Source organism: Toxorhynchites rutilus, chromosome 2 (assembly GCF_029784135.1).
Source record: "Toxorhynchites rutilus septentrionalis strain SRP chromosome 2, ASM2978413v1, whole genome shotgun sequence".
Lineage (NCBI taxonomy): Eukaryota > Metazoa > Arthropoda > Insecta > Diptera > Culicidae > Toxorhynchites > Toxorhynchites rutilus.
Window position 1 is genome coordinate 339,177,743 of NC_073745.1, and position 72,089 is coordinate 339,249,831.

The 72,089-nt window shown below is 38.0% G+C and overlaps 2 protein-coding genes across 6 annotated transcripts; both read left to right on the top strand.

The window, feature by feature from the left end:
• The first annotated feature begins 36,951 nt into the window (after window positions 1-36,951).
• LOC129770782 (uncharacterized) lies at window positions 36,952-51,989 on the top strand. 5 transcript variants are annotated; one of them, XM_055773855.1, is made up of 3 exons: window positions 36,957-37,136; window positions 45,481-45,791; window positions 50,782-51,989. In XM_055773855.1, the coding sequence occupies exons 2-3, from the start codon at window positions 45,524-45,526 to the stop codon at window positions 51,744-51,746; spliced, it is 1,233 nt and encodes a 410-aa protein (XP_055629830.1). In that variant the 5' UTR covers window positions 36,957-37,136; window positions 45,481-45,523; the 3' UTR covers window positions 51,747-51,989. The 5 variants fall into 5 exon arrangements, with proteins under 5 accessions (XP_055629829.1, XP_055629830.1, XP_055629826.1 ...); XM_055773854.1 differs by lacking the exon at window positions 50,782-51,989 and having other exon boundaries at window positions 36,952-37,050; window positions 45,481-48,680; XM_055773851.1 differs by lacking the exon at window positions 50,782-51,989 and having other exon boundaries at window positions 45,481-48,680.
• Window positions 51,990-52,000: 11 nt separating this feature from the next.
• LOC129770783 (uncharacterized) lies at window positions 52,001-58,595 on the top strand. Its single transcript, XM_055773857.1, has 3 exons — window positions 52,001-52,133; window positions 54,713-54,844; window positions 57,652-58,595. Exons 1-3 carry the CDS (start codon window positions 52,131-52,133, stop codon window positions 58,078-58,080), a joined length of 564 nt encoding a protein of 187 aa, XP_055629832.1. The 5' UTR covers window positions 52,001-52,130; the 3' UTR covers window positions 58,081-58,595.
• The last annotated feature ends 13,494 nt before the right edge of the window (window positions 58,596-72,089 follow it).

A 72,089-nucleotide genomic window follows, 5' to 3' on the forward strand; every position in this document is an offset into this window, starting at 1 on the left:
GATTATCACTGTTCCGTTGATCCGAAGCAGAATGAATCACGCTTAAAGAAGGAATGGATTTTTTCTTGGAATCTACTCAGCAAAAATAATGCCCTTTCCCAACACTTAAAAACGACAAACGGTAAACAGTTTCATCAAAGTGATTTCTTCGATATGGGGATATATTCACTACATCATGTCATGTATTTCATATTCTTCATTATGAAATCCATATCCATGGCACCTATCGGTATCGAATTATCATCGACACCGCGATTTTCGCTAAATGCTCCTTTCAGTTCGGCCTGTAAAAAACTTTTCTGAACTCTAATCCATCAAATTTGGAGCCCTGAAAAGGGCTGTTGATTATATGCTAAGCTAATATAGCACGCTCTCCTCGGATACAATGGGCCAGCTGGATGTCCTTGGGCATGATGTGACGCGTTTTGCATGGATAGCACACAAATTGGTATCTTCGAATAAGCCTCCTGCAGCGTCATAACCGTGGAACTTTGGAAGCGCAAGTCGGTTTTGAAGTCCTGAGCAATTCCACGAACCAAATGCTGCAAAGGTAGCTTGCGGATCAGCAATTCGGTCGACTTCTGATAGCGACGAATTTCATGCGAAGTTCCCGGTCGATAGCGATGTGGCTTCTCCACCTATCCTGCTACTGGTGCGCTTATCCGAGCTGCTTTCGTGGTGCCTTACCACCGAAGGACTAACGAGCTGTCTGCTTAGTCCCGATGAAACGAGTCCTCACGGTGCGAGAGTAGAGTAAGAAATGAACGAAAGCAAGGGAAGTGTCATTTTATAAAACATAAAAGAATCGAATGTAAACCCCACCCTCTTTATTGTATAAGCTTACTGTATACTCACGAATATAATAAGGGTGGGATTTAGATTCTATACTTTTATGGTTTATAAAATGACGCTTCCTTTGCTTTCGTTCATTTCTTGGCCCATCGTATCCGAGGAGAGCGTGCTATATTAGCTTAGCATATAATCAACGGCCCTTTTGAGGGCTCCAAATTTAATGGATTAGAGTACAGAAAAGTTTTTTACAGGCCGAACTGAAGGGAGCATTTAGCGAAAATCGTGGTTTCGATAATAATTCGTTACCGATAGGTGCCATGGATATGGATTTCTTAATGAAGAATATGAAATACATGACATGATGTAGTGAATATATCCGAAGAAATCACTTTGGTGAAACTGCATTATAAAATTATTTGTGTACGAATGCCGCAATCGATAGTCGACTCTAATTTGCGCTGGGTAATTTCCTCGGAGGACTCGATTCCTCCTTTGAACATTATTAATTTCTTTCTGGCAAAACGATGTGGTATGAATCACATTTGAATGATAGAATGAAGAAGTTTTCTGCCAATTTCCTTCAACCTCCAAACGTATCTTTCTCCCGTTTGTCGTTTTCGCGTTCGCTGATCCTTTCTCACAACACCCATTTCTCGTTTGAGAAATTGTTGAGTAAACATTGTTTGCCAGTGCGCGTAGAGCGGGAATTCCTAAAGATTCATTGCACCTCTAATAAATTGCCGAAAGACATTCGCATTCTTACGTTCATTACATTCTTACATTCTTACGTTGATCGCATTTGATTGAAAAAATCCAAAACGAAATGTATTTGGTCGCAGCATTATATGAGTAGAAAGCAAATAATCGCTCGAAAATGACTTGATTTTCGCGATGTGAAACATTTTCCGTTTTTCATGTTATGCATCCAATATTGGATACGAAAATTTCCACTGATGGGGAAAAAAAATATTCAGAAGCTTTCCTGTTAATTGCGATTGATTGAAAAATAACAAAACCAAATGTATTTGGTTGCAGTGTTATATGGATAGAAAACATTAAAATAAACTCTTTCGCATGAATGTATTTTTCAATTCCTAGGGGAACTGGCAGATTATTTTTCAGCAACGATGATAGCAACGAGAATTCCGCGCGTGTATGTGTGTATGTGTGTGTGTGTGTGGCGGCTGCTCCGATGTTTCAAGCGGAACTGTGGCATCACTCTCCTCCTGATGGATTCCCTTTTGGCCTTAGGTGCACAAACAGGCTCTTGGTGACACCGTTCATCAGCGTTTTCATGATAAACGAAATTAGCTTCACAACAACAGCGACAACATGCTCCAATCGCTGTTCAATCATAACTGAGTGGGTTTACGAGCGGCGCTCGCTTATATACCGATTGGTGATTTCAATAACCTGTTTTGAAAACAATTTTAAGACTATTGAAACAAGTTTTTGGATCAAAAAGTAACAAGTATATGACGCGTAGACATTTTATCTTTCAAATGAAGTGTTTATCATACCATTTCGTTCAGTTGTTTAAGAGCTATTAACGCTCAAAATCTCGGTCTCCAGCGTAACGCTTTCGTTCTCGAAACTTTGGTTTTACACCCCGGTATAGAAATGAAAGACGTAGTCCTACGTCAAAATTACGAAAAATCCCGCATCCATTTCAAAAGGACAAGACTGATATTGCATAAACATTTGATTATCATATCCTGCCACAGGTACTTCATTCACTATAAAATCATTACTCATTTTGCTTCAATATTTATGAACATGTGGTTAAAGGAGATTGTACAAGCAAGAGAATGTCCTCGGTGGGTTTCTATGTGCATCATATGATGATTCAACGCAGTCGTTCTACAACGTCGAGAGCTGTGCCAACAACTCATGGTCGAAATGTGCCTGGAGGTAGAGAGCGAACGACTGCGATTCCTACAACAAGCACAATCATCAGAAGCGGCGTAAGAAGGAATACATTGCACTTGCGAGACGTTGACGTGTGCAACACCGACACAGCCTTTGCTACTGCCAGTCCAAAACACCATGCATTGTCATGATATCACAACATATATTCGGGAAAATGATATAAAAAATTCAGGTGGAGTGAACACGTTATTAAAACAAAAATCATATAATTAAAATTAGCTCTAATGCATCAAATATATGTTCTGTGTAAAATGTTTACACTTTTACATTCTGTACAGTTGGGGTAAAATCTTAAACGACAATTGTGTCTGATAATGATTTTATATCTATATAAATAAAAATGGATCGCCAAATGTGTTGCTGAGCATAAAACTCGAGGAAGGAGTCGTCCGATTTGTACCGTCTTTATTTTATTGTATTCCTCTCTGCCCATGAATGAATGAAGGATAATTGATAAATTCGAAAAATTGAATTTTTCTACAATTACATCGTGATAAGCGTTGCAGGTTCATTTGATATTTGCGTTAATGAAATTCATCTCGGTTCGAAAGCGGTAATGGATTTTCGGGTCCTATATTTTCTATCTTCTGGTCAAAGCGTCGACTGCGGGTGAATTGACGCCCAGGTAGTTATTGCAGCGACCCGCCTGTCTGATATGTACTTTCCTTTTCTTGAACTCTACGTGTACAACGAGAGCAGCCGTTCAGATGGCATAATATACGTGAAGGATAACAAATGGTCGGACTTATCCGAAGAAATTCAATGTTCAAATTGTAACAAAATTGAAAACGAACGAAGAATAGACATAGAGACGAAACATTTCGCATGGAGCACAAACTGTCCTATATTCCTCCGAAACTACGGAGAGGAAGAAGGAACAGGTGGACTTCTCTATTTAGCCACCCAAGAAAGGAGAACTGAAAAAATATGAAGCACTTTATCTAAATGTGGCTGGATTACGGACACACTTCGACGAAATAGAAATATTGTTGTCCAACGAAAAACCGAATTTATTGATTATGGTTGAAACACATTTAACGGAATTAACTGATCTGCCTTGGTAATTAACTGGATTCAGTGTAGTTGTATACACAATGATTAATTGTTTGTCGAGATCTACCCATACTGGAGGCGTATCTATGTATATTTCGAACCTTTTATATTTTAAAGGAATTTTCAATGGAACATATGGGGACAATTGGTTTCTAGCCGTTGAAGTCAGAGGATGCAAAATTTCAGGAATATACGCTGGAATATACCATTCGCCTAGTGCTAGTGATGAGGATTTCCTACAATTTTTGGAAGATTCATGGCTACAGCACATACAAGTATATGAACAAAAAAGGATTGTCATAACTGGTGATTTTAACATTGATTGGGAATCTATAGGAATAGCATAGGGAATCTTTTGAATTAAAACCAATCACCCAAGCCGCTGGATTCAGACAAAGAATAAATGATCACACTAGAATAACCAGAACATCTTCGACGACCATTGACTTAGTTTTTACGAATATCGACGATGGTGTGATTGAAACTTTATATAAAAGCAAAATCTCGTATCATGAAACAATTGGTATGGTCCACCATTTTTCTGATGTTGACTTTTCTGAAATAAAAAAGGAAAAATCATATAAGTGTTGGAACAATTATTCAAAACGAATATTGCAATCTTTTTTACAGAACAAAATAACTCTGATTCGAGAACGAATCTCTCTTCATGATGTTGCAAAAAATCTGGAAGAAGCGCTTTGTTCTTCAATAAACCAGATAATTGCCGGTAGTCAGACTGCCGTTCCAGTACTCAGAAATATTAGTAACAAAGCCTGGTATAACTCTACGTTGGCTTACCTAAAGAGACGAAGAGATTATTACTTAATAATAGCCAAACGCACAAAAATTATTGGAAATTGGAGCACGTACAGAATATGGAGAAATATTTATGTACGTGAACTTAAGCATTCCAAGAATAAATTCATCCAAAATGAGATAAATGCAATTCAGCATGATCCGAAGAAGGTATGGATAAAATAAAGCATTATGTAATCCAGGCGGCAGCAAGGATATCGACATTGAGTTTGACTTCAAAAAGGAAAATAACAATATAACAGCAGAGAAACTCCACCATTTTTTCCACTTCAAGTGTGGAAGAAATCCACAATGGTATTGTAGCTCCATGAAATCGACTGAATTTTGTTTTTCATGGCCTGTCTTCACAATTGCGATGCTTTAAAACTATCAACATGGAAACTCTTAGGAAGGTAGTAATGGATTTGAAAAACTGTGCAGGCGTTGAGAATATCAATAAAACCGTATTAGTAGATGCATTTGATATAATCAAAGAAAATCTACTATATTATAAATGAATCGATGCTTCGTGGCGAATGCCATCATAGTTGGAAGAAATCTGTTGTCATACCGACTCCAAAAAATCCGAAATCGTCCAAGCCGGAAGACCGGAGACCAGTTAATATGTTGCCATTATACGAAAAGATCCTCGAAATCGTTATCAAAGACCAACTGTTGGAACATTTAACGGAAAATGGAATTCTGGTGGAGGAACAGTCAGGGTTCAGGAAAAACCACTCTTGTGAAACGGCTCTCAATTTATTACTCCTGAAATGGAACCAGGCTATAGAAACGAAGAAAATAGTATTGGCTGTATTTATTGACTTGAAGAGGGCTTTTGAAACAATAGATCGAATGAAATTACTTAATTTGCTTTCCAATTATAATGTAAGTGGACTTGTATTGAACTGGTTTGAAAGTTACCTCAACGGGCGAACACAAATCACTATTTACAGGGACAGTGAATCATCGGCAGGACCAGTGAATCTTGGTGTACCTCAAGGAAGTGTTCTGGGACCGCTGCTTTTCTTGCTTTATATCAATGACATTAAACAGGTGTTAAATAGCAGTGACGTAAACTTATTTGCTGACGACACTGTTATATTGGTTGTAACTGACACATTGCAATATTGCTACATAAAGATGAACTGCAAGACGAATGGTTGAGATGTAAAAAAAACTTAAGCTATTTAAACATTAGCAAAACAAAGTATATGGTAGTATCGACACGCAATATTGACTAAGACTATCAGTATAACTATCGATGGGCAAACTGTGAAAGAACCCCATCAATCAAATATCTTGGCGTTATTCTTGACGAAACGCTGCGCATATAAACTATACTATAAAGAAGGCAGCTCAAAAATATGAAGTGCTTTGTAGAATTAATCGATTCATGACCTTTGAAAGTAAAATCAGCATCTACAAAGCATTGATCGCTCCACATTTTAATTATTGTGCATCCGTGCTATTTCTCGCAAATAAGAGGCAATTGAAAAGAATGCAAATTGTTCAAAACAAGGCCATGCGCTTGATATTGAGATGCGATCGACTTACTCCACGAAGATTTATGCTTGAATGCCTACAATGAATGTCATTGGGACAGCATATCAAATACTGCACTCTTACGTTCATATGTAAGATGATTAGTAGTATGACACCGAACTATTTACAAAACACGATAACGTATGGAAGAGATATGCATCGATATAACACAAGACAAGCAAGTGACCTCAGAACCATGAACCTTCGAATGTCATGTACTCAAAACTCTCTTTTTTTTATAAAGGATATCGCCTGTATAACACATTACCAAATGAAGCAAAGACAGCAACAAGCCTTCGAATATTCCGTAGTATTTGTAAAGAGTTTTTGAAGCATGATTTAGCTTTTTGACCCTGCATATAATTAATGTTTGTATGTAAGATGACGAAGTTTTAACGGATATTTGTATTTTCTTATGTTCAGACTATAATGATGATGGTTATTTTTTTCCCTTTACCTGTCATCAACTCAAACAATACTTGTGAAATCTTCAATAGCTTGAGCCGGCGCGCAAGCAAACATAAACAATTTGAGATAGAACATATGAAAAACAATTATTTTTTAATGAAAGTATTCAAATGGGTTTTATGTGGAAACCTGAGGTAAGCTAGGGATAGCTCAATCGGAATACTTGTAAATATATCTTCTCAACAGATAATTATATCAAGACTTTTCTGTGTTGTGGCGGATCTCATTGCAGATTCAGGTTGACACGTTTAAACCCCAGGTGGAATGTAGGGCCTGAAGTATCGGCTGGTATTAGACTTAGGTTTGCTCTGCTGTTTGGTCCCGAAAACGATTAACAGACCGTTGTCGGGTATCCAGTGAAGCGGGAATTCCTTTGTAAATTCAAGGCCAATGATGACAAATGTATTGGGTACAATTCCTGATCGGTCAAGGATTTTGTCGGGTTGGAAATTTTCTTGACATGCCTTGGGATATGTAAAGTAATGGGCCTGAAGTATCGGCTAGAATAAGGCTTGGGTCTGCTCAGCTACTAGAACTTGGAAACGATCTCAATTCCATGCTGTGGTCGGGGATCTGATAAAGCGGGATTTCCCTTGTAAATTCATGGCTAATGCTGACATAGGCATTGGGTTCAATTCCCGATCGGTCTAGAGTCTTCCCGGGTTGAAAAAATCTTTTCTCGACATGCCATGGATTGAATACTTTAGATAAAGGCTTGAATTGTTCTTTCGATTAGTAATCTATATCTGCGGGATAACCAGCCCGTTTTCTTTTCAATTTAATGTGCTCACTGGTTAGTATGATGTAATAAAGAAATACAGTAACTCAATTATTATCAATAAGATAACTCGTCCTGCTCAAACCTTTGTAGAGGAATGAGGTGGGACCATCATCTATATATATATAAAAATGGAGTGATGTCTGTCTGTCTGTCTGATTTTTATAGACTCGGAAACTACTGAACCGATCGACATGAAAATTGGTATGTAGGGGTTTTTGGGGTCGGGGAAGGTTTTCGTGATATTTTGAGACCCCTCCCCCCTCTCTAAGGGGGGGCTGCCATACAAATGAAACACAAATTTCTTCATTACTCGAGAATTAATCAAGCAAATGAAACCAAATTTGGCATGTGTAGGTTTTAGGATGCAATAAATGTTTCTATGGTGTTAAGATACTCCTTCCCCCTCTCTTAGAGGGGGCTGCCGTACAAATGAAACACAAATTTTTGCATTACCCGAGAATTAATCAAGCAAATTAAACCAAATTAGGCATATGGAAACTTTAGGGTGCAATGAATGTTTCTATGGTTGTTAGATACCCCTCCCCCCTCTCTTAGGGGTGGCTGCCATACAAATAAAACACAAATTTCTGCATTACTCGAGAATTAATCAAGTAAATGGGCGGGACGAAGTTTGCCGGGTTAGCTAGTCATTTATAAAAAAAACTTATTCATTACATTTATTTCCAACTACTTGTAAATGATAATTTCATACTTATATTTTTTTTTCTACTCGCACACATACTTTTTCCAATCTTCTGGAATATCCGTTCATTGAGAATTTATTCAGACGAAGTTTCAAACAAATGATTACTAAACTATCAGTAGTACTACGTCACCTTTGCGGATATATAATATCACAGCTATAACCTTCCCATATTTTTTTTTGTATTGCTATGTAGCTCTACCAAACATAAATATCAACTTCTTCTACTTTGATTGGCCCAATAATTTGGAAGCTCCTCAAAACTGACATTGAAAAAATCATCTAGTGAAAATTTCGGTTTTCTCTTAGACATCGAGAAGGCGAATAGTTTTAACTAAGATCTCTACTTCTCTACACGATCATTCATAAGCCCACAAAGACAGATTATGCGATAATTGCTCCTCATAAAAATAACTTTTTATGATTGGATTTTACACTAAGTAATTTCCTTTTCGCGATAGCCCGATGAGATTACGTGTTCACCATCCTACTGCAATTAATGTTAACATATAAGAATCAAAGCTCATATTGCGATGTGAAAACATAATAAAGTAAACCTTATCCAAATACACGTGTTTAACATGCATGTGTTTAACTTAGAACATATCTGGAATGTTCACATACATCAAATCGCGAGTTTGAAAAAATGTTAACATCCTAAAGCACTTCGATTAATGCCAGCAAACCGCACCCCTGTGCATGTTCCGCCCCCTCCCACCACCAATTCCTATCAGCTGCTGTTGTTTCAAATAAATCATCCCTCGACTCGTATCATCCCCGCCAATCACGGAGCCATAAAACGCAAAAGCCACCTTCACTCCACCGCGCCCTCTCCCCCTCTCAGTTATTATAATTAGTTTGCCTCTGTTTCCCACCGATTCCGCCACCATTGTGTGTGTGTGTCCATACTGTCGTCGGTTGCCCCCTTCGGGAGCGATGCTGAATCGACCAGGAAAACTCATGAGCAAACCGCGGCTGTTTAAACAGTCCACCGTCGGAGGGAGGGCATTCCATCATTCCAAGCCTCCTCCCACCCAACACGACATTCGTCTACCCTTTTCTCCGTCTCTCGTATGGGGCGAAACTTTGTCAAAAGGGTGGCGAAAATGATTGACGAGCAAAAGCTCAAAAATAGACCTAATGAAAGAAGCGTATATAGTATTCCTTGATTATGCGGTGTTTGGTATTAATTACCCAAATAAATAAATGTGAGCTTTGTTTGTTTCGTGCGAATAGTGAAAGGAAATCGTGGAAACAGATTAGTGCAGCAAAACGCGCTAATCGTGATAATAGATGAAAAATTATGATATGCTAAATAGGACCAGATTTATCGCATGTTAAATTGAATTAATACGGATAACGTTGTAGTTTTTGTTCCTCTGGGGTTTCTTTCCCCCGCTACCAAACTGCCACATTCAGCATAGTAATGCGCATTATTTCTGCCCAAACAAAGTCCCCCTCGTGTTGAGCGGATGGTTCGTTGGGAAAACTTTCGGTTTCCCCCCGGTACGATTACGAAAATTCACGTGTAAATTACAACACCGCTGATAAAGTCCTCTTTTTACCATCATTTCGCAGCCCAACAGAAAGGTTTTTCCCCGCTAGAAGGCGGATCCGGAATCCAGGAATCGCTAATTGGCACACGGTTGTGAATGGGGGAAGAAGCGTGAACACCACTCAGATATAGAAAAAAAATCCGTCCTAACTTTTGAAAGGGAAAACTTTTTCAGACGGGCTCTGGTTTCGCATGCTGTCTCAGTGTGAATATGCGCTTCGGGGCTCGGAGGTATTACGGAGTCCCACCCGCTTCCCGCAGCTCCTGCAAAGAGTGTGTTACCTGATGAGTGTGGTAAACCAAAATCACCAATGATGGTTAATCCGACCGGCAGGCAGGCGACCATTGCGCTTTTTACTCCTGCGAAGTTTTCAAACAGCTTTCCTCTCAACTTTCCGTTCGAATGATGCATATTTTTTGATGGAGGGAAAATTTACCAACGCGTCCACACAGTGCAACTGGAGGAAACTCTGGTGGGCGAAGGAAAAGTTGCTAAAATTATAAGCTTCAAAGGAAACTGAAACTGTCGGTGAGAATTCGGCAATTAGTAGTTGTTTTTGATAGAAGCATTCGTGTGTGATCGCTAGTTTTAGAGTTTATGTTGGGATTTAAGTTGTGGGGATGATTCGCACGTGGGATAACTGAAAAACTTCAAATCGAAGTATCCTTGAACGTATTTTGAGCTTCAAAAAAAAAAATCTCATCCCAGATTAGGGCTCACGACCAGTATTGCCACACGTACAGATTTTTTCGTTATTTTTGGTACAGATTCTGTACGATACAGAGTACAGATTTTCGTCAAAAAGTTCAGATTGGTACAGATTTTTTTCCATTTGTGAAATTTCTTACATTTGAAAAAAGCAACATTGAGGTACATGACTTTTACGCCGCAGTATGGAGTTTCAATCGAGCAGTCATCGGGTGTGGACATACAGGGAAACTTCGATATAACGTGCCCTCGTTATATCGTACCCTCGATATAACGTACACATTTCCAAAGTGTAAAAGAAAATTTTTTTCAATATTTTTTTTTCTGATAGAACAATGAATTATCTTTATTGTGATGCTAAAACAAGTTTTGTATCTTCAATCAATTCCGAAATACAGCTGGTTTTGTGATTCCGGATTCTAAATGAATCAAGCTTTAATCAACAGTACGAAGGGAAACATCATGAGAAAGGCCGGCTTCGTCTTCTGATTGAAGTTATTTATTATCTTTACTAAAACAGCAACACAATAATATAATATAGACTACGTTTGTGAGTACTTTATTATGCTTCGATATAACGTACAATTCAATACAATGTACAATTTTGAAAGTGAAATGTACGTTATATCGAAGTTTACCTGTATTGTCTGCCGCTCCGCATTTAGTTTCGTTTATTTTTTCTTGTTTCTCGAACAAACATGTTTCGTTCCATTCTCGTTTGTCACTGTTGTGTACAATTTATCAATCGCGAATAGTTCGTGGAAGAGTAAAAACGAAAAATTGGTTTTGATTTTAGCCACAGAGTTGGACAGCTTGCCGTGGGCTTCTGGAATTATTTCGGTTGCTGTGAATCGTTATTGTATCAGTGAATTGTCCATTTGATATCCGACGCTGCTGTGCCTTCGCATCTGCCCGTTTTCGTATCTATCTTTGGAGGCTCAACGGATAAGAAATAGAAGTGATCGTGAGAAAGGGGAATTACCAAGTGAAACAGTGATATTTGTTCGAGAAAAACAATCTTCTTTCACCGAATAGACGTCACGAGGCGCGCGTTTGTGTGTGTTGGTATTCGGAAACAGAAGAGTGGTAAAAAGTGAGGAACTGAAACAAGGGATTTCATGCCAGTGAAACTATTCGCACTCTGTGATTGTGTGCGTATGCACTGTGTGGAAAAATGGGCTATTCTAATATGAATTCAAAGTTGACGGTTATGGCGCTGATGACGGTTATAAAAAAGCGACTTGAACACTACATTCGCGCAATGTTGGAAGCTAACGATCGTTCTTTACATAGTGTACAGGGGTCAAATGTTTTTCTTTCTTTTTTGACGTAGGACTACGTCTAACCGGAAGATATAGGGGGTGAAATGGAAATCTAGGCACTGAACAAGTAGGAAAAAATGCAAGATTTGGAACGCTTGTAACTCGAGCATTTCTCAATAGATCGCAAAGGTTTTTGCATCAATTGATAGGAAATATATCTACGCATCTATCATAACGAATAACATTTCATTTTCCTTGAGATAAATAATTGAATAATTGTGAAATATCAAGCATTGTCAAAATGCACTATGTGCTCATTTTTGATTGGTCCATTTTGTGCTCCTCAAATCGTACCGACTAAAACGGGCAACCAGAGCAGCAGCGAAATAGAATGAAGCACGATTGGAAAGGAAAAAGAAAAAAATTAACGAAACATTGGTCGCGGTCTCACACATGCGTAATTCTCGAGCCAGCCAGTCAGCTTAAAAATCCCCGCTCCGCTGCCGTAACGATCATTCTCATTCAAACCGTACACCACATCGGTTCGCATCACAACACATCAACAAACCAACCCAAGCAGCCATGTCTGGACATGGTAAAGGAGGAAAAGTGAAGGGAAAGGCAAAATCCCGCTCGAACCGTGTTGATCTGGAGTTCCCCGCAAGGGTAGCTAGGCCGAGCGCGTTAGTACCAGTGCACCAGTCCACCAAGCCGGCGTTATATAGTTTCGGCCGCCGAAGTGATCGAGTTAGCTGGCAAAGCTGCTCGCGACGATAAGAAAACCCGCATTCGGAACAGAACACATTCGGTTCGGTGGACATCAAGACAACAGGCAGTTGCAGCGAGTGGCGAGTGGCAAACGCAATCGCAAAACGGCATCGGGTAGCAGAAGAAAAAAGTTTGTTCTTTATACAAACTGCTTTGGTGGCAAATCCAGAACAAGACGGCATCGAGGGCGTTCGAAATGGTTTTTTTCAAAACCACGAGTACTAAGTTTTCTAAAATGGAACCATTCCATAAAACAAGGCGCTTTTCAGGGCCATTAAACCTTCCAAAAAAGAGTTTACGAAATACAGTTCAATGCTTTCTAAAACATTATCCAAAATAATAATAAAACACAAATTGATTTTTTCATAATTTGTCTGATGAGTATGTGACTGCCAGGATGTGATGAGTATGTGAATTGGCAGTTGTTCTGAGCTTATTGATAGTTGGGGACTTTCCTGATTATTCAATTTTCACCAATTCTTAAATTGTTTCCAGATTGAAAGTACAGTAATTTACAATTAGTTCGACATTTAGCTAATTGGACAGACATGTAATGCGACATATTTAAATGAACATTTTTGTAAACATAGAGTTCGGGGTCCAAATTATGACCCCACATTGAAAGTCGACACTGTATCACTGTCATCGCAAATGTTCAATTACAGGTTAAAATCGCCTCCAATGCGACACTGAGTGGTGCTTCGGCACGTCGCATTGAATGTAATTTACTGTACAACATGTCACAAAGCTGGATGGGAAGAAATTTTCCAACTGTGAAAGCTGTGGCGAATGGCAACAAATCGCTAAACAGGAAGGTTTAGCCGAACAAGATGGGGATATCGAGTGACAACAAAACAATAAACTCTTTAGATTGAAGATAATTTTGTGATCCTGAAAAGGACCCTTTTTAGCCTGCATCTGAATCCAACGAGCGAACAACTCGTAATGAATGTATTTTTTTTTTGCCATCGCTCCCTTTTAACGTTCGTCTCGTTGAACTCGTCCCTCTGGCTAAGTCTACCGATTTGTCTCTATCCTGTGAGTGTGTACCGCTAGAGTATAAAACACGCGGACCCCAAAAAATAACTTATTTTCTTTCAAACCGTAAACCCGTGTGGTTGTACGGCATCGGCATCGTGGACGTAACAAAGGAGGACAAGTTAAGGGAAAGGCAAAGTCTCACTCGAACCGTGCAGGTCTCCAGTTCCCTGTTGGTCGCATTCACTGATTGCTCCGCAAGGGTAACTAGGCCGAACGGATTGGTGCCGGAGCCCCAGTATACCTAACAGCGATTATAGAGTTTCGGCCGTCGGAGTGCTCGAGTTGGCTTGCAAAGCTGCTCACGACAATCAGAAAACTCGCATCAAGAACAGAGCAGCTTCGGTTCGGCGCTCATCAAGGCAACAATTAGTTTCAGTGAGTGGCAAAGTGTTTCTCTGGTACGTCGCATTAAATGTAATTTACTGAACAACATGTCACAAGCTGGATGGGAAGAAATTTTCCAACTGTGATAGCTGTGGCGAGTGGCAAACGCAATAGCTAAACAGGAAGGTTTAACCAAACAAGATGAGAATATCGAGTGATAACAAAAACACAACACCAAAGGTTCTTTTCAGAACCATCAACATATTCATAAAGAGTAAACAGTAAACTAATCCATTTTTCAGGTAGATAGGTAGGTATTCACGTAGGAGAAGAAAATAAAACAATATATTTAAAATATATATTTAACAAAAGCTGTCCCCTTTGTATAGTCCTACGTCACTCCGGTTATGTCCCCGACATTACCCACCCGTCTTTTTTCAGCAACAGTTTATTATTTCATACGTGTTAGTTTGGGTATAGTTCTCAGTTATGTGTATGTTTGTCCAAAGACTTTTGCAAAGAAATGAATGGAGTCAACGGTTTGTTCTATGAAGATTAAACTCTCAAATTTGTGTCGTAAAGCCACTGAATGCAGCGAATCGAATCCTACTATTCCCATCTAAACCTTCCATAAGCTCTGTTGTAAATATGTTTATTTGTTTTGTTTACGTTGTATTGTGCAGTCTTGATCTTTTTTATTTCTTCAATGGGACTAGCATTTCCTGAGGAGCTTCGCCGTCTTAACGTGGCATTAGGGCGATTACACATTATCCGGTTTCAGCCGGACCGGTTTCAAAAAGCGCCGCTGGGTTTGGACGGATAACCGGATAACAATGTGAAAGAGACCTCGCGCTACACAAAACCGTACATCTTTCACATACACATACATGCATTCATTTATATAGCGGAATGACAGATAAACATTGCTGCAAATATCCACGATGACGGCGAAATAGGGCGCTTGCAGCGTGCATATGTATTAGTGAGCTGTTGGGCAGGCAAAAGTGATCGCTCCATAGGAATTATATGGAGCGACAAGATTGAGCTTTGTTTAAATAATTATTTTAGCGAAATAGTTATAAAGATTACGCGCTAATCTATATGAATAACATGCGAATATATGTTTCTTCACATAAAAATATTTACTTTTAGCGTCAAAGCCATACACACGGGGAAAAATAGAAATTTCTGTTTTGGCCATGATTCATATCAATGGAAGCAGATTGATTATTCAAAAATTTTCACAGAAATAGTGCAAACTGCACATTGCGATTGTATAGCCGGATTAGGTGAAGTGTGCTCCCATTTAGGTTTTAAGCTTTTTGCTGGTCTCGTGAAAGAATAAACTATAATGAATATTCGTGTGCAGATATCCTTAATCGGCGGCTAGTTCCGCCAAAAAAGCAGTTGATTATGTTGAAATTAAGGACATTTTCAGCCTGAAATATCAACCAACTCTCAGATATGATTTCCGAGTACCCGAATGCTCTGCGGAGAAGCTAAATACGTTTATAAGAAAATTTATCGGAAACGGAAAAAATCCATCGATTGACCAATTCATGGAAATACAAGGAAGCATTCAAACGTGAGCTCGAGACTCTGTGACTTTGATCTAGGTGCGAAAATGTTGATAATCCTTTTTCTGCCAATTTTTCGATTCCAATCTAATGGGAGAGTCGCTCAATGAACATCGCGAAATAGGTGCTAGTAAACTAAATAATATGCGTTACACAAAAACTCTTGTTCATAAAATAGCTTGCCTAACTGTTTCACAAAGTTCATGTTAGCTCTATGCACTATTAGAATGACCGTAACTCTATTTAAATCATCTACAAGAACGCCGATTGATAAAAATCCGCTTCTGCTGCATAGACACTACGAATGTAAACAAGCGAATGTGTGCCCAACACATGCTCTGCATGTATGTGTAGCAAGAGCCCTATGGTGAATGGTCTGGATACGACATTCGTTTGTATCTAAGACGTTTGTATGAGGCAAACTATCATCCGCTCGTGGATAATCGGGATTCCACTGTATATGAAAAATATTGAAACCACAGCTGCTGCGGCAACTACGAGCCTTCTCGTATTTGCGTCCCTTGGAGAAGACGGCCGAATGTTGGAGTGTGGCACGCCAGGACATTACGCGCACCCTGCATCAGGACGGTGTTCTTACGCCCACTTCAGAATACATTTACGAGCATTTTCCGTAATTCGCACAGCACACACACACGTTTACCTTGGCCACATATGGTTCTACAACAGTTCCCACAACAGCGGCAATGTAAATTTGTAATGATAAAAATGAAAAACTTACTGGACAAAACACATAGGTGTCATCAACGGTATTACAAAAACTAACTTTGGTCCAGTTGCGTCCATTCCAGTTGTACTTATTCGTACTTATGTACTTATTCGTACGCTAAATTATTTTATTTTCAAACATACACAAATAGCATAATTTATTTCACACGCGATTGAGCCTTACAAATAAATTAATTAAAAAAACATAATTTCCCTTCAAACACTATCTCATTGTTGCTTCCGCAGATCTTCGTCCAGAAACACGCTGAGCATGTGTCGCAATTCCTGGAACACGTTCCCCTGGGGCAGGGACAGCTTCTGGAGCACATTTCGCCTCAACGCACATCAGATCGTGGACGAAGAATGGCTAAATCATATATGCCAACAGCTGGGAGATTTCGTTCTAACAGAACCGATACTTCAGCGCCGGGCAGGGGAACAGCTTGATCACCGAGCACAGATCGGACAGTTTGGGTTGGAGTTCTTCGAGCCGAGTTGCGGCCACCTCATCGTCGATCGTGTTCCGGGTCAGGTCGAACTGTCTGGAATACCGAATAAGAATATTAGAAGAGGGAACTATTTTGGTCTGTTCAAATCAACTAAAACTTACCTTCACAATCAGCTTGATGAAGTTATTTATATGTATTGTGTGCCCATATTTTTGTGTTTTTTCTTTATTTCACCATTGCACTGACAATCTTTATGATTAAAATAACGTCATAATTTTCCTTCGAACTCTATCTCATTGCTGTTTACGCAGGTCCTCGCCCAGAAACGCGCTCAGCATATACCGCAATTTATCGAGCACGTACTCCTGGGGCAGGAGTAGCTACTCCCAGCGTGAATCAACGCACAGCTATTTATACGCGGATCTTGGGCAAAAAATGTCCGACTCAGATATAAAGGGTGTGTCACATCAAATTGCATCACGGAAAAAACGCTGTAGAAATTCGCCCAGTAGACCGATCCTTTTGAAAATTTTAGACAGTAAAATAAAAACTATTAAACAACTTTTGGCATTTTCTTTTTATTCATACTTCGAGCCCAAGCCCGTATGCTCGCACCTTCCTCTTTACCCCATCCATAAGGTTCTGTACAACGTCAGGTTGTAGTTTTTTTTGAACAGAAATCCATTTTCTCTTGAAGTCCGCCTCCGATTTGACAACTTTTGGGTTCTTCCGGAGGGCCTGCTTCATAATCGTCCAATATTTCTCTATTGGGCGAAGCTCCGGCGCGTTTGGCGGGTTCATTTGCTTTGGCACGAAGGTGACCCCGTTGGCTTCGTACCACTCCAACACGTCCTTTGAATAGTGGCACGAAGCGAGATCCGGCCAGAAGATGGTCGGGCCCTCGTGCTGCTTCAATAGTGGTAGTAAGCGCATCTGTAGGCACTCCTTAAGGTAAACCTGCCCGTTTACCGTGCCGGTCATCACGAAGGGGGCGCTCCGCTTTCCGCAAGAGCAGATCGCTTGCCACACCATGTACTTTTTGGCAAACTTGGATAGTTTCTGCTTGCGAATCTCCTCCGGAACGCTGAATTTGTCCTCTGCGGAGAAGAACAACAGGCCCGGCAGCTGACGAAAGTCCGCTTTGACGTAGGTTTCGTCGTCCATTACCAGGCAATGCGGCTTCGTCAGCTTCCGGTCTCGCGTCTTCCCCACCATGTTTTGCCTTTCGTCGCGGTTAGGAGCCTTCTGAACCTTGTATGTACGCAGGCCCTCCCGCTGCTTGGTCCGCTGGACGAATGAACTTGACAAATTCAGCTTATTGGCGACATCCCGGACCGAACTTCTCGGATCACGTCTAAACTGCTTAACTACGCGCTTGTGATCTTTTTCACTGACGGAGCATCCATTTTTGCCGTTCTTCACCTTCCGGTCGATAGTTAGGTTCTCGAAGTATCGTTTTAGTACTCTGCTGACCGTGGATTGGACGATTCCCAGCATCTTACCGATGTACCGATGTGACAACTCCGGTTTCTCGAAATGAGTGCACAGGATTATGTCACGACGCACTTTTAAGTTCGACGACATGTTTCCAAATTTGTGGAAAATTGACAGTGAAGCATGGCCAACGTGATCTATACACTCTTATCTGATTATAAACGAAAGCTGAAGATATAATTCCTAAAAATTAAATTTCTACAGCGTTTTTTCCGTGATGCAATTTGATGTGACACACCCTTTATTGGGTGATTTCGCTCTGACAGAACCGATGCTTCGGCGTCGGACAGGGAAACATCTCGATCACCGATCACAGATCGGACATTTAGGGCTTGAGATCCTCGAGCCGAGCCTCGTCCACCTCGTAGTCGATCGCGTCTCGAGTCAGGTCAAATTGTCTGAACGAATATGAATATAATATTAGGAGAGAGCTATTTTTGGTGTGCTCAAATTAACTCAAACTAACCTCCTCATAAAGTCTCGATAAGCCAGTTGGAAATTTGTTTGACATCATCGAACTCGTTCAGTAGCGAATCTGTGACAAAACAAAAACGGAAGTTAATTTAAGAACTCGTTCAATTTGTCGAAAGACACCACCCACCGTTGATAACACAGTCCACGGTAATATGTTCCATGATGATCTCGTGCGCCTGTGACCATTGCTTACCTTCGTGCAGCAACTTGTATCACCGAATTCGTTCCGCAGCACAGAACGTTGCCGAAGAAGCGAAATAAAAATTTCGACATCCATATCACTTGTAAATTCTGAATTGATTTCAAAATCAACAAACAAACGTCAATAGTACACACACATACTAATTCAAGGGGATAAAAATTGCCTGAATTGTACTAATACTAACAGACATGACAAACAACTGTCAATTCGCGTTGATGGCAGGGAGTTTCGTGTTCCGCTTTTGGGAAATGATAGTGATAATGGATTTTCAGGTGCAGTAAACACATGTTTTAAAAATAAAAGTAAGAATGAAAATTAACTTCTTCTTATGAAATATGTTCTTTATGTAATAGAGTAACACCTTCTTTTGCAAGTGGGGAAAACGCCCTGAAGAAGAATTGTGTTTGATACTGATTTCATATTACAATGATGAGTTTTAGTGAAAATGTCAAGAAAATTATACAAAAATGGTTAATTAAGAATCAGCACTACGGGTTTTAAGTAATCAAATAACATAAAGTAGAAATTTTCATTAAAAATTTAAACAACTTAAAACTGTCTTAAGATCTGCTAAGCTTATAGAGAATGATTTGCTTTCCCAAACGTCTCCACCAGACGTCGACACAGTGCTACTGTCATCGCGTATCATTCTTGTCCGGTCGCCGGACATTGTAGTCGCAGTAGACGGCTGCATCACGGCGCCGTAAAGAGGTTGGTACGGTCAAAATTTGCCATTTGGGAAATTTTCCGGTCCGGCTGAAACCGGATAATGTGTAATCGGCCATACTGTGTTATTTTTAATATTACTCAATTAGGATTTCAGTGGCATGCCTTAAATGTGTTCTGGACGGCGGATACGGGGTTGAGAGTGAAACGGAAAAGGTTCTTCTGACGAGAGTTCAACCGGTCCGTGCCCTGGCGTGATGTGTGTGACGCTGCACACCCTGCCTCTGAGACTTCTGTGTCTATGCATTTTGTTATATTATATTATATTATATTATATTATATTATACTATATTATATTATATTATATTATATTATATTATATTATATTATATCATATTATATTATATTATATTATATTATATTATATTATATTACATTATATTATATTATATTATATTATATTATATTATATTATATTATATCATATTATATTATATTATATTATGTTATATCATGTTATATCATGCTATATTATTTTTTAATTAAATTTATAATAAATTTATGAGCATTCCCAATTTCATATGTTCCAAGAAGTTGCTAATTTTGTTAGAAGATCATGAGCATGGCTTAAAGTTTTGGAAAGGTTCTAGTTTCTAGATGTACGTCGATTTCTTTTACACAGCTATTGACGTGGCAACTATTGAAAGGTGTCGTTCTGCTAATTAGTTTCGCATAATCTTATTTTGTTGATATTTATATTTTCAATTCAATGTAGTCATTCTGTTGGCTAACCTGGGCAGTGATGTAGGTGTGTTTTGTTCCATTTCTGTTTTGTTGCTTAATGTATGGAAGAATACGTTTTTCCAGGTACTCCTGGTACTCCACTTGGATCACAGCTGCAAATGTTGAAAACTTTCTTTCGAATTTATCAGCAAAAACGAATTCTCCCTTTTATCAAAAAAAAAAATTATTTAAAATTAATCAAAGCAGTTCTTTCTATACAGCTACTAGTGAGGCAGCGATCGGATGGCGGAAGTGCATTTATAAGATGCTACAGTTTTATCATTATTACATAATTTTACTAACCAATTCTTTCAGCAGATACCAATTGTATTAAGTAATAGTGATAGTAATAGTAATAGTACTTCAGTCAACTCTCCCTAACTCGATGTTCTGTATCTCGATATTTTCCCTAACTCGATGGATTTCATGGCACCTTCGATTTTACAAGCATTCTTCTCTCCATAACACGATACCTCCCTAACTCGATGCCTCTCTTACTCGATGTGTTTTGATTGATTTTTCCATGGATTTTCACCTCCCTAACTCGATTGATTTTCGCATACATGTTTTTGTGCGTTATTACCTCAGATTTCAATTGCCCTTGAAAGTGAAGACGGAGTGTTCGTGTCATCAAACAATTTCTTTTCAAGAATGGAAAACCACGAGAAACCTTTCAAGCGAACAATCAAAACGCTAACCATTGCGCAAGGTTTGAGCATCATCGAGCAGGTCGAAAAATATGGACGGAAGAGGTCTGAAGCTGCAAATAATTTCAGTATTGCACAACGTGCGGTATCAACACTACTCAAACTAAAGTAAAAATGGAATCGGAATGGAAAATTGTATCTAGACCAAAAGCATATAAGGTTGGTCAGAATCGAGAAGCTGGAGCGGTCAATGAATTTTTGTCTTGTCAAGCTAGACAGAATAATTTACCCCTCTTCTATTCTTCGGGATATGGCTTGAGAATTTGTCCAGAAACTGGGAATTCCTAACTTCAAAGCACAACCAACATGGACGGGAGTGATATTCCGCTGGCATAATTAATGCGTCGTGAGCTTGCTGATGTCGACGGTACAATACCGTTCGATTGCTCAATGTCTTTTAATAATTAGTGCAAAAAGGACCAAAACGTGATTTGCTGTGATCTGATGCCAGATACCGGTATACTGGAAAGTGTTGAAAAACCTGAGAAAAACGCTGAAGATAGTAGTTCTATTGAGATGTTAATTCGAACGTTTAATCAAACCTGAAGAATATGTCCGGAATATTGAAATCAACTGAAAATGTTCCTGTGAAACTATTCGAACATTTCTTTGTGATTGAACAGTTCCTGCGTGATCGTTACAATTCAGTTTGAGTAACATACTTAATCAATATTTTCTTTGTTAACCTAGTGCCTCGTGCAAGTCGGACTCGATTATATACAAACTCGATTATATATGATTCGATTATGTAAAATTTAGGACTCGATTGTATACAGTTTGAAAAAAAAAAGTTTTTTTTAAAATTCAAATATGAATAATTTCAAGAAAAAAAAATTAACCTTTCAGCATTAAGGTGAAATTTAAGTGGCTATTATAAGTACAGTGGGTTATTTTTGAAGATTTTGCGATTTTTTTAAGTGGCTTTTATAAGTACAGTGGGTTATTTTTGAAGATTTCGCGATTTTTGAAGATTTTGATTGAATCTTCATCAAAAATTGTTTATATCGATATTGCAGCGAAATTAAGAGAGATAGAAGTTGGGCATCAAAGAACAAATTGTAGAGAGGTTAGAGAGCTTTAATTTAATTGATAGTAAGAATCAAGTTTAGTATGAATTTTTAGGATAAAATTAATAATTACAAATAAAAAAAAAACTTTTAAATTTTCCACTTCAAAAACAGGAAGTGGGTTATATCTATGGTTTAACCGCAAGGGTGACGTAGGACTATCGTTGATTTAGAGATCATTTGTTTGAAGTTGAATCTAAATCCATTCTGAATGAATGAATAAATGAATATTTTGGAGACTTCGAAAACGAGAGCGTTACGTTGGAGGCACAAGGTTTTATGCATCCAATATAGGATACGAAAAACCTTGTTCTGAAGAATAATCTTCAGAAGCTAACCTGCTAACTGTACTTGATTGACAAATCACAAACCCAAATGTATTATATGGATATTTTATGGATAGAAAACATTCAATTAAACTCTTTCACATGAATATATTTTGAAAATTCCCAGAGGAACTGGCAGATTATTTTCAGTAACAATTAGTTATTTCCACATTTTCCTCGATACTGGAAGCCCACCAGTGGTTAATACCAACTCGATAACCACCTGTTAATAGCCGCGCGTGTATGTGTGTGTAGCGATGTCTTCCCAGGGAACCGTTTGTGGCATCACTCTCCTCCTGATAGATTCCCTTCTGGCCTAGGGTGCACAAACAGGCTCTTGGTGACACCGTTCATCCGCGCTTTCATGATAAATAAAGAGCTTCACCGCAACAGCGACATTTTATCTTTCGAATGAAGTGTTTATCATACCATTTCGTTCAGTTGTTTTGCAGCAACCAAAAAACCAGACGGGTTTTGTATACCAAAAATTATCAATAGGCTCGAGCCTAAATAAATAGATAGGTCTGGTTGATCTTGAATAAACATAAAACATCTTTATCGCACGATCCTTAGTGAGGATCGTGTGAGTCAGTTTTAAGATAAGGTCGGAACGATCCAGAATAAATAAATAAATCCGTTTCTTTTACGATCATATGATTCATAGTTTTTCAGATAGGGAAACATTTTATAGCACGACCCGTGTGAGGTCTAGTTTACGATAAGCTCGGGTCGATCCCGAACATAAATAAATACATTTCTCCTGCACGATCCTGTTTGAGGATCGTGTGATTTATAGCGTCTAGTTTTAAGATAGGAATTTTTGTTTATGTTTTGGTGTTACGATAGCGGGGAGCTTATCGTAAGATTAGGTTTCGTTAAGAGGAATGAGAAAAATAAAAAGGGAGGGAGTTTTGAGACACGAAAGAGGACGGCCGTTGTGTCTCTTGTTAGAACGGAAAAGAAATCCAGTTGCCTAGACCGCTAGGCAACGCCTCTCAGTTTAGGAGCTATTAACGCTCAAAATCTCGGTCTCCGGCGTAACGCTTTCGTTTTCGAAACTTTGATTTTACACCCCGGTATAGAAATGAAAGACGTAGTCCTACGTCAAAATGTTTAATCCACTAATTTAGATGTTCCACTACTATATCCTGTACTAAATTTTCTCATCTTTCAAATGAAAGCAACAAAATCGGATTACGTAGCATACTTTTCAATGTAGAGTCAGTTTGAGCCAACAGAATCCGAAACAAAGAAAAAGTTCTGTCATCGTTGAAATTGTAACATATGCGTAGAAGGATTTTTTTCGTGAAATATAACCGTCTATCACCTCCTGAAAGATTCTGGAATTTTTTTTTATATGAGAAAGGTGTTTTTTCACTTTAAGGGAATGAATCAAAAATTCAAATTCATATCATAATCGGGACACTTACCCAATTTGAGACATAAAAAATAATTAGGAAAAAATTCGATACCTCCCTAACTCGATGGTCCCTTCGGATATCGAGTTAGGGAGAGTTGACTGTAGTATTAGTAATAGTAATAGTAATAGTAATAGTAATAGTAATAGTAATAGTAATAGTAATAGTAATAGTAATAGTAATAGTAATAGTAATAGTAATAGTAATAGTAATAGTAATAGTAATAGTAATAGTAATAGTAATAGTAATAGTAATAGTAATAGTAATAGTAATAGTAATAGTAATAGTAATAGTAATAGTAATAGTAATAGTAATAGTAATAGTAATAGTAATAGTAATAGTAATAGTAATAGTAATAGTAATAGTAATAGTAATAGTAATAGTAATAGTAATAGTAATAGTAATAGTAATAGTAATAGTAATAGTAATAGTAATAGTAATAGTAATAGTAATAGTAATAGTAATAGTAATAGTAATAGTAATAGTAATAGTAATAGTAATAGTAATAGTAATAGTAATAGTAATAGTAATAGTAATAGTAATAGTAATAGTAATAGTAATAGTAATAGTAATAGTAATAGTAATAGTAATAGTAATAGTAATAGTAATAGTAATAGTAATAGTAATAGTAATAGTAATAGTAATAGTAATAGTAATAGTAATAGTAATAGTAATAGTAATAGTAATAGTAATAGTAATAATAACTTGCGCCAGTAACACAGGCTGAGTGTATCCTATGACTTACCTTTCCTACTAACTCATTCCTAAATTCCCGAGACATTTATGAGAGGTCGTAGAGTTCTCTGCATCTCTCTTAAGTAAATGTCAAATTAACATTCCTTCCCTTTCCCTAGCAGTTGCAAGGACGTGGCCAGGACAATTCTTAACTGTTGGAGAAAACATGTTTTCATCTGAGAGATATTACCAATCATCAGCAACGGATGGAGGATAGTTTTTAACTTGACAGTTTTGAATTCGTACCACCTACGATATTGTGCAACTTGCTCAATGCTAATGCTAATGCTAATGACGACTTTTACGCCGCAGTATCGCTTGGTGATACTGATCATGAAAGCATTTACAATGAAATAATTGATCAGTTTCATAAGGACGAAATTCCTTACAAGGATCGTCTGATCCTTGTTTTGTCCCAGATCAACATATTGAATCGTTTGGTTCAGGCTGAAAAACCTGAATTCACGATGCTACATGAAGAGCTGAAAGATTTTTATTTGATCATTTTCACTAATATCGGCAAAGGAACCTTACGTTGTTTCAATGTCCAATGCTATTAAATATGAAAATCATTTGAAAAGCGACAAGAATTTTAGGTTGGAATAGCAGCAGAAGAAATTATCAGAATAATGGACAACAAACGGCAGATCATTTCAAAGGATATTTGTCGTAGTTTTTTCGTGGATCTGATCAAACATATGAGAAAAACATTCGATTATGATGATTCGACACCCAAGTCTACGACAATGTTAAATCCCAGGAACTTTTCCAATTCAGCTAGCATTAACGTTGTGTTAGAAGCGTTTCCAGGATTCTACAATGGGAATTTACAAGATGTTGGAGAATTAATTCGGTAGCCTAAAGATAAAATTACCTCGTAAGGAATCACCTTTTCGGCGTTTCGATACCTTGTTTGTAACGTTCTTATATGCCTCACTCTTTGGCAACTGTCGAGCGACTTTTTTCTGAATATAATCAGAACAAAAATAAGCTTTGAACTCGACTCAGCAACGATACGATAAACTCTATTTTAAGATCAAAGGATTTGGTCAAACATCGTGGTGGCAGCTCGAAAATTTTAAAAAATGATAGTATACAATCTAGATTCAGAACTATGTACAATCATCATCAAACACACGAATGACTTGCAAATGTAGTATTTGTAGTATATAAATGAGTATTTTTTAATGCTAATAAATTATTATTTTCTCTACAACGAATATTTTCGATGGTACAGATTTTTGGAAAAAAGTACAGATGAGAAAGATTTTTGACCCCTCTGGTACAGATTTAAATGTGGCAATACTGCTAACAACCTTAGACAGCGAAATCCATTACCAAAATGATTTGCTCATATAGTTATCAAATGTCACGAGCTTACCGTGGAATCGAGTGGTGCGGTCTCCCCTGAAACCATGTTCAAGACATATCTGCTACCGCTCATTTGGGTAAACTGAATCGTACGCCGCCTAGAAATCCACAAACGGATTATGATGTAGCAAGTTGTACTCTATTTCAACTCTGGAATCTGTCGCCGAGTCGCACCCTTCGGAGTCGATATCAGTTCCCTAGGCGCTCGACAAGTTATTGTATAAGTTGTGTTTTCCCCCTTGTTAGGTGTGAACCACTGCGTCCATTATTTTGAACTATTGTGGTATGTCCCATTTTTTTCTACTACGCTTCAAGCTTATCTACTACTTATTGATGAAGATGTAGACTGAAAGCTAAAGCGAGCAGTGCCGAAAATATTCACGTCCAAGACACTCAAATACGGCGAATTTCAGCCTGCCTTGTATTCATAACCTGCTGCTCAAGCAAGAGTCGATATATATGAAACAACACTATCAATGGACACAAGAGGAATGAACATCAACATCAGCTTGCTATGGAGTTAATTTTTCATTAGCATCTTCATTTTCGTCATGATATTCGTATCGTAGAAATTGAAGATCATTGCGTGTTAATTAAAATCGAAGCATAAAATTCAACGTCAACCAATTGAGAGTGAAATCGAAATTCAAATTTAAGGTGGGAATTTTTTAACCTCATTTTTTGATTGGTGTTGTGAGATAACGAGTGTTAAAATGGAAGTCAATAAAAATAAAATTCGGTACATTTTACAGATTTTCTTAGATAAAGGTGAAAATGTAGTAACAGACGGAAAAAAAAGTGAGCAGTGTTTATGGTCCCGATATTCTAACAGCTTATTATGTTCAGTTTTGATTTGATCTATTTTGTTCAGGTATTTTAGACGTTATCAGATAGGCTCGTTGTCGTATATATCGAATAAATTACAGAAATAATCGAAGTTGGTCGGCATATTAACACTATTCCAATTGTCAATGAACCAAATTATGTTCAAAAGCTGTTTGAAACCGCTTGAATAAGGTAGGATGTAACTAGAAACCCGATGTATGAGTGCCACACGTGTTTCCTCCTACAAAACGTTACTGAACCGCAACAAAACTATCTGAAGAAAGCAATTTCCAAGAAGGCTCCAGCTTTGGCCACAATTATCAATAGTGAGTCATTAGTAACTTAAGAAAACTATTGCTGAAAATATTTGATTCGATTATCTGATAGAAGAAGATATTCTTGACCATCTCTATTCATTAGACTTGAAAGGAAAATATTAAAAACAGGCGTCGAGGAATCGATTCTGGAATTGTTGCCATGTTCGAAGGGCTCTCCGGAATGAGTGACCAGCTAGATTCGGTTCTGGAATTGGCTCATCTTGATCTGTAATTTAAATAATATTTCCTTAGGGCAACGGAGGCAAAAAAGATGCTGCTTTTTGCCGCAATCCATTTACTTGCTCATTGGAAGTCATCCCGATGAAATACCGTTTTGTCTCAAATTCCGAACATCTAAGCTTTGTTGACCATTAAACAGTATCTCATTACTCCAAATGGTACTTTTTCGCGAAATTAATTTCAGGATACAATAGAGCCTTTCTTTTTCATTTGACTTAAAAAAAATGATTCACAAATATATTTTCATGGTGAAAAACTAAAAATTACATTTATCACATTTGTCTCAAATTCCGAACACCATTTATGTCATTGATTCATATTCCGAACACTTTTGTCTCAAATTCCGAACAGTCAAAAAATTATAGGAGGTTGTGTCCAAGATACGACCGCATTGTTGACGTAGAACAACCCTGTTATTTTATATAAGTCGCTTATTTATACCTTCGGATATTATTCTATAATGCTATGAAATTTTAGAAACAACTGTTGCGTTGTTGTTGAAAGTTGCATTACTTTTTCATTCTCGAGAGAAGCGCAGCTGTCACCATTAGTGGAGGAAGTTTTACTACTGGCAAGCGAAACCTAATCAGATACAAAATTACAGAACGACATTCACTTTCTTGGTGACTATACAAGCGAAATAAACTCTTTTTGTTAATAACCTCGAAAACAGTAGCAAGCTTCATTATGATCAATATTAGCGCAAATGCAATCCTAGTTGAAGGCAGTTTTGCGACTGGTACGCGAACCTAAATAACTTATAACATTCCAATAAGACATTCAAGATGCTTGGTATTCTCTAAATATTTTTTGGCACACAACCTCAACGCCTGCTTCGCCATAACGTCAGTTTAATGCATTGATGCATTCTCAAATGCACCAACGAAGCCCTTATGATGACGGAGAACGAACAATGTTAACTGCTTGGAAAAAGACTGTATTATGCCACACAGCTTGTACTCTGCCCATGGATGCGAATTCGCTGATGAGTTTGTCAAGAGCGGCCGCCTTCACCATCAGCGGGAGGAGCTTGATTTTGGTTGCTGCCTGGGTAACGGTGTTTACATTTTCGACCGACGCGCCGAAATCGCCTACTTCGCTGTTGTGCGATGCGGTGTCACACTCGCGAAGGCTCGGTTCAGTGCGAGCGCTTTTCACTGCACCAACATCGCGTGCATCATTAGATGACGCTTGCCTCGAAATTTTATTGCCCCTGGCAATGCGTTCATTTTTTGCAGGGCTCGAGCCTGCCATCCTCTTCTTCGTGCTCATCACACACTACACGAAGCGTCCAATTTATGACGCGGAAAGAAAAACACAATACGAATAACGCGAAAAACTAACAGAAAAACCAAACGACGATTTCCAAGTTGGATTACCACTGGTGGGGTCCAATCTTAGATCGAAGCGCAGCGAAAGCAAAGTGAACTGGATTGCTCAACAGTCCGATGCCGAATGAAAGTTTTCCTCAGCGAGATCCACTGTTTATACTCTAGGCAAGTATTCCCCTTCATTCTTCTACTTTTCCTTCGTTCACGGAGACTTTCAATCCTACGATTTCCCCTCCGTTAGTCGTCGATAAGTTGCTCGTTATTGACATCTCTGTTCGGGAATGCACACAAATGGTCAGAACAAATGTATGGGAAAATGGAAACGCTTAAAGTGTTCATGAATTTTAACCATTTACAAACCAGGGGATTGCAATGTATAGCATATTAAACAAATCTTACAGAATTTTTGATTAGTTTAGTGTGTAAATCGTCAAAATCCGTTCGCGGCAAAAATAGTTATTAACGTTAACTTTATTTCATAAAAACGTGACCTGTTTTCTGATTTGGCACCCTTAATGAAAGACGTAGTTCTACGTCAAAAGTATTTGTTTAGAAAAATCATTACGTTTGAACTACTGGACCGATTCAGATAATCGTATATCAAATTAAAGCGAATAAGCTATTCTTTTGTGGAAAAATACTTTACTCGCGAGAAAATTGGATTTTGTTTTCGTAATTATCGATTGTGTTCGTTTTTTTTAAACCAGACCAAGGGCGCTATATATTTTCATATTTTTTCTTGAAAGCTGAGGATTTTTTACATAGTATATCCAAGAATCAGAGGTGTGTTTTATCGTTTTTGAATTATTATTTTTCGAATTCAACATGAGTTAGTCTTCGTTCGACATTCCTTTGTGACAAGACGGAATCTATGCGAATATGATTCTATTTTTTACCAAATTCAATATTTAATATTTTTTCAAAGAAGACTAGCTCATTGACTTTAATGTAATATGTCGATTATCCAAATTTGTTAGGTAGTTAAAAAGTTATGAATTTTTGAAAACCGTTTTTGGAATAAAAAGTGAAATATGATTTTTAGAACATCGATTAACTTTGAAAAATTATAATTCAAAAACAAAAATAAACACATTTCTGATTTGTGGATATGTTATGTAAAAAATGCTCAGCTTTCAATATTCAAAAAAATATAGCGCCCTTGGTCCCGAGATCATGAAAACTATAAAAACTAAAAAAATATTATGAAATTAAAATTCAAATTTATCAAATTTGCAGGTGTAGTATTTTCTCAAAAAAGACCAGCTAACTGGTTTAATTTGATATGTCGATCATCCGAATCGGTCCAGTAGCTCAGAAGTTATGGTTTTTTTAAAAAAAAAGGCATTTTAGAAAAAAAAGAGTTTTTGGACCACCCTAAAATGGAAGGTCACCCTAACAAAAAAAAAAAAAAAATACGGGTCTGATATTTTGCAATAAAGAACAAAACTACCACTACTCACGGAAATCGGAGATCCACTAAATCGGGTTGGCATGGAATGGCTGTATAATCGAGTTCGACCTGTTACTTCAGGACCCGGGTTTTGTTATTGTGGTTTAAGTTGAAAATCTGGCTAAGAAAATCAATTTTACTCGCGTTGGTTTGCACCTGCGACCTGCGTTTTGCAAGGAAAGAGCTTGCAAACATTTGTTAACATATGGTCTTTTTATATTTTTGCTCCAGAATTGGATTGTCCTTGTACTCCAATTTGTGAACTATCGCTGTATTTACCAGAAAATAGTGCGTTCAATTTTTTTTTCGGAGTTCGATCCATGCATCGAAACTTGTTTCAAATTACGAACACTACTTTAACGCTAATTTTAATAAAGATTTCTGCATAAAAGATTTTTTTAACAATTTATAGTAGATTCGTAACGAGATTCTTACCGAACGAACATATAAACAGAAAACAAAATAGTTTGAACTACAAAAATTTAAAAATTCACGATGCTTGCTTTCTACGGAATTTGCTAATGCAAACATTTTATTTATCACTGGCTTTCGATAGTCACTTTTTTTTGTAAATATTCAGTATTATAAATTTTAGGCAGTATCGATACCTGTAAATGAATTTTAAAATAAATCCTATAAACCGAAGAATGTTAGGGTTTTCATTATGCAATTATTTATAAGATTGAAGTTTAGTAAATTTACATTTAAAATGAAGTGTCCGGAATTTTAATCATGCATAGAAACTTGATTCGAATTCCGAACACTACTTCAATACTAATTTTAATGAATATTTCTGCACAAAATATCATTTTTTTTTCATCTTTTTATTATAGTCCCTTACCTTTCCTAGTACCTAATATGAAAACAGCAAACAAATCAGTTGAAAAAACTACAAAAACTGAAAAATTAACGATTCTCGTCTTTTACGAAATTTGCTAACGCAAACATTTCATCATTGGTTTTGACTGTCATTTTTTTGCAAATGTTTAATATTTTAAATTATATGCTGTATCAATGCCTGTAAATGATGTTAAAACGTAGCTTATACCTCAAAGAATGACAGGGCTTTAATTATTCAATTATTATTAATGTTATAATTAAAGTGTAGTAAATTTACATTCAAAAATGAAGTGTTCGGAATTTGAGACAAAACGGTACAGCACAAAGGGTTCTTATTCCCTTCAGCGAAATTCATTTTCAGCTATTTTCAGTTAGACCACTGCCATAGATGTAAAGATTTCGATCAGCATTTGTCAGAATATCTTTTTCGTTTTTGAATGGTTCTCTCTGATGAAAGGAAAAAAGTTACTAGGTCCGGGAACAAAAATGTAACCGAATTTTCCGGCTTAGTCCTGCAATTTCTGACAAATACAAAAAAAGCTTCATGTTCGATGCTGAATAACTCGTTGACTAAAATTCTACTCAATCAATTCATTTGGAATCTATCTCAAATATGAAAATAACAACAAATAGTTTGAATGATCTGAAACGATTTCAAAGTTGAGTGAATTACGAAAACTATTTCATTCAACAAGGTTTTTTCAATGTATAATATTTGTTATTTGTTTTATTCTAAAAACCAACCAAACTTTCCTTATATCTAAAACTTCACAAAGCTAAGACTCTAGTCTGTTCGACAATGAGAATTATACTAGTTGCAAACACCAGGATCAAAAGACTCGAATGAATAAAATGTCTCTCAGCTAAATTAAGTTATTCCAGAAACATTTACTACGGTTGTCAGTGAAGGAAACTTAAACTTCCGTATATGAAATCAAAGCGAATAACTATATCGGTCGTATTTCGAAGAATTATTCGTTTGCCAGCGTCCTCAAGAAGAAGGAGCGTGGAATTCGTAGAATTTCCTCCGCCGCTGTCATCAACAGTTATTAGGTTTGAATATATTACTCTTATTTCAAATCCAAATTCACGTATGTATGCGATGGCAAAGTTATCGATTCCAGGAATTCCGTCGCTTTCATTTTCATGACCTTCGCACAGACTTCTCATCCATCAAACCATTCATTTCTCGTCGTGCAAAGAAGAAGTTATTCCATTCGCGCGCCATTCTCCCAAATGACAGGTGCAAAGTGATTTTTCACTGGAAGCTGAGGATGTTATGATTTTCGATGCCAATTCGCATTTTTCATCACTTTGAGAAGATGGCCATCATACTTTCGGATGTGTTTCGCACGTTTTCGGAGGCAAACAACAACAACACGAAAGGAAAAAAAAAGATTGTGAATGATTTATGATTCGGCTGTAAATCAGCTCCTATCAACTTTCTCTTAACCCAATGCAATTTATCCACATCTTTTTTTCTTTGCTGCTTTAGCAAAGGAAGATAAGCGATGGGAGTGAGGACATCGTCAGTCGAACATAAATCTTCACCTCCTCGAAGCACAGCGTTGATGAGAGTGAGTTATCGAGGGCTGAATATGTTTCCACGTCGTTTGGAAATGCGAAATGTTGATTGTATCGTGAATTAATTATACGTGAAATTCATCAGTGTTAAGTTCTCACAATATTGACCTGGGTGACCTGACCGGCCTTCCGGAAGAACGAAGCCAATTGTGGGAATACATTTTCCCAAGTCGTTTGAATTATCAAAAATAAAACGAGCGAAACGCAATCTGTTTTTGACATGCAAGGCAAAATTCAGTTTAGAGTTTGTCGATCTGGCAGAATCAGTAACAGCACCAGAGAATAAAGATTAATCAGACCTGTTTAAGAATCCTTCTTGCTCTCACTTTGGGAAGGAAATCGTTTTGCTTTCGGTTGCCTGCCGGAGCCTAAACTGCTGTTTCTAGTAGAGAAAATTTGCTGAAATGATGGAAGGCAAACGGGCTCTCGATGGCGAGAGAAAAAAATCCGTTGGCTGATGAATCGTTTGTAATCCGTCTTTTTTCTTGCTTTTTTTTCTCACTGGGATTCATTTTGTCGACGGCGCCGCAGCATAATTCTGGCCGAAAACTACGGTTCCGAGCTCCGGGAGTGAAAGGGAGATGTCATACGGTTTCAACTAGCTCATTTATCAGACCGTTGTCAGCAGAATATGGTGGACCAGCGGCAAGCAAGCTTTCCTTTCGTCCTCTCGATTCGGTCGGCTCTTTGTTCTTTCCGTTTCAGGACGTGGGATTACGAGACCGCTCGTAAGCTTGCGTTTAATAGAATCCAGTTCCTAATGACATGTAATCATTTCTCAGAGTGACAAAGTGATGGAACAGAGGGCTTCTCCCTGGGAAAAATACATCCATCCGGCGGGGGTGACAATGATGATGACATGTGAACTGAATGAAAGCATTGCGATCGGACGGAAGAGTTCATAATGTGAGAAAATATTGATAACGTTCGTGTCGTAATCAGATAGCATATATTTGCGAACGATAGAGAGGGAACACAGAGAATTTGAAAGTACTCTATCTTCTGGATGTAGAACAAATCTCACTTTGATTACATTTAATTCCCGAGAGCAATGCTCACTCAACTCAATTTTATAGTCATACATACGATTTGTTCTATTTATTACGCACTTATCTCATTGATTGGTTGCTTTGCCAATCACAATCTCATCACTCGGCTAAGTCTATAAAGAAAACACATAAAAGCGATTTAAATCTTGAAGCTTCCGCCGCATTCAAAAGAGAGAGTGCGATGAAACGGAAAATGCAATTTTCAATGCAGCTAAATAATCCGGGCTTACGCATATTAAAATCCCCTTTCTATGTCCCCTCCTCCGTGTGGGAGGAAGCTGCGAGCGCGGATGCAGCGAAATCGAGAGAAACTTTCTTCTTTATTCAATTAGTTTAAACGAGGAACACATCCCTCCGACGCGGAACGCAGGACTTTCTCCGGATTTTATCCGTTTGGAAAAGTCAAGCAGAGCCGACCGTCGTGAGTAACTAGCGTTCAGTTAATTTACTCGGTGTGTTCCCGATAAAGCATCGGGTAGGGCCCAAAAAGTTATACTGAACTGTTTGGAAAATTAATAAAAAGTGGAAATAAATTAGTAAAAATTCCGCTGTCTCCGGCCGATTTCTAACGAACCCAGCCAACGATACTGCAGCGAAGTTTATCCAAACCAGATACCGGAATGCGGGAGTTGGAGCCATTCGAAAGTATTTCCAGCCTCCAATTCCAATGGCAAGGAAAAGCGGGTGGAGTATGGAAAATTGAACCAGAGCCAAAATGAGAGCTTTTTCCGCTGTGTGAATGCATTACATAGTAAAACTTCCCTCACTTATTTCGATTGCGTCTTCGTGAGAAAGATGGCAAAAAAAATTCTAAGAGATAACGAAGAATGTTTTTGTCAAATATTTGGAATGTTTTGCACTCGGAGAGATCCGGCCCAGCCGATATGCAGCTTGTCTGGGATAGATGCCAGGACAGTTTTTGTGTTAAATTGCATCTAAACGAATGACAACAGAGACAAGCCATTCTGGTAAAAACGTTCGCGCCTGTCATCAATTTATAATATACTAGCTAACCTGGCAAACTTCGTCCCGCCCATTTACTTGATTAATTCTCGAGTAATGCAGAAATTTGTGTTTTATTTGTATGGCAGCCACCCCTAAAAAAGGGGGGAGGGGTATCTAACCACCATAGAAACATTCATTGCACCCTAAAGTTTCCATATGCCTAATTTGGTTTAATTTGCTTGATTAATTCTCGGGTAATGCAAAAATTTGTGTTTCATTTGTACGGCAGCCCCCTCTAAGAGAGGGGGAAGGAGTATCTTAACACTATAGAAACATTTATTGCATCCTAAAACCTCCACATGCCAAATTTGGTTTCATTTGCTTGATTAATTCTAGAGTAATGCAGAAATTTGTGTTTCATTTGTATGGCAGCCCCCCCTTTGAGTGGGGGAAGGACTGTCTAACCATCATACAAATATTTATTGTACCCTAAAACTTTCACATGCCAACTTTGGTTTCGTTTGCTTGGTTAATTTCCGAGTAATGCAGAAATTTGTGTTTCATTTGTATGGCAGCCCCCCCTTAGAGAGGGGGGAGGGGTCTCAAAATATCACGAAAACCTTCCCCGGCCCCAAAAACCCCTACATACCAATTTTCATGTCGATCGGTTCAGTAGTTTCCGAGTCTATAAGAATCAGACAGACAGACAGACATCACTCCATTTATATATATATAGATTGTGATATGTATTTCAACACAACGTGTCCTGAGAAGTGTACATTGCAATGTAGACAATCGATTTGACCTTTTCTGAATTAGCAGTATCTTTTTTCCGAAATGGAAAACTTAGCTCCATCAGTTATGTATTTTCGCAATGCGGGTGGATGGGAAAAGTCAATTTTCGACTTGAAGCTTCAAATTTTCTTAGAAGCTGTCCGAATGTGTGTGTGTATGTGTGTGTATCTTGATAGAATTTCATACTGTTGGCTCCCCGTGCCACAAATTTCTGTTCCCATTGTGTCTTGACACGTGTAGTCGAAACTCCAGTGTTTTTTTTTAGTTCTTATGTGCACAATTTTGTAATAGAATGAGAGTGCCGAATGGGCTTTAAACTAACCTATCGATTGAATGGGTGACTTTCCACAAATATTTCTCGATGTTAGGTCAACATTTGAAAGTGAAAGTTAAGAATATCCGAGACCAACAAATATTTCGCTAGAATCAGAAACCACAGGGCAAGTCGAAAGAATTTTTTTTGCAGTAAAATCCCCCGACCAGAACGGGAATCGAACCCGAACCGAATCATGCCAGGATAGTGTGGAACGTTAACCACTCTGCCACGGGAGCACCAATCTATCTACTGATCTCGAAATATATCCTAAGAAGTGTGCATTGATACATTATCGACTACCTTTGGTACCATTAAAGAGTCATTTCACAATTCCTCGTCTTCAACTCATTTCGCTGCATCAGGATGGTCAATGTGTTTCAGATCGAAATCACCACTTTTGTACCGCCAAAACTACCTTCCCCATGTTCTCACTGCTGGAGAATGTTCATCATGATTTCCGCAAACGAATGATTTGCTTCGACCGCTTTTTCTTCAAATGAAAAAAATGTAGCGAATCCCGCGAATACTCTTTATTTGGAACGATAGTCGAGATTTTAATACGCTGAGTAATCAAATTATTTTGTTTTGTTTTTTTTGCAGAATGACACTAAAATCAAAGAAGAGAAGTGGAGCTTGAGAGAAAAAAGTGGCAACTGTTTGTGGTAAGAAAATGTAAACAGTGAAAAAATTATGGTTTACGCTCTAAAAATTGAACAGAATGTTGAGATGCCTCTAAAATGGTGGGAGACATCATATATAAGTTGGGAGGTTCGTATATAATGTTATTAATGTTAGCATTATCATGATGAACACGGCGAATAGAATAGGAATTACGAACTGAACGAATACGAATAAAAAATAAATATAGACGCTGATAGAGCTATGGAGAAATATTATAACGCATTTTTATCAGTTTATCTATCATGTTGTTAATATTTGCATTATCAAAATAAACACATATGTATTGTAATCCTATGGAGAAATATTATAACGCATTTTTATCAGTTTATCTATCATGTTGTTAATATTTGCATTATCAAAATAAACACATATGTATTGTAATCCTAACTTGCTGAGCTATTCATAATGCAGCGACCGCATAACAAGAGACGGATTTGTTTACCCATGTTTGTGATAGGGACCGATCGAGGAAAAATAAACATATCTCTATCGCACGATCCTTTTTGCGGCTCGTGTGAATCATAGGTATAGTTTTATGATAGGGACGGATCGATCCCAAATAAATAAATACATTTCTCCTGCACGATCCTGTTTGTGGATCGTGTGATTCATAGGGTGTAGTTTTAAGATAGGAATTTTTGTTTATGCTTTGGTGTTACGATAGCGGCGAGCTTATCGCAAGTTTGTTTGTTTATTGTATTCTAAAAACAAGAGATAGGGTATGATTTTACGATAGTGGCGAAGTTATCGCAAGTACGTTTTTCTTTTATTATACTTCGAAGTATAACGAAGAGGTAATAGATGCAAGAAAAACTTATATATAATTTCTAAGATAGAAAATAAAACAGTTAGTATCTAGACACAGTGAAGAACGGTCGTGTTTTCCGTTAATAAATTGAAAGAAAAAACCTAAGACCGCTCGGGCGTTCGCATGTGGTGACAGCGGTTCGCGAACGCGTTAGTTATTAATTATTAAGTGAAATAAGTGACTTAACATAGTGTGTAAGAGTGCAAGTTCTGAGCGAAGTGTATTACAACGGAAAGTGTGTGGAGAATTTTTTTTGTCCTTGTCAAGTCAAGTGAAATAAACTAAATAATAAGTACATGGCAAAATAGTACGCCGCAAAGAAGTGATTATTAAAAAGGAAATCATGTTGCGGGAATAAGAAATTGAACCACGTGGAAAATTAGAAGAGCTTTACATTTTTTAAAGCACTATGTGGTTCTCCGGAATATTCACAATGTTCGTATCACATACTATATGATACATGAGGGCGACATCAATTACGAGAAACCCGTTCGTTACCCTATAAAGAGCGAATCCAGGAAAAGCATCACAGGAGGCGATATGTGAAAATTATTGTTAGCCGTAGATATAGTATCAGAGTTTGAATAGACTAGACGTAAAAATAAAATCGTGTTCAGTTAGAATAGAAGCGAATTCAAAAACCGAAAACCTACAAGCCAATCAAGACGTTGAAGAACCCCTGCATACAGTGGCGTCGATTCTCCGCCATTCCACTCCAGCATCCACCCGCTATCGAACATATGGTCCTTCGAACCGGATAGACGTCGAGAAGGTTCCGTCTATCCAGCCTTCCGGTTCTTTAATGACCCTTGAGAAGCATTTTCATCAGCAACAGTTACACCACGGTGTTCAACAGGAAAATTACATAAATATATATATATATATATATATATATATATATATATATATATATATATATATATATATATATATATATATATATATATATATAAGTTACCGTCAATTCCAAACGGCAACACCAGCCATGCACCAGCTCGAACAACCTAAACAGCGGCATCATCACTTTTGGCCAAACGTCCCATCTTCACTGAAATAACATATTCAACGTAGACACCACAACACGAATCAGCATAACAGGCAACGGTACGCAACTCGAGAATGTAGGTATCAAATTCCCTTCGGCTCATTGAGTAGGCATAAATCATAAGTCATGTAAACTGGAAGCGATAATAAAGTTAGTCTTAATCTTACAGTGAACAAGTGTAGTTCTTTTTTTAAAAAACGCTCTCCTTTAATTTAAAAACGTAAGTGGCGCAGTCGTGCGGATTGCGGTTTTAGTTAGAAGTTCGCGTGTGTGACCGAATCGACGGCTTATCGATTGTAGTGGCACCCCAAGGACAACTAACAAAACCAAGCGATCAGAACCAGCGAAGGAATATCGCAAAAATTAAGGTAAGCAAAAAGAGACTAGGTATAGTGATTTAATATTTAGTGATTTAATAACGAATAAAAAGGTGATTTTTTTTATAACCGGTACCAAGTGAAAAACTTTATAAAAAGATATTTTAATTTCCTAGAGACTAGGCGTAGTGATTTAATATTTAGTGATTTAATAACGAATAAAAAGGTGAATTTTTATAACCGGTACCAAGTAAAATACTTTTTTAAACAAGGAAATTTTAATTTCCAAAATTAAGCGATTTAGGAATTTCAATCGAGGCCGAGACATGGCAGAGAACCAGCTCGAACTTCTCCAAGCGAGTTTGGAACAACTGGCCAGCCGTCTGGCCGAGAAGGATGAGCAGATCGCTCAATTACAAATCCAAGCAGCGCAAGGTGAGCGAAATGCTCAATCACTTGCCGCCCAACTGGCTGCCAACAGGCAAGCGAACCCCGTGCAGGTGATTCAAGTGCCGGAGCAAAGAACGGAATCGATACTAAAATCGTTACAGACGCCCCAAATTATTCGGGATCTTCCGTGTTTCGACGGAAACCCGTTAAAATTAAACTCATTTTTAAAGGGGATTGATAATATAATCCCTCTGCTGAATGAGGCACAGAATACTAACGTCTATAGAGTGTGGATTCAAGCGATCCGCACAAAAGTAATTGGGGACGCTGACAACGTACTCGAACTATACGGCACCAACCTAACGTGGGCCGAGATAAAACAAACCCTAATCACACATTACAGCGACAGGCGTGACGAGGTCTCCCTCACCAGAGACCTCTTCAAATTGAACCAAATCGGAAACGTGGAAGAATTTTACTCCAAGGTATCGCACATCGTTTCACTGCTCACAAATAATCTGAGCATAACAGAACAAAATGCAGCCGTGAAACAAGCAAAGAAAGAATTTTTCCAGGACATAGGGCTAAAAGTTTTCCTCGCTGGCTTAAGAGAGCCGCTAGGACCAATCATTAGAGCCCAATGCCCCACTACAATGAAAGACGCTCTCCGACTTTGTATGGAGGAGCAAAACTATAATTATGTAAAATCATATAAACCAATGCTACCACCGAAACCATTTAATCATCCAAGAGCTCCTATTCCTCCAAACATACCTACCCGGCCAGTGAATCCTTTTAAATTTTCAGCACCATACAATGGTCCTGTGAACGTACCCCGTTTTCCACCGAACCCCAAACCAATCAATTGGCAACCTAATTTCTCTCCAAACCCAATTCAGAGACCCCCAATTTTCAGAAATAATTTCACCCAGCAACCAAATCCTAATTTTCCCCGCAATCAGTTTGGACAAAACCATCAAAATAATTTTCCCAAACCAGTCCCTATGGAGGTGGATCACTCGATCCGAAGTAGGAACGTAAATTACATGAATAGAAACAATAATAACCATTTTAAACCACGCCAGAATTTAAATCCTTTTCACCCAAGTCCCAACTATCATTTCGAACATTGTGAAGAAACATATTTGCCCGATTATGGACATGCTGAAAATGACAATTATGCCTTAGCGAAGGTTGAGGGAAATTACCCAGACTATGACCCCCATAACAACATCTATTCAGAAAATGATCCAAACATTTTCGGAGGAAACATCGAAACTAATGAGACATCTGAGAACACAGAAGGAAATGTAGATGATTTAAATTTTCAACCGGATTCAGACAGTTCAAACGGGAGATAACAAATTTTATCCCATATGTAAAATTAAACACGAAAATAGGAGAGATGAAATTTTTGATAGACAGTGGCGCTAACAAAAATTACATCAATCCTGCGAAAATTGCAAATCTAAAAATTTCCAAACTAAATCATTCTTTCGTCAGAAATATCAACGGCACCCATTCCATTAGCGAATCCGTTGAATTTTCTCCCTTCGATGGAAAACCTCCCATCACATTCTTTTTGTTCAAATTTCATCCCTACTTTGACGGACTTATTGGCTATCAAACATTGACTGAACTTGAAGCCGACATAATCACTTCTTCTAACACACTTAAATTTCCAGACTATACCATCCAGATGAGTAGGAAATATCCTAATTCCTACGACATCAACTTGAATGCAAATGAAGAGGTTCCTATAAAACTTCCAATAGACATACAGAACGGTGACTTCTATATTCCAGAACTTTACTCCTTAACAAACGACGTGAATATCCTTCCAGGACTCTATCGATCAACCGATAATAAAGCTACTGTCATGATTAGAAATACTAGCCATTGTCCGGTGAAAGTTAATTCAAACAGACCTATTTTTTCCGAATTAAACAATTTTGACGAAGTCTCACCTCCTGATTCAATGAATAATAACCCTCAAGAACTGCTGAAACAAATCCGCTCAGACCACCTAAACTCAGAAGAACGCCAAAATCTGTTCAAAATAATAAAGAAATACAGCGATATATTTCATCAAGAAGGACTAAACTTGACCTTCACAAGTGCTATTAAACACGAAATTAACACCAAAGATGAAATACCGGTACACTCGAAATCCTATAGATACCCTTATTGCCATAAAGCTGAAGTGCAACAGCAAATAAGCAAAATGCTCGATCAGGGTATTATTCGTCACTCGAGCAGCCCTTGGTCTTCCCCGGTGTGGATTGTCCCCAAGAAAGAGGACGCATCAGGGAAGCGAAAATGGCGTCTAGTGATAGACTATAGAAAATTGAACCAAAAGACTATCGAAGACAAGTACCCTATACCCAATATAAATGAAATATTGGACAAACTGGGACGTTGTCACTATTTCTCTACATTGGACTTAGCTAGTGGGTTTCACCAAATTGAAATTCAAGATCGGGACATACCAAAAACCGCCTTCAGCGTGGAGCATGGGCACTATGAATTCCTTAGGATGCCATTTGGTCTTCGGAATGCTCCATCCACGTTTCAACGCGTGATGGATAATGTCCTTAGAGATTATATTGGCACCATATGCCTTGTGTATATGGATGACATTATAATTTTCTCCACCAGTCTTCAAGAACACATTGAAAGCCTTTGTAAAATTTTCGATAGACTTAAAAGATTTAACATGAAACTTCAGTTGGACAAAAGCGAATTCTTGAAAAAAGAAGTTGCTTTCCTGGGTCATATTGTGACTCCAGAGGGCGTTAAGCCTAATCCCAATAAAATACAAACAATAAAAGAGTGGCCTTTACCTAAGAATGAGAAACAACTCCGTGGGTTCCTCGGCGTGTTAGGATATTATAGGAAGTTCATTAGAGACTTTGCGAAAATCGCAAAGCCCCTAACAAACTGTTTGAGGAAAGGTGAGGAAGTCCATCATTCAGAGGAATTTATTGAAGCTTTTCACAAATGTAAAAATATATTAACAAGTAGCGACATACTGCAATACCCCGACTTTACACGAGACTTCATCTTAACCACAGACGCCTCTAACCACGCGATTGGAGCCGTATTATCCCAAGGCATAATAGGTCGAGACAAACCAGTAGCGTTCGCCTCGAGAACTCTAACCAAATCCGAAGAAAATCTCTCAACGATCGAAAAGGAATTACTAGCCATTTGGTGGGGCTGTAAATACTTTCGACCATATTTATTTGGCCGCAAATTCACACTATACACTGACCACCAGCCCTTGACTTACGGTTTAAATTTGAAAACCCCCAACAGTAAATTGATCCGCTGGAGATTAGATCTTGAAGAATACGACTATGACATTAAATACCGACCAGGCAAACAAAACACTGTTGCCGACTCCCTATCTCGGATTCCCCTAGAGATCAATCTCAACGAAGACACAGATAATAACGAAGACGAAAACGATACCGACGACGCAACCGTTCATTCGGCAGACACGGATGACTCGGAATTCATACCTATGACACTAAAACCACTGAATGCATTTTCAAATCAAATAGTTTTAAAAATTGGACAGACAGACAGTGAAGAAGTCGAAGAGATTTTTCCACGCGTGTTCAGAAAAACGATAACAAAATTACATTTCGGAGTTCCGACCCTTCTAAGAATACTACGTGATTACACAAATCCAAAAAAATTAAATTGCATCAATTGTCCAGAGACCGTCCTACCTTCTCTTCAAATAGTCTACAAAAACTATTTTAGCCGAAATAAAACTTTTAGAATGAGAATATCCCAAATCACCTTAGAAGACGTCACTACCGAAGAACGCCAGAACGAAATCATACGAGGACAACACGATTTCGCCCACAGAGGTATTCAGGAAAATCTTCAGCAAATCTCTCGAACATACTATTTCCCTAGCATGAAAAGAAAAATCAGAACGTACATAAGATTATGCGATCAATGCAATAAAGCCAAATATGATAGAGCACCTTACAAAATCAAACTAGGACAGACCCCCATCCCAAAACGGCCACTAGAGATTATCCATGTGGACATATTCATATCTCAACCGGATATGTTCTTATCCATTGTAGATAAATTCTCTAGGTTCGGAGTTTTAGTAAGTATCAAGTCCAGAACAATATAAGATATAAGAAGAGCCCTTCTGAAGTTCTTTAGCACTCATGGGAAACCTCAACTTATTGTATGCGATAACGAGCCATCCATGAGATCTATTGAGGTTCGAGGACTCCTCGATGACCTAGGCATACAAATATATTTTACACCGACAAATCATAGCGAGACCAACGGAATAGTGGAAAGATTCCACAGTACACTCGCCGAGATTTATCGTTGTAATAGGCATAAGTATGAATCACTATCCAACAAAGAATTATACAGAATTTCTTGCACTTTATATAATGAAACCATACATTCTGCAACTAACATGAAACCCCGAGAAATCTTTTTAGGTATCAAGGACCAAGATGAAAGACCTCTGGACGCCGAAGAAATATTGGCAAAAAGAGATAAATTATATGACGAAGTCGTATTAACACTGACCAAAACACAAAGGAACACACATAAACAACACAACCGGCATCTGGAAGACGAACCAAAATTGGTCCCAGATCAGCAAGTGTTACATAAAGTGCAGGGAATTCGGAATAAAACGAGAAAACGATATTCAACGGTTCAAGTTGTCGAAGACAGATTGAAAAGCTTTATTGACGACTCGAATCGTAGATTACACAAAAATAATATAAAAAGAATAAATAATAACTAATAATATTTTTTCTTTCAGATGGCACTTTGTCTGTTGATCCTTCTTGTTCTGCAAATGCAACTTTATTTTGGACAAATCATTCAAATTCAAGACATTTCAACAAACCCCGGACTATTGACCATACGAATGGAATCAACATTCATCAAAAACGGACATATTCACGTTTATCACGAAGTAGACCTCGACCTATACCAACCTATACTTAACCAACTCAACACCATAATCACCGGATTAGAAACCTTTCCTAACATCAGAGAAATCACAAGAATGTTGCGTAGTAAAATGCATGAAATTACAAACTTATACAGAATCCTTTCCCCTAAGGAGAGACACAGAAGAGGAGCCTTCAATTTTTTAGGGTCTACAATAAAATTAATTACAGGAAACCTAGACCAAGAAGATTTAGACAGAATTAACACGGAGATTGAACATCTCAAGGCAGGAAATCGACAGTTAATTAATGAAAACAATTTACAAGCAACAATCAATGAAAAACTACAAAATAGAATAAATAAAATAATCCAATCCATTAATGACCAACAAAGTAAGTTGGTAAAACAAATTATTTCAAATAGACAAGCTATATTAGATCCCAACAATGTAAACCAAAATTTCACGGCCCTCAGCAAAGTAATCAGAGTTTCATTTCACCTAGACCAAATACGAAACCACCTAGACACCGTATTCGAAACCATTCAATTAGCTCGCGTAAATGTGATTTCGAGGAACTTCCTAGAACCGGAGGAATTAAAAGTCATAGTGCATCAGTTAGAAAAACAGAACATTACATTGCTTAATTCAGAACAGGCTTATGAATTTATAAGTATAAAAATAGTCTTTAAGAACAGCAAATTATATTTTGTTATCTCAGTGCCATTTGTTAAAACGGAAATATTTAACGAGTTGCTGCTGGAACCATTACCAATCAACGGAACATCTCTAAAACTACCATCAAGGACAGCAATAGTAGGAAGCCAATCAACTTATCTTCTCAACGGGCGATGCCAACCTGTGGGACAAAATACCATGTGCGATCAGAACAATCTGATAGACGTTTCCAACGACGCATGTTATTCCAAAATCCTACGAGGATTTTCCGGAAAGTGCAGCTTCGTGGATCACGATGCCAATTCAGGCGTCAAGCGGCTAACTGATTTCCATATCGTGCTGAAGGACGTCAAAAAGTATTCATACAAACGGATTGCAAACTGACAAACAGAACACTATCAGGTAGTTTTCTAATATACTTCTCAAACTGTGCAGTAATCATCAATGGCACAAAGTTTGACAATCGAGAAAGACACAACAAACAAACACCACTGGCAATATCGCTAGATGGTCTACAAATAGAAAAAGGCGCTCTCGAGGAGAATATAACTATAGAAAAACTACAAGAATTAAACATCCGCAACCGTGAACGAATGGATTCAATAGAAGAATCATTTGCAATCCATATCTCAACAAATATCGGAATATTTTCGATAATTATAATTTCTGGAATAGTAATAGCCATAACGAAAATCAACAAACGCACTAGTAACGTATTTAAAATTGGCCAGCATCCATTCCCAGAACCCCGCAGAACATTACCAGAGAAGAAGGAAAATTCAGAGAAACCAACATCCGCTAAAATCGAACCGGGACGGTTCGAACTTCATGAGGGAGCAGTTACCGTCAATTCCAAACGGCAACACCAGCCATGCACCAGCTCGAACAACCTAAACAGCGGCATCATCACTTTTGGCCAAACGTCCCATCTTCACTGAAATAACATATTCAACGTAGACACCACAACACGAATCAGCATAACAGGCAACGGTACGCAACTCGAGAATGTAGGTATCAAATTCCCTTCGGCTCATTGAGTAGGCATAAATCATAAGTCATGTAAACTGGAAGCGATAATAAAGTTAGTCTTAATCTTACAGTGAACAAGTGTAGTTCTTTTTTTAAAAAACGCTCTCCTTTAATTTAAAAACGTAAGTTATATATATATATATATATATATATATATATATATATATTCAAGGCATTACCCCTACCTTGACAAGAACTTTTCTCCGTATTCCACGATGTCGACGGGAGCCGAACGGAAACTCCGCGGTTTGAAGAACCGCAGACGCAGTATTCTGTCCTCGTTTGCCTGCATCACAGAATTTGCCGACAATTATCAAGAGGAGAGTGATGCAATGGAACTGCCTGTTCGTTTGGATAACCTCTCTGCACTATGGACCGAGTTCAATTCAGTGCAGGCCGAGTTGGATACTTTGGAAGACACGGATGAAGCCATGGCTGCGTATCTGAGCACCGAGTTCGAAAAACGTTATTACCGCACAAAAGGTATACTAATGCAATTTAACAACGTATCATCTCGTCAACAACACATGCAAAACCCACAACGTGAATTCCCGAGCCAAATGAGCTGCATAAAACTGCCGGATGTTAAATTACCCGTATTCAATGGACAGTTCGAAAGTTGGCTAAATTTCCATGATTTATTTGATTCGCTCGTCCACTCTTCAACGAATCTATCAACCATCCAGAAATTTTACTATCTACGGTCTTCTCTGGCTGGTGAAGCGTTAAAGGTGATTCAAACAATACCTATAACAAGTGATCAGTGTGCTGTTGCATGGAAGATGCTCGTTGACCACTTTTCAAACCCTCGGCGTCTGAAGCGTATATACGTTCAATCATTGTTTGAATTTTCCACTATACGAAGAGAAAATGCATCGGAGTTACATTCACTTGTAGAAAAATTTGAAACCAACGTAAGAGTGTTGAAGCAGCTAGGTGAACACACCGAATATTGGGATGTACTTCTGATTCATCTGCTAAGTACGCGGCTAGATCCTGTCAGCAGAAGAGACTGGGAAGAATATGCGGAAACGCTTGAAAATGTCACTTTCGATGAAATCGTTCAATTCTTACAACGTCGAGTCAATGTATTGCAGTCAGTCGTTATTAAACCTGCTGAAGTACAACAATTTAACGTGAAAAAGAACTGCATTCAACGGTCGGGAAACATCGGAACATTCCAGAATGCAGCACGTGAATGTACAGCTTGTTCGGGTCAACACTCTCTTTATCAATGTAGCGCATTTTCCAAAATGTCCGCAGAAGAGAAGGAGCAATTTATTCGACGTAACCAACTTTGCCGTAATTGCATGCGTCGTGGTCATGTTCTGAAAGAGTGTCCATCAGAAAGCAACTGCCGCAAGTGTGGAGGACGACATCACACTCTGTTGTGTTCCGCTCAAAGATCAGTTAATTCAAAACAAACAGCTTCAATTCAGCAATCGCCAGTTATTAATCAACCCAGTTACTCGAAGGGTAACGAATATACCGTATCATCAACGCCGGTAGTACATACAGGAATCACGAATTTTACAAGAAATGATAGAACTAGTCATAGGGTGTTATTAGCCACAGCAATCGTCCTGTTAGTCGACAACAACGGTGTAGAGCATCCTGTTAGAGCCCTGCTTGACTCTGGCAGTGAGTGCTGCTTCGTTACAGAACGTGTGAGTCAGCGGATGTACATACATCGCAAAAAGGTGAATCTTCCAATCGCAGGAATAGGACAATCCTCAACGCAAGTACGGTTCATGTTCCGGTCGATGCTCAAATCCCGACATAGCAACTATACTGCTGAGATTGATTTTTACGTTCTTCCGCGGGTTACTGTAGACTTGCCTTACATCTCAGTAGACATATCAACATGGAAGTCTCCAACCGGAATTCAACTAGCCGACCCTTCGTTTTATGAATCGAGTAACATTGATGTAGTTATAGGAGCAGAGATATTTTTCGATATTTTCAAACCATCGGGACGACTATCATTGGGCAACTCATTGCCATGGCTGATAAATTCAACGTTTGGATGGATAGTCTCCGGCAACACACATCAAAAACATACGAATACATCATTTACCTGTGCCACTACAGCCGATTTGCATCGTGATATGGAACGATTTTGGGCCATCGAGGAAGATTCGATGAAAGCTTTTTCACCTCAAGAAACAGCATGCGAAAGTTATTTCACAGAAACAACATCTCGGGAACCAGATGGTCGATACACGGTTCGCCTTCCGTTCAAAAAGGAAATTGTTCACAACCTAGCGGATAACAAACAGACAGCACTACGCCGCTTTCGTCACATGGAAAACCGTCTCAATCGGAACTCGAGTCTTGCCATGGAATACCGAGATTTCATGGAAGAGTATTTAAGACTTGGTCATATGCAAGCAATCAGTGAAAGCCAAATCACTACACAGTCATCACACTTTCTACCGCATCATCCAGTCATTCGAGAAGATCACACAACGACGAAGGTTCGTGTCGTGTTTGACGCATCATGTAAGAGCTCAACTGGATTATCTTTGAATGATGCTCTTGAAGTTGGACCGATAATTCAGGACGATCTACGTTCTATAGTTATGAGATCTCGATTACACCCAGTTTTGTTGATTGCAGACATAACAAAAATGTTTCGTCAAATTAATCTGCATCCAGATGATACTCAATATCAACGTATATTTTGGCGATCTTCATCATCTGAACCACTTCAAATATTCGAATTGAAGACCGTCACATATGGCACTGCATCGGCACCATATCTTGCCACTCGTGTTCTCAAACAATTAGCGATAGACGAAGAACAAAATTATCCATTAGCAGCGAGAGCCACGTTTAATGATTTTTATATGGACGATTTTGTTTCCGGTGCAAACACCATTCACGAGGCAATCGAACTTCAAGACCAGATGGATTGCATGTTCAGATCAGCGGGCATGCAACTTCGTAAATGGGCGTGTAACTCTCCAGAAGTTTAAGAAATGTACCTGATAACAATCGAGCAATGGAATCAACCGTCGAGCTTGATAAAGATAAGTCGATTAAAACTTTGGGCTTACATTGGGAACCCATAACTGACCGGTTGAAATACGTAATACAACTAGTAGCCATCGATAGTACACAGCCAATAACAAAACGTACAACGCTCTCTTGCATCGCGCGGATATTTGATCCGCTAGGATTGGTGGGTCCGGTAGTAGTAACCGCGAAAATATTTATGCAAATTTTATGGAGTCTCAAAGAAGAAAACGGGAAGACGTATGATTGGGATTGTGAGTTACCTGCAGAAATTAGAAACCGATGGAACACCTCCTACATACAATTGTATCGACTAAATGAATTGCGCATCGAACGTCAAGTTCTGCTTCCAAATGCAACTTCTGTAGAAATGCACATTTTCTCTGACGCTTCTGAGCACGCCTATGGGGCGTGCGTGTACTTACGAACAACGAACAGCTCAGGTGAAATCAAGGTGGCACTTCTTACGTCACGATCCAAGATATCGCCACTGAAACAATTAAAGGGTGTGTCACATCAAATTGCATCACGGAAAAAACGCTGTAGAAATTCGCCCAGTAGACCGATCCTTTTGAAAATTTTAGACAGTAAAAAAAAACTATTAAACAACTTTTGGCATTTTCTTTTTATTCATACTTCGAGCCCAAGCCCGTATGCTCGCACCTTCCTCTTTACCCCGTCCATAAGGTTCTGTACAACGTCAGGTTGTAGTTTTTTTTTTAACAGAAATCCATTTTCTCTTGAAGTCCGCCTCCGATTTGACAACTTTTGGGTTCTTCCGGAGGGCCTGCTTCATAATCGCCCAATATTTCTCTATTGGGCGAAGCTCCGGCGCGTTGGGCGGGTTCATTTCCTTTGGCACGAAGGTGACCCCGTTGGCTTCGTACCACTCCAACACGTCCTTTGAATAGTGGCACGAAGCGAGATCCGGCCAGAAGATGGTCGGGCCCTCGTGCTGCTTCAATAGTGGTAGTAAGCGCTTCTGTAGGCACTCCTTAAGGTAAACCTGCCCGTTTACCGTGCCGGTCATCACGAAGGGGGCGCTCCGCTTTCCGCAAGAGCAGATCGCTTGCCACACCATGTACTTTTTGGCAAACTTGGATAGTTTCTGCTTGCGAATCTCCTCTGGAACGCTGAATTTGTCCTCTGCGGAGAAGAACAACAGGCCCGACAGCTGACGAAAGTCCTCTTTGACGTAGGTTTCGTCGTCCATTACCAGGCAATGCGGCTTCGTCAGCATTTCGGTGCACAGCTTCGGGGCTCGCGTCTTCCCCACCATGTTTTGCCTTTCGTCGCGGTTAGGAGCCTTCTGAACCTTGTATGTACGCAGGCCCTCCCGCTGCTTGGTCCGCTGGACGAATGAACTTGACAAATTCAGCTTATTGGCGACATCCCGGACCGAACTTCTCGGATCACGTCTAAACTGCTTAACTACGCGCTTGTGATCTTTTTCACTGACGGAGCATCCATTTTTGCCGTTCTTCACCATCCGGTCGATGGTTAGGTTCTCGAAGTATCGTTTTAGTACTCTGCTGACCGTGGATTGGACGATTCCCAGCATCTTACCGATGTCCCGATGTGACAACTCCGGATTCTCGAAATGAGTGCACAGGATTAATTCACGACGCTCTTTTTCGTTCGACGACATTTTTCCAAATTTACGAAAAATTGACAGTGGAGCATGGTCAACGTGATCTATACACTCTTATCTGATTATAAGCCAAAGCTGAAGATATAATTCCTAAAAATTAAATTTCTACAGCGTTTTTTCCGTGATGCAATTTGATGTGACACACCCTTTAAGTATCCCTCGTTTGGAATTGTGTGCCGCTTTACTTGCCGCCGAATTGTATACCAAGGTAGCGGATTCCTTACGTTTGAGGATAATGACGAATTTCTGGGTAGTTTCAACTACTGTTCTAAGCTGGTTAAAATGTACTCCTTCTACATGGACCACATTTGTCGCTAATAGGGTCTCCAAAATACAATATGCCACCCAAAACTGTAAATGGAATCATGTTGCTGGCAGCGATGACCCTGCTGATATTATTTCGAGAGGACTCTCGACGACTGAATTGCTCACCAGTCAAATCTGGTGGGAAGGTCCACAGTGGTTAGCACAGGACAAGCAACTTTGGCCTACACAAAAACCGTGAATCTTTGCGATTCACAAATATCCAACGAAATAAGAAAGTGCTCACATTCTACTACTATGAACATCCATTCACGACGCTTCTAGTTCGTTGCTATCACGAACGTTTACTCCACGCAGCTGTTCAACTGTTGACTAACACTATACGTTTGCGATTTTGGATAATGGGAGGCCGCAGTATTGCCCGCCGTGTGGTCCATGCATGTATAATATGTTGCCGGGCCAAGCCGAAATTAATCGAACAGTGTATGGCCGATCTACCCACGAAAAGAGTAACCATCTCAAGACCGTTCTCCGTTGTAGGTATCGATTTCTGGGGACCGATCTACTTACAACCTCGTCACCGCCGAGATGCACCAATAAAGGCGTATGTTGCGGTATTTGTTTGCTTCTGTGTCAAGGCCGTGCATCTAGAACTGGTCACAAATCTCAGCACTTCCAAATTCCTTCAAGCTTTCCGTCGTTTCGTCTCACGAAGAGGACTTTGTTCGCATGTCTATACAGATAATGGCAAGAATTTTGTTGGCGCCGCAAATGAACTCCGAAAACTGATAAGGAGTGAAGAATTCAAGACATCGTTTGCTCGTGAATGTGGTGACAATGAAATTCGCTGGCACTTCAACCCACCTAGAGGATCTCATTTCGGAGGATTATGGGAGGCAGCTATCAACTCAGCCCAGAAGCATTTTGTTCGTGTGTTAGGAGAGAGAAAACTGGCATTCGACGACATGGAAACTCTTTTGACTCAAATCGAATGCTGTTTAAATTCTCGACCACTAACTAAGCTGACAGATGATCCATCGGACCTCGAACCACTTACACCTGGTCATTTCCTGGTTGGCACATCATTGCAATCTGTTCCAGAGTGCAATTTTGAAAATATACCCTTCAATCGACTTTACCAATGGCAGCAAGCACAGAAGATGTTCCAAGATATCTGGAAACGCTGGCAAGCAGAGTATCTATCATGTCTTCAGCCTCGAACAAAATGGTGCAAACCACCCGTGAAACTACAGAAAAACCAACTCGTTCTGATAAAGAACGAAAATACTTCACCGATGCGCTGGCCAACAGCACGCATAGTTGACCTACATCCTGGTAAGGACGGAGTAGTGCGCGTCGTAACACTCAAGACTGCACAAGGCGTACTTACTCGTCCCGTAGCAGAAATATGTCTACTACCAATAGAAGCACCATCAGCCGAGCTAGCAGAACCGCTCATCAACCAAAAACACGAGGATTCCAACGTGGATCAGTCTACGCAATAAATACAAGGCCCTCAATCTGATGGGTCCAGGTGAGGACCGCTCCAATTAATGTTTTATCTCCAATAGCGCTACTGGTCTTATTTTTTCATGTGAACGAGTCTAACTACGACGAGAGCCACTTCATCACACCAGGAGGAATCAATCTTCAGAAATGGTTATTTCTGCCGGAGCCAGGATGTTCGTATCACATACTATATGATACATGAGGGCGACATCAATTACGAGAAACCCGTCCGTTACCCTATAAAGTGTTCAGTTAGAATAGAAGCGAATTCAAAAACCGAAAACCTACAAGCCAATCAAGACGTTGAAGAACCCCTGCATACAGTGGCGTCGATTCTCCGCCATTCCACTCCAGCATCCACCCGCTATCGAACACACAATATGGTAAGTATTCGATTCTTTCACTCTCCTAATATCCTTATTATATTATGCTCGTATAACTCTTCTCGAGCCGAGATTACGCTGTTTTTTTCATTTTAGTTTTTTTTTATGTTTTATATAATAGAATAAAGCGCTTTACGGTTTATAAAGAAAATCAAGTAATTCTTTCAATACACCCTTATGAATAAAGTTTAACTTTGCACCCACTTGGAAATATTGACTTCATCATTGTGTCTCCATGTGACACGGAAGAAAATAAATAGTACAAGGGAAGTAAAAATTGTTGAAGGAACGAACAGTGAATAACAAGTAAGGGCATAAATAACTAGTGAATGTTTTTATTCCCTACTGATACTTTTAATACGAAACCGGAAAAATAATGCCAGGTGATTTTCTTAAATAATATCCAAATTTAAATAAGGAGTTTTATTAAACTTTCCTTAATGTATAAATGTTTCAATGCAGAGAAACGTAATTTTGCTGAATTGTTCATCTGTGAATGAGAGTATTTTAATATGAAGATGGAGAGTGTCATGAAAGATTTTTGGTACAAATTATGGTAGAAATGAAGTTTGAAATCGAATAAAAAAAAACATCAATTGATCATCTCACTTGATATTTGGGAAAAGTCAATAAAGATGAACAGAAATTTTAGATCTGTGAAATTGTCTCAGTAATGTTTTTTTTTGTGAAAATAGATTAAAATCTTCAAGATTTTAGAAGAAGGAAAATATATGATTGGAGGCATTTATCACATGATTATTTTGAATCATTTTACTGTTTAAGTATTCAAAATGGATTTCGTATCATCATACAACCGGTTCACACGGAAATTGAAAGAACGACTTTTTAGTATCAAAAATAACATTTCAAAAGATGTTGCCGAATGGAAAAGCAAACTTGCCTTAACAGAACAAACTGGCGGCAGATTGAATAAACTCATAAGCTCGGTTGAAATTTGCAACGAACTTAATAATAAACTGGAATCTAAATTCATCGTATTTGAACGAAGAATTTTAGAGCTTGAAAATGAGAAGCACCAGATGAAGGTGGATATACAAAATCTTCAAGAGGAGAAATGTCAATTATTGAATAATCTAAATAATTTTGAAGAGCTGAAACAATTAAATCATAAATTGGAAAGAACCTTGGAGCGAGAAATTCGCGAGAAAAATAATTTGAAAGTAAAAATTGACAATAGTTTTCAAGAGATCGGTCGACTCGAAAAAAGGTTCAAAGATCTGAAAAATTCACATTTAAATATCAAGAACGACAAACAATTGCTAGAGAAGAAAATAGAGTGCCTGAAAAAGCAGCACACCGAGTCGAAGAAGGCAGACAGGGAAAACATCCACAAATGGAAAACCAGTTTTGAGCAATACGAAACAAAACTGCGAGATTCGGAGTGTGTAAAATTACAGCTAGCGGAAAAAAACTCCCGTTTAGAAGAAACAAACAGGGAAACGTCTAAAGAGGTCCTGAAATTGAGGACAATGCTCCAGGAAAATGAGCTCGTCTTTAATCAAGAGAAAAGGAGAATCAAGGAAGGGAATATGCAACTTGATAAATGGATGAAAAGGAATCATGAACTGAACACATTAATCAAACACTTGGAAACAGAAATGAACATTTTGAAAGGTGAAAAAACAGAGCTTATCATTTCTACTAACAATAAAGAAATAAAAATCGACACATTGAGAGCAGAATTAAATCAAAATAAATCGACTATGAACACGAAAGACCAGGAAATTAAGAGACTAATGAATAAGTTTGATTTATATAAAAACGATCTGGAAGTTAAGAAAAATACTAAGTACGTGACCACGACCATCATTGGGGAACATTCTAAAAATAATAATAACGATATCAAACAGTTCGCTAGTGAACAACGAAAAGCACGAAAATTTTGCAATATTACAATTGTTTGAATGAGATGAATGAGAGTTACAAAAGAAGGAATACATTATTAATTTATGGAAAAAGTAATTATCGATTATTTTATGCGTGTGAATTTAAAAGAAAATGACAAAAGTGAATCTTCAATCTTCAATAAAACAGATAAAGATGAAAAAGAGAATTAAGTAATATATGAAATAAAATAAAAAGAAGAGGTAAATTTACGAAGCGAAACAAAGAAAATTAAGAAATATCAATTTGTATTGATGAAAATAATATGAAATGATATATGAAAATAATATATTCTGAACAACATGGTTCGAAACAGGAAGGCGTAAAAAAAATCGAATGACAAAAAATATATATATAAAATAAAGTAATACACCATTATTGTGTATATTGTATGAAATGAATAACAGAATGAATGGACAAGGGAGGCGCCCCGGAATGTAAACGAATATATCAAATGATGAAAAAGAAATGTATTTATAATGTGCCATTATGAAAATGGAGTAATATAAGCGAAAATATAAAAGTAAAGAGGTAAACCTCTCATATATAAAGAAAAATAGGTAATATGCTATCTACAATATCTACAATAATAAGTTATCTACTATATTTCGGTGTAAATTTTATTTTATTTTTTCCTTCCTATACTAAATAGAACAATTTAAGTATTTTCACAGATCCCACCTAGGACCTACAAAAAGAGGGGAGAGAGACCGCATCCACAGTTTATTTTCAAAACCGGGACTGAAGTGACATTCTACATCCGTGAAGAAGAGGAAGAGAGATACCTGTCTGTCAACAGAGGAATGGTAAGAAGGTTAAAAATTTAAAAAAATGGGTGGGTAATGTCGGGGACATAACCGGAGTGACGTAGGACTATACAAAGGGGACAGCTTTTGTTAAATATATATTTTAAATATATTGTTTTATTTTCTTCTCCTACGTGAATACCTACCTATCTACCTGAAAAATGGATTAGTTTACTGTTTACTCTTTATGAATATGTTGATGGTTCTGAAAAGAACCTTTGGTGTTGTGTTCTTGTTATCACTCGATATTCCCATCTTGTTTGGTTAAACCTTCCTGTTTAGCTATTGCGTTTGCCACTCGCCACAGCTATCACAGTTGGAAAATTTCTTCCCATCCAGCTTGTGACATGTTGTTCAGTAAATTACATTTAATGCGACGTACCAGAGAAACACTTTGCCACTTACTGAAACTAATTGTTGCCTTGATGAGCGCCGAACCGAAGCTGCTCTGTTCTTGATGCGAGTTTTCTGATTGTCGTGAGCAGCTTTGCAAGCCAACTCGAGCACTCCGACGGCCGAAACTCTATAATCGCTGTTAGGTATACTGGGGCTCCGGCACCAATCCGTTCGGCCTAGTTACCCTTGCGGAGCAATCAGTGAATGCGACCAACAGGGAACTGGAGACCTGCACGGTTCGAGTGAGACTTTGCCTTTCCCTTAACTTGTCCTCCTTTGTTACGTCCACGATGCCGATGCCGTACAACCACACGGGTTTACGGTTTGAAAGAAAATAAATTATTTTTTGGGGTCCGCGTGTTTTATACTCTAGCGGTACACACTCACAGGATAGAGACAAATCGGTAGACTTAGCCAGAGGGACGAGTCCAACGAGACGAACGTTAAAAGGGAGCGATGGCAAAAAAAATACATTCATTACGATTTGTTCGCTCGTTGGATTCAGATGCAGGCTAAAAAGGGTCCTTTTCAGGATCACAAAATTATCTTCAATCTAAAGAGTTTATTGTTTTGTTGTCACTCGATATCCCCATCTTGTTCGGCTAAACCTTCCTGTTTAGCGATTTGTTGCCACTCGCCACAGCTTTCACAGTTGGAAAATTTCTCCCATCCAGCTTGTGACATGTTGTACAGTAAATTACATTCAATGCGACGTGCCGAAGCACCACTCAGTGTCGCATTGGAGGCGATTTTAACCTGTAATTGAACATTTGCGATGACAGTGATACAGTGTCGACTTTCAATGTGGGGTCATAATTTGGACCCCGAACTCTATGTTTACAAAAATGTTCATTTAAATATGTCGCATTACATGTCTGTCCAATTAGCTAAATGTCGAACTAATTGTAAATTACTGTACTTTCAATCTGGAAAGAATTTAAGAATTGGTGAAAATTGAATAATCAGGAAAGTCCCCAACTATCAATAAGCTCAGAACAACTGCCAATTCACATACTCATCACATCCTGGCAGTCACATACTCATCAGACAAATTATGAAAAAATCAATTTGTGTTTTATTATTATTTTGGATAATGTTTTAGAAAGCATTGAACTGTATTTCGTAAACTCTTTTTTGGAAGGTTTAATGGCCCTGAAAAGCGCCTTGTTTTATGGAATGGTTCCATTTTAGAAAACTTAGTACTCGTGGTTTTGAAAAAAACCATTTCGAACGCCCTCGATGCCGTCTTGTTCTGGATTTGCCACCAAAGCAGTTTGTATAAAGAACAAACTTTTTTCTTCTGCTACCCGATGCCGTTTTGCGATTGCGTTTGCCACTCGCCACTCGCTGCAACTGCCTGTTGTCTTGATGTGCACCGAACCGAATGTGTTCTGTTCCGAATGCGGGTTTTCTTATCGTCGCGAGCAGCTTTGCCAGCTAACTCGATCACTTCGGCGGCCGAAACTATATAACGCCGGCTTGGTGGACTGGTGCACTGGTACTAACGCGCTCGGCCTAGCTACCCTTGCGGGGAACTCCAGATCAACACGGTTCGAGCGGGATTTTGCCTTTCCCTTCACTTTTCCTCCTTTACCATGTCCAGACATGGCTGCTTGGGTTGGTTTGTTGATGTGTTGTGATGCGAACCGATGTGGTGTACGGTTTGAATGAGAATGATCGTTACGGCAGCGGAGCGGGGATTTTTAAGCTGACTGGCTGGTTCGAGAATTACGCATGTGTGAGACCGCGACCAATGTTTCGTTAATTTTTTTCTTTTTCCTTTCCAATCGTGCTTCATTCTATTTCGCTGCTGCTCTGGTTGCCCGTTTTAGTCGGTACGATTTGAGGAGCACAAAATGGACCAATCAAAAATGAGCACATAGTGCATTTTGACAATGCTTGATATTTCACAATTATTCAATTATTTATCTCAAGGAAAATGAAATGTTATTCGTTATGATAGATGCGTAGATATATTTCCTATCAATTGATGCAAAAACCTTTGCGATCTATTGAGAAATGCTCGAGTTATAAGCGTTCCAAATCTTGCATTTTTTCCTACTTGTTCAGTGCCTAGATTTCCATTTCCCCCCGATATCTTCCGGTTAGACGTAGTCCTACGTCAATATATGTTCAATAGAGTTTAATAACTGGATATGAAAAAAAAAAAAAGAAAAAGAGAGAAATTACGAAAAAACCAATGAGTTAATGAATGAGATGCAAGTAATCGATAAATTGTTAGTATTATGAAAGTGAAATATGTATATGCTAAACACTTTTGAAAACTGTATTAAATTTTATTGACAATTTGCTTAAAAGATAGAAATACGAAAAAAAAAATAAAATTGACAAAGTTAAAAAAAAACAAAACAATGTATGAACAAGAAAATTGTATAATTATATATCGTAAGATGATCAGACTGGAACCATGGAAATGGATTTCCGACGAGGAGCGAGACGTGGCCAGGCGAGGCAAGGACAAAACTCAGCATAGCGCTGAAGGGAAGAAGAACGATTCGGCATCCCAGCTGAATGATCACAAGAAGAGGACGACGAGTCATGCGGAAGGTCAATGGTGTTGGGCGCTGTGGGACGACGGAGCGAAAACAGGAAGCGATTCGAGAGTCGTGCAAAAAGTGAATCAGATCAGCAAATCTGTAACTAAGAAAACTGAAGAAGAAGCTGTAGAAATTGTGATGAAACTGGATTCCATAATTGGGCAGTGCCATTCAACGTTGACGAAAAAAATTACAGCAATCTCAAAACTGATTATATATGGCGGGAGATTGATAATGATAAAGGAAATAACTCTGATTCAATTAAAGATTGTACTAAAATAGTGACGAAAGGTGATTCAAAAGAGATGACACCAGATGAATGGGAAGCCTAGATTGCTGAAATAACAAAAAATTACAAACAGAAAAGCAAATGAAACGGGTAAATAAAAACGCGTTATTGACGTCGATTTCATTTCAACGATGGCGTGATGGACTTATGGACCGTTTTAAAGATTGTTCAGGAATAGGACCTAAGGAAATGCAACAGTGGAGAAAGATGGATGAGACAGCACAACGCGGAAGAAGATAAGCAGCAACGCATACCTAGTATCAGAGACCAACCGAATGATAAGTCACAGCGGAAGATGACCAGTCAGTCAGCGAATGGACACTAACAACGAAGATTTGGAAAAAAGAATATATATATGATTTATATATGAGTTCAGAAGAAAAAACAAGAGATAGGGTATGATTTTACGATAGTGGCGAAGTTATCGCAAGTACGTTTTTCTTTTATTATACTTCGAAGTATAACGAAGAGGTAATAGATGCAAGAAAAACTTGTATATAATTTCTAAGATAGAAAATAAAACAGTTAGTATCTAGATACAGTGAAGAACGGTCGTGTTTTCCGTTAATAAATTGAAAGAAAAAGCCTAAGACCGCTCGGGCGTTCGCAATAACAACATTTATGGTCGTATTCCAATGACAATTGATGACAAATGTGTCGTAATTTACGACTAAAGCTTCACCATAGAAACTGGACATTGAATAAAAAAAATCAAAACGTGGTAAGAGCATCAGTTGTGAAAAAATGAAAAAAAAAATTTTAAAGCTTTTTCATCGGAATAAATTGATTTTTTGGTGATTTTTGATTTTTTGATGATTTTTTGGAACACCCAAAAATGGAAATAGTACCCTGATAAAAAAAAATTTAAAAAATACGGGTCTTTGCGATAAAGAACAAAATTACCACTTTTGACGAAAATCTGAGAACCACTACATCGATTTGGCATGGAATGACTGAAATAATATAATATAAGTATCATTAACTTCCTTGAATAGTGCATCACATAATCCACTTTGTATATTTATATTTATATGGAATTTCTTAGTTTTTCGTTCATTTCTCGAAAAGTGCCCCCCCTATATAGAAATCGATGACGTAGTTCTACGTCAAAACATTGATCAGTGGGACTGACATAAAAAAACATAAAAATGAAGAAACATAAAAAATGATTGTTTTCGGATGCTTTACGATATGTGACTACATTCTATATTCTGTGCCGCCACTTTCGCTAAGAAATTTCGAAAACCAAAACAATTTGTGAGCAATATGAAGAAAAAATTTATATTTTTATGATCTGTCGTATGCATATAATGCATTTTCTGCTGGAATAAACCTTAACTAAATTGTTTCTTACTATCAGCATATAACTTCGAATGAACATTGACTACTTGAAATACAATGATAAACTGTTTCATGATTGGTTGATCAGTTGATAGGTATTATGTAAAAGGCTCGACTCAAACTGAGTTTTGATTGTATATTCGCTCCATTGAAGAAATCGTTCGTCTGGTAGTCTTAATGAATGGTCATCCTTTTTTTTCGTGGAAAGCAATTATTCTATAATTTTCCCCAATTTTCGCTGGTTTCATAATAGAGTCCGAATCGCGTTTCGCAATCTTGATGATGGGGACACATATTCGCATATTGAACCACCCAATCGCCAATCGAAGACTGAGATCAAGAACTAATTATAATTTAAATTAAACATCTGGAAACTGGAAGCACAAGATCGCTGTGTACCCACCGATTTGACACAAGTTTCGCTCCCTGTTTGCCTTTTGCTGCCCAGTAATTGTTCTTTGATGGAAGCAAAACGAATTTTAATTAATTTTCACATGAAAATCTGCCCCCTCCCCCACCATTTTGAACACCGCGGGGTAAGGGAACTGAGCCACCCCCGCTCTGAAGGACCGCTGGATTTGGTCCGAACTGAAATTTATCGCCTGCTAAGATAGTCACGTTCGGCAGATTTATAACGCAAAATGTGTTTGCTTCTCTCGTTTTTCGTCCTGCTCCGATAATCGCGCGCATCCGACGTCTTATTGGTGTTGATGGCCTTCGGTCGAAGAACGGGACCAAAAGAAGTCAATTGCTATCGGCCATCTGCGGGCTGTCAACGCAACGCCCGGAACAAATATCATCGGGGTGTTTTTTTGAGTCTCCACGGAGTGAAAAGGTCATAAGTAATTGCAGGGGTCATCCAATTACGAAGTTTATTCGAAACCCTATCGATTAAGTATTTTTCGATCCATATAATCAATTTAGTGCTTGTGCTTTCAAAATATCTAGCACTCTGGAAAGAGTCTCACTTCAAGTTAGAAAACATTCTTTAAGAATGTTTAAGTCATTGTATGGTTCCAGCTTCTATCGCAAATCTTGTTAAACAAAACCAGATCTTCAGTTGAATTGGCTTGATGGAAGCCAACAGAAGAAACCGAGGGACGCCGGATAGCAAAATTTACTCTCGTGCGATGTCTTATCAATTCTTTTCCATTGAAATGAAATAAAATACAGCTCTCGATGAAATTGTTTGTATATTGTTTCTGTTTTACCATCCTTTTTTTTCCTTTCCCGTGTATATCCTCGACATCAATTAGAGGAAAATATAACTGGAATAATTGGCACGATTGCTTGGCCCAATCATTCGGTATCAAAAAAGCAAAAGATGATGACACAAACCAGCAAACTCCATCAATGGGGAAAATAGGTTTTGATTTGGGTAGTCGCGTTGAGCAAACTTTTTCACTGCTCCATTTTTAATGTTGCGCAATGGTTCCGATCGAAGGATTCGTGCACATATACAAGAGTGAAGAGAAAGCAGTGGAGAATGATAACCAATTTGGAAGTATTTTTTTTGTTCTCTTGAAGGTGGGATGTGGCTTTTAGTTGGTTTGAAGTACTAGTATACTTATATACAATACATCATGACCGAAAGGACGAATGTTCTTGTGTTATTAATAAGTTTTTTTTCTGTATGCATGCTCTAGCTCAAATGTATTTGTTTGGCAAACATTTTATACTGTGGACGCGTTTAGCGCCAAACTCGCTAGGACTATTATTGGGTTAACAAATTATTTTTTCCGCTCATGATAAATCACAAATAAACCTTTTATGAAAACTTTGAATATACTTATTTCCATCATCTAGAGGTTTATGAGGAGAGGAAACTATCCTGTTCCCTACCAGTGTCGAGCTGAAATTAATCACTTCAGGCTTGTATATGCTCTTCTTCATGACCATGGCCAAGTTTCGAAAATATCCGTTTGAGAGATTAACCAAATTCTTCCGGTTGCGTTGCTAGTAACCGATAAGGCGTCGCAACTTTATCTTCGGTTACTCTTTCATTTTCTGTTGTACTTCGGCATCACCATACAACGGATTATTATTGTTTTTTTTTGTTTAGTTCAGTATTGCAATGAGACTGTGTACTACCAGGTGTATAAATATGAAATCGAAATTTACAAATTAATAGTTACCGTTCTGAATCATATTTCGGATGCTTACGGCATATGATGCAGACAACAGATCTAAGCTTTATGCGCAGGTATTATTTGGTTGATATTTTCAATAAATTAGTTCAATATGCTTTTAAGCTTTACCTATTTGATTGAAAACATGAATAAATCATCGTATAAAATGCTTTTCAAATGAAGCGAATAAGAATCAATCAAATGTATTAAGCAATTCAAGATATTAGATCAAAGCGTCCGAATTATGATGCTGACCGAAATATGATTCAGAACGGTACACATATTTATGCAAATGGTTGAAAATCATATCGATTGCATTTTTTTTTTATGTTTTTGACATCTGTCCAAATTCATGAATTGTCTAGAAGAATTATATTGAATTATATTGAATAAAATATGCAATTTCGTTCGGTAGAGACCGCGTCGATTTTTCAGTCATCTAGTCGAGAGCGTTGATGTATTTTTGCATCACAAGCACAAATTAGTGTTGTTTTATGCATTACCTAGAATAAAAGTGGTTAATAAATGTGGAATAATGGTGGTTATGGAACTATATATATAATATTGTTCGTGTCCGTATGCGCTCGTGTTTCATTTTCACGAGAGCAAGAATAATCATCAATCAACCATATTCTGGTTTCATGAAACCACGCAAACATCGATTATTTTCAGGCATAGAAAAGCCCTTCACTTTCTACCCCCTACTTTTTCTAAATGCTTCAAATGCAAAATTATATTCTTGTAATAAATTTTGCTTTGATATCTATTATATTTTATATAATTTTATTTCATTCTCATGCCGACTGTATATTATACAAGCAATTTTAATATTCGTAGATTTTATTATTCAAAGTCTTGAATACACATATTACACCGGTTTAAAAAGCGATTCAAATGCGTGATGCACGTAAAATTGCGCCCTTACTGAAGCCATTCAGATGGCCCAAATGTCGTCAAAAATGTGCTTTTAATTTTGCCTTAATTTTTGGCGAAAGAGTGAAGGTGAATTAGACGGAAGATCAGGGACAAAGACGAGATCTCGAGCCGAAAATTTAGTCCAACTTTCTAGAATGTGATACTCAAGTCCAATTCGGCAGATTCTGACCATCAAAGCGAGATAATATTCCCAAGTGATTGTTTGGCCAGGTGGAAAGATGTCCTCAGTATTAGTTAAGGGGATAGTACACTATGAACATCATAAAAAGTATGTGATTGTCGTGATTTTTTTCAACGAGACAATAAATTACTATGATTAATCTGATATCACAGTTTTATTAGGCATATATTACTTAACAAACAAAAAATATATTGGTGTCAATTGGACTCTCCCTTGAATAACCGCAACTGGTTTGTTGAACCCTTGCAGCCAAAACTGTGTAAACTTGTGGGAGTTCTACAAGTTTTTCTAGCGGACTAATTTCAACCAACGATTTTTCTACGTGATCTTGGATATATTTCCTGTCATCAAAGGTAGGATTTTTTCAAAAAATTGATTTTTGACAAAATGGCGACATTTTTTGTAAGAAAATTGCGTTTTTGCCTCAAAAATCGACATTCACCAAAATTTTATTTTTCCAAAATCTTACTATAAATAAAATCGCTAAAAAATAAAGCACGGTCGTCGTGAACAGTTGTAAACGGTCGCAAATGTTCGTATTCTTGACGTAAACACAAACATAGTGAGAGAGTGAGCAGTGAGCAGCTGCGATGCATTTTTTGTGTGAGAGAGTGTGTGCGTCTGCGTGTGTTCGTTTGCGTGTACATTTGCGTGTATGTGTTTGTGTGTGCGTGTGTGTGTGTGTGTGTTTGCATGTACGTGTGCGTGTGCGTTTGCGGGAGTGTGTGTTTTGGTTAGTTGATTGGTTGATGTAATCAAAAACAGTGTGAGAGAGTGAGCAGTCAGCAGCTGCGATGCGTTTTTTTGTGTGTGAGACTGTGCGCGTCTGCGTGTGTACATGTGTTCATTTGTGCGTGCATGTTCGTGTATGTGTTTGTGTGTGCGTTTTTTTAGAGCAGCGAGTAGAGAGTAGAGAGAGTGGAAAGGAGAGAGTAGAAAGGAGAGAGGAGAGAGTAGAAACAGTAGAGAGTAGAGAGAGTAGGGAGAGTAGAGAGATGAGAGAGTAGGGAGAGTAGAGAGAGCACAGAGTAGAGATAGTACAGAGTAGAAAGTAAAGAGAGTAAAGAGAGTAATGAGTTGAGAGAGTAGAGAGTAGAGAGTAGAGAGAGTAGAGAGTAGAGAGAGTAGAGAGTAGAGAGTAGAGAGTAGAGAGTAGAGAGTAGAGAGTAGAGAGTAGAGAGTAGAGAGTAGAGAGAGTAGAGAGAGTAGAGAGATGAGAGAGTAGGGAGAGTAGAGAGAGCACAGAGTAGAGATAGTACAGAGTAGAAAGTAAAGAGAGTAAAGAGAGTAGAGAGAGTAGAGAGTAGAGAGTAGAGGGTAGGAAGAGTAGAGAGTAGAGAGTAGAGAGTAGGGAGTAGAGAGTAGAGAGTAGAGAGTAGAGAGTAGAGAGTAGAGAGTAGAGAGTAGAGAGTAGAGAGAGTACAGAGTAGAGAGAGTACTGAGTAGAGAGTAGAGATAGTAGAGAATAGAGAGAGTAGAGAAAAGGTAGAGTAGAGAGTAGAGAGTAGGAAGAGTAGAGAGTAGAGAGAGTAGAAAGTAGAGAGTAAAGAGAGTAGAGAGAGTACAGAGTAGAGCGTAGAGATAGTAGAGAGTAGAGAAAGTAGAAAGTAGAGAGTGGAGAGAGTAGAGAGTAGAGAGAGTGAAGAGTAGAGAGAGTAGAGAGTAGAGACGGTACAGAGTAGAGAGTAGAGATAGTAGAGAGTAGGGAGAGTAGAGAGAGTAGAGAGAGTAGAGAGTAAGGAGAATAGAGAGAGTAGAGAGAGTAGAAAGTAGATAGAGTAGATAGTAGATAGAGTAGATAGAGTAGATAGAGTAGAGAGAGTCGAGAGTAGAGAGTAGATAATAGAGAGAGTAGAGAGTAGAAAGAGTAGAGAGTAGAGAGTAGTGAGAGTGGAGAGAAAGTGGAAAGTTTAAAATAAAGAGCAGAGAGTAGAGAGAAGAGAGAACAAAGTATAGAGTAGATAGTAGGAAATGAAGAGTAGAGAGTTTAAATTCAAAGTCAAAATTGGAAGAGCAACAATTGATCGCAGAGAAAGAGTAGATGTTCGAGACATAGAGATATTTGCACTAAAAAAGAAACATTGAATAAAAGAAAAGAAAATAAGTTGCGAGAGTCTGTTTGAGTGCAACAGCAAAGCTATTCCAACGACTTTGCGGTAAACTTATTAAAACATAGAATTGGGCCGCTAGTTTTTAACAAAAACCTACGTACGATGACAGAAAATTTAGTGGAGAATCTGGGAAAACCTATTTCATCAAAATCGGATGGACCGTTCCGAAGGTAGTACTTCCACCAGTTTGCAAAGCATGGTTTCGAGAAAAACGCGTTTTAAATTTTGTATCCGCACTCATCACGCAAAGACTTAGGTACACTAATTAGCTTGTAGTTTTGGAACGGAGCATCGGACAAACCTGGGAAAACTACAGTAAAGTAGACATCCCTGAGAACATTTTAAGCCAGAATAGATTGAGTCCCAGTATAGATTGTATAAAACAGTAGAGTAATGCGGAGCAAAGGTGCGCATTGGCCATTTTGAAGCAAACGAGCATAAAATTTCGACAACAGTGTAGTCGTTTGATACATTATTACACCAGTAGCTCACACATATAAAAAAAAAAGATACATTTCATGAAAGTGGAAAAAAATTATGAGGTTAAAAGAGTTTTGCGATGTTTTGATCTAATTTTTTCAGTTTTGGAGACTACAATTTACTTACCTAAAATAATCGGAATGTTCGAAACTACACTGTCAAACAAACCTTCATTCTATAGTAGATGATAGTGCGTATTCGTTTTTGTGAAAAAGTTCAAGAGCTTTTTTTAAAAATTCGATTAGTCCAAAAATTGCTTGTGGGGCAAAGGTGCGCAGTTGCTGTGGGGTAAAAGTTCGCACTAGCGTTTTGCTCTGAAAAAAAATTATAAAATGTTTTCAACAAATTTGTTAACGGGACCCACAAGAAGAAAGCTGATTTGAAAAAATGCACTCCAGAAATGCTCAAATGGCCCGACAGATGCCTCGGGAGGGAGTTTCGAAGTGTCGGATTGCGGCAGAACTCGGTATTTCTGAATCAGCTCTGAGGAAGAGGCTCATATCAGAAAGTAATTTATGATTTGAATCTTCTTTTATTGATATTTCTACTTCTGCTGGAATGTGTCAGCGAGCATCTAGTGCGGTTCAGATAGGTATTTATGAGTGAACAGTTTGAGGATCTACAGGCCATTGGACAAAGTTTTCTATGGTATGACTCTCAAAGATTTACGGCGCATGGCGTTCGATTTTTCGGAAGCCTACAACCTCCAGCACGAATTCAAAAAAGTTGAAAAACTAGCAGGAAGATATTGGGCTTCTAGCTTCATGTGGAACCATCGCCTGTCTCTTCGAACCCCACAACAGCGTAACGAAGCAACAGCGCTCCAAGGCAGAGCGTCAGAATTCTCAGAACCGAAATCCAAGATGAGGAATAAAAATAAACAATTGCTTAAAAATAATTCAAAATAAATTTCAAATGAAAAATATTTTTTTTATTTTCACCATGCATTCAATTCAATAACGGTTATGTTTCGTTTATGTTTATGTTTTCACAATGAACTTCAAATCAATATTGTTTTTTTTTCAACAAAGTGTTTCAAATAAATCAAGTGAAGGTAACTATGTATTTATAAACTTGATCCATATAAATAAAAATGATTTGGTGTCCGTTCCTCAAGATTTAACTCAAGAGCGGAGCCACGGATTTAAACAGCCAGTATCAGGGTTGATGCTTCTTAGTCTGCATCAGGTTTATATGTCAAAAAAGAAATTATATACCGCGACTATAGATTACGTATATAAAAATAATTTCTGTGGGAACTTGAGTGTTCGAAATGATTTATATCAATATATCAATTGTGGGTTGGACGAAGTTCGCTGGGTCAGCTAGTTTGTCAATAAAAACGAATTCTTTTTCAAATGTTGGACATTTTTGGACATCTTATATTGTCAGTCTTCTTCCTCCCAAAAATTTCCACGTGGTATAATCGACTATAACACCCACTCTTCTCCACCCATAAAAAACACAGAACGGTGCCTACACTCTCTAGTAATGATGCTTTTCCCGCTTCTGATGATAAAGCATTTATTTTTGGTATAAGTTATCTCACAAGTTCAATTCAATAAGTGCGCACCTTTGAGGCAAAGGTGCTCATTTGTCTTTTTGTATTAAAATAGGTATTTGTCCAATTACAAACACAACTCGAGAAATGCTTGTACTACGTTTCGAAGGTAATATATATAGTTACAATTTGGTAAGCAAACGGAATTTTATTTGCTTTTATTTCAAGAGTTATTGGACGACAACAGTTAAGTGCGCACCTTTGCCCCGCATTACTCTATAGAAGTATAGATTGAGTCCCAGAACCTAACTGACACACTGTGTATGGTTTGATTTCAAATGTGATATATCTAGCATACATCAGGTACTTTTCGTGCAGGCCTTATATGTATGTTATTAACAATTTTTGTAGACTGAGGAGGTAAATTAGGTGAAATTGGGTGGGGAAATTTCATTGCACACAACGTCATTTGTGATGCATTTTTAACGTTTGATGTTAGAATAGATGAATTTCAAGCCAACTCGACTTACCATTGGCAGCTCCATCTAAAATAGCGGTGAAACTTTGTGTGAATAAAATCATTGTCCTAAACAGTGTAAATGACAACTTTGCATACCTGAAATCCTAGAAAAAATCTGGACGTTAAAAAGTCGCCCAAATTAAGATTTTTTTCTAAAATCTGAAAACTATAAGACCTACAAAATGTTGGTCAAAAAAACAAATATAGAAATTTATACTTCCATTTAAGATACCGATAAAATTTTTGAAAAAGTTTACACTTAAAAACAAATTTTGAAAATCATTCTTTTTTGAAACGTACTTTTGTAAGTTTTGAAAAAAAATATATGAATAGCCCATACAACAACTAACAAGTCATCCATACATTCTACAGGAAAAAAAATTTTTTAGTAACAACTTTTTATGTTTTCTTCGAAAAAAAATACAATCAATCCCAATTTTGTTTAATGTCAAGTTAGCGATATTTAGATAATATTAAAATATGAATCCTATCAAACACGTCAACTTTCTATCCATTATAGCTGCTGAAATATGAGGCATTTTGGCATGAAGAACTCATATAATTTTTGAGTGTGAATTCTAGCGATTGATTTTTTTTTGTATTTTTTTAAATATTTGAAACCATGTCAAAAAGGGTTCCCGGAATAAATCGCCACAGAAAACGACTGCAACAGAAACCACCGCTTATAAAATGTGTAGTAGGCTATAAATATTGTGGCGCGGTATTGTATTTCAAAACAAGAATTAACCGGGCAAACGTATCGCCCCAGGCAAACGTAACGCCCCGGGCAGACGTATACCGTCCGACGCTCGCTAGAGCTCGGTCGGACATTGCTAAAGGATCGTATCCTATGTTTCAAACTAACCGGGCAATCAGTGGATCCCAGGTTTGCGTGCGAGACACCGCCGCTTCCGACGGCGGGTCGGCGGTGGACTCGGATTGCGTCATCTTGGCGGCATGGGCCGCCTCGATTCCTTATCCTCGCCAAATGGGGACTTCGTCCCCATTACATTGTCCTCAGAATAAATTTCGAAAAACGAGAACAAGAGAATAAATTTATAATAGAAATGTGAGGCACATGATGTTTTTCCCGCGCCAAATATTTCTAGCCTACTACACTTTTTCTAAGCGGTTGTTTCTGTTGCAGTTGTTTACTGTGGCGATTTATTCCGGTCACCGTCAAAAAGATGTCTAAGCATAACATTGGTAGAAGTTTTTCAAAGGAAACATGAAAAAATTTTTGTTAGAAAAACTGTTTGCCTGTAAAAGGGCCATTCTTCCGATGTATGGATGATTGTTTATTGTATCAGTTTTTTTTTTCAGCTTAAAATACTTTAATAATGTGAGTAACTTCAATAAGTTTGGCACTTCCGACAGTGCAGCTGAGGAACTATAGCTATATCTACTACAGCTCAGCACTTATGGAACTTATGGAACTTATGGAACTTATGAAAGCAAAATTAGTCTCATGGAGCGCGATTCAATCGAAGTGTTTCAAAGCATCAAAGTAATTGAAGAACCCGATCGAGGACAATCTGTCCACTCATATAGGGGAAAGTCGGAAAAAACCGACACGGTGGGAAAGACGGACACCCCTGTAGAATTGATAAATTTCGTTTTTATTCTCAATTTCAATGATGTACAAAATTGAAATACAGTGCACCGATACCTTCGACACTTACTGTGTACGCCTAGCTGGCTTTCCGTTAAAATTGTAAATAAAAACAAAAAAATTAATCAATAAAGAGCAGCTCGATGTAAATTCTCGTCTGCAGAAAATAAGGTTCTCATTGTTATCGAGTAATTTTTGGGGGTATCTTTCTAAACGTGAATGTTTTACAATCACTTCCCCTCCAGCTTCAGCGGTGATGTTTTCTCATTTTTACTCCAGAAATATTGACGAAAATAAAATACTAATCAAGTCGGGTAAGACGGACACTCCACCGAAAAAAGACAAACATTTTGTTTTGAAAACAACTTGAACATCTCCTCCTTCTTTTATTAACTGATGGCCACTAACTACGTTTGCAAGTGCAACCACATATCATTGGCGAAATAGCAGAGCGGTTTTTAAAACGTAATCCGAATAAGTCTTTCGGAATGTCGGAAGCTATTTTAGACATGAAAAAATGAGAAAAATTACAAGCCCTTCTAGATGATTTTAGTCTAGCCTTTTTGTTAGATTATTTTTAAGGCATATTTGAAAATCTCTAAAACTTATCGAGTACTTAACCTTGAATTTTCAGTTATTGTCCATCTTTCCCGCCAAGTGTCCGTCTTTCCCGACTCAATAATATGTTTTCAAAGATGCCGGACACATTCATTTTACAAAATTTCTGCTCCAAAGACAAATTTTGTTATAAAAAGAGACCTTGACTATCAATTTGTGGTGAGATAGCTATATATTTCTTGTGAAATTCACGAAAAAAAAAATAACTTTTACTTAAGGTGTCCGTCTTTATTACCCTTCCCCTAAATCCATAAATTAATTTAATATACCTAGCTAGCGAGCAGCTGGATTGAGAATGCATTAGTCCTGATGCTGATGCTTGACACAAGAATGAAAGAAATGGAGGATATTTTACAACAGTAGTGCAATTCTGTCGCTGCATGTCCGAATTACGGCGCTGAATGCCAAAGAGTAAGGCTTATTGTATGTGAGAAAATTGAATAACTTTTTCTTCATTATTTACATTTCAGTTTCAAATGCAGCGTTCGTTCTTCGGGAAATGAGAGAGAAGAAATGTAATGTTTCTAAGTAGAAAAAAATAGCAGAGCATGGAAATCGCGATAATTTATACATAAAAATGTAACGAATTAAACATTAACATGTTGAGCTCAGGGTCGGTCCCTAGGGGCCGAAAAACTTTTTTCCTGTAAAAGTGCCCATCTTTCGATGTATGGGCGACTTGTTCGAAATTGTAAGAGCTATGTATATCTATTTTTCTTTTCCAGAATTTTGAAAGCACATGTTTTCGAGAAAAATGAGTTTTAATTTCCAAAATATATTTTTTTTCAAAAATTTGTTTGTTATTTTTCAGAGAAAACATGAATCATTTCCTACATTTCATTCTTTCACTAAAAATTTGTAGATCTTATAGTTTTGAAATTAAGATTTTTCGAAAAAAAAAGTTGAAACAAATATCTTAATGGCGATGGCTACCACGACATCGAGCATATTGTCTGGTCGTGTATCCGGTTCCATGCTGCTCGCTCTCAGCTCTCTAGAGCACTGAGAGCAAAGGCAGACAATCGGATATCCCCGTCCGGGATATCTTAGGTAGCCGTGATCCTGATCTTCTGCTTCATCTATACCTGTTCCTCAGAAACGCCGATGTCAACGTTTAATGATGTTTCCTTCGTTGTGTCCCTGTTTCGCATCCCTCCTATCCGATCTATAAACTTTTACTTAGTCGCGGCAATACATACACACACTCTTTACAGATACACGGGCCAAAGGTTGTGCAGTCCACTGATGATTCAACAAAAGCCAAAGGTTGTACCGCTCATGACAACTCTACACGAGCTGATGATTGCGCCGGCTAGTGACCATTCTATCCTGGATTCCTCGAGAAGACGCACCACGCTAGATATGGGGTACAGACTAGGGGGGCGTTGCTGATTAATGGTCAGCTGCATCCCAATAGGAAGTATCCCGTGTCGGGCACACGTACAGAACATTGGAGACAGTAACATTCCAATTACGAGAACACTTGTAATACTAACCTCGAGCCGACCGCGAGTAATCGGTTACATATTACTAACATAGTTATAAGGCAAACATTGTCGAAATATTGAACTCCCGGCCCCGTCAGGTTGACGCCATATGAGCCTTAATAAAAATATATATTTTGGATAAAAAAAAAAATATCTTAATATTTAAAAAAAAAATCTCACACAAAATCTATCAAACTTAAAAAATTTTAGTCAAAAAATGAAATGAAAAAATAAAAAAAATCATGGAAAAAAAATATTTTGAAAATGTAGGAAATTATCTCTGCTAACTTTTCTCTATTTAGAAACAAGTCAAGAACATGTCAAACATGATAATTTACACACAGAAAAGTTACGAACAAAACATTCTTTTTTTCAGGAGTCTTCATACAAAAAAGACTTATATTCCAAAAACTATAAAAAATATAAAGTTGATGTCTTCGACAAAAGTTTATATTTTAACAAGATCTAAAACTTTGTCGAATACTGTATATCGCTATTTTGACTTTAAACAAAATTAGGATAAGTTGTATTTTTTTCAAAGAAAACATAAAAAAGTTATTGTTCGAAAACCTTTTCCCTGTAAAAGTGCCCATCTTCCGATGTATGACTTGTTGGAAATTGTAAAGGCTATTTATATATATATATATATTTTTGGGAACTTAAAAAAATCCGTTTTTTGAGAAAAATCAATTTAAATTTTTAAAATAACTTTTTGTCAGCGAATTTTTTTTCCAAAATTTGTTGGTAAAAAATTTAAAAAAAGGCTTTTTTTAAAAAGTAGTCTAATAATTTTTCGAATATTTCAAGTATGCAAAGTTGCTTACTTGACCCATGTCTTCACACCCACAGCGTTTCACTGCTATCTGCGATGGTGCTCCCAACAGCCAGCCAAGTTGGCATGAAATTCGTCTATATCGCTATCTTGACTTCCAAAAAAATTAGGATTAGCTGTAATTTTTCCAAAGAAAACATTAAAAGGTTATTGTTAGAAAAAATGTTCCCCTGTAAATGTGTCCATCTTCCGATACATGGACGACTTGTTGGAAATTGTAAGGGCTATTCACATAATTTTTTGATAAAAATGAA

Bases quoted from the DNA above. Each gene is read 5' to 3' on its own strand.
- LOC129770782 (XM_055773854.1), top strand. From the start codon at position 45,524: ATGTCGACGGGAGCCGAACGGAAACTCCGCGGTTTGAAGAACCGCAGA.
- LOC129770783 (XM_055773857.1), top strand. The intron at 54,845-57,651 runs GTAAGAAGGTTA...ATATATCGTAAG, and splicing joins TGTCTGTCAACAGAGGAATG to ATGATCAGACTGGAACCATG.